Here is a 72,089-nt window from a genome sequence, read left to right as displayed (position 1 = left end):
TTACCGCTCTACTAAAGAGCCCGTAAAAATATTGATAAAGGAAAAGTATTGAAATAACCGGTTTAATTTACTAACCTATATTTCTCAATCGACAGTACATAAATTACGCATATGAGGGTATTATTTGTGAATAAATAAACTGTATTGCACTTTTCTCCACTATTTCATATTACGATGGAATTATTGCATTTCAAATTTATTTCTCATGAATTAATTTTGCTCTTCATGATTTTTGATATTTTCAAAGAGAAAATTCCACACTTTCAATAAAAAAGTACACGAGAAGATACTTTATGCAAAATTTGGCGTAAACGGTTTTCTTAATTTTGCTTTGAAAATATTCCAGGGTAATCGTTTCCATTACTGGAAAAAAACAGATTTACTACATTGTGTCAACACCCAGTACATCCTTATTCTTTTGAAAACGTGAAAGATTGCTCTTTCTAAAATAAATTAGAAAATATATTATGTGCAAATAGAATACTCGTTGAAAATGCAATAGACTTCAACTTTTGGATATAACGATGGTTTTAGACGAAATTTCTACCTATGAAAAGAAATTGACGTATAATTAATTCTTCATGAACATTTAAAACTGTTCTCAAATTTCTTTTGTTGATTGCATGTATAGATCACGGATTTTTTTCTCTACTAACATAAACAAAAGCCAATTTTACAAAGAAAAATTCTCGTTAAAGATATACCTTCTTTGCCTGATAGTCCAATGTAATATTTGTTAAAGTTAAATGATTAAACGCAACCAATGCATTTCGGGTTTTGATTTTTTATATTACAGTAACAAAATTATCGAAAAAAGCAGATTTAATTCTCTGTTATTGTTATGTAAAGCTTTATTATTGCTGTAAGTTCATCTCAAAATCTAATTGTATTGAATCTCATTCTAATCATCTAATGGTAATCAATATTATTATTATTATTTCATTAAATTAGTCATAACCATTATTTTATTAATGAAAATATGTTATTAAAAATCGCATTCCAGCCTGCAGACTTACAAATCTAGTCCGTATTTACTATATTTTGTTAAATTTTGTTCTCGCTTTCTAATTTCTAATACGAAAATACGCGAATATAAATGAAGAGTGAAAACAAAGTTAAAAAATTCACAAATTATTTGCGAGATTGATTAGAAATAGTGAGTGAAATATAAACATTGCATACATTTTGTTCTAAATAAAGTGTGCACTCAGGGGCTTAGCTAGAGGGGGGCGAGGGGAGCATCTGTCCTCGGGCGCAAAATCCAAGTGGTGCCAAACTGATGTTACGACATTTTAGAATTAAATATTTTCCATCCTTGGCAAGCAGTAGGGGGCGCGAAATCTTCAGTTGTCCCTGGGCGCTGAAAACCCTAGCTACGACTCTGTGTGCACTGGATATGCATCCAGTACTGCATATTTATTTATGCACTATTTATTTAGAACTTCATTTAAATGAAAGCAAAATAATGAATCCAATACTGCATATTTATTTATGCACTATTTATTTAGAACTTCATTTAAATGAAAGCAAAATAATCATCGAAAAAATTGCAAATCTAGCAACCCCTCTACTATGGGATGGAAGCGTCCGAAAAACATGTAAATTTTACTTCATCCATGGAGGGGAACTAACGACTTTTCTCATTAGGAAAATGTCAAAGAGGGGGCAAAACTGTTTCGGATCGCGCCGGTCTGAAGGCTATATTATGAGAATTTCGGCCCGGTTTTAGAAGGTTAACTGATCAACAGTCTTGTCAATATCAATATTAGACTGGATTTAATTTCGAGGGAGAGAAAACTTTTACTGTTAAGTTTATATCGAAAATTGTCCCAATTTGTAGAGACGAGTGCCGGAGAATTTTGATTAAAGAATTACAGTTAAGGTCGATGACGATACTTAGATACTTAGTTGTAATATACTGGATTTCTACTGCACTGCGGCAGTACTTCCCAGTAGCATGAGAGTTATCCCGAAGGAGCATAGCTTTGAAGGAAAATCAGTTAGGTCCTGTAGCAGGAAAAATCATAAGAGGTTAAAACGAAAAGAGAACAGCGATACAAATTCCTTGCACGTTCCGCCATCTGGTGTCGATGAATGTGGTAGGAGAAGAGCTGGGTTTCAGTCTGCAGAAAGCCGGGCTCAGGAGCTGGCGAATCAGGAGCCAGATTGGTGCTTGAGAATACGTCTCGGACCTGGGAGAAGTGTCGTCAATATGGCGGTGATGTGACAGAGTTGGAAGCGGTGGCGGGTGATGAAAAAGAAAAAATTAATACTTGCTAAAATAATGCAAGTAAAAATTAAGAATTGACATCAAAATTGTTACTATAGTCCTGTATGTCAATTTAAGTCATGTGCAGATGAAGTGGTAATATTTTCACAAAATTAAGACGGCACAGCCTCGATTCGTTGAACTCTTGGATTGTAGGTACGCGTTTTACCGCAGGGCTAAGCTTCTAAGCTGCGAATAGATGCTTTCCTGTAGATAAGAGTTCAGATGAAGTTAGAAGTCGATGACGAGTTCCAAGTTCCGCTGGATGTGCCGCGGATTAACCTGCAGGATTTGCAAGTTTTGTTCCGGCTGTCTGAGTTAGTTGCTATAGAGCGCTGAAAGTAGGAGAATGCTTGAGTGAGACCTAACTCAGGATTGCAGATGTTTAGAGGGCGTGACTACCTTGTCACGTGAGGTGTGAAGAACTCGTTAATACGTTTCGAGATTTCAGGTTAGAAATGCTGAAGGAAACATTAAATGTACAAATTTTCAGAAATAATTACATAAAAGGGAAATTTTTCTGGTAATCATCAGAGTAACAACATATGGATATAACCAAATTTCATCACATAATACAGTCTAGCAGTCAAGTTGTGAGTCAAATTCAAGTTGTGAGTCCATGATAACGTGATGCGGGTGGTGTAAACAGAATCATGGTTTCATTATAACAGTCGAAGATGTTTCAGGAAAGAAATAATTTTAGTAAGAGTTATAAAACAACAGAATAAATGCAGAACAAATGTTAACACAAAATACATATGTACAAATTCAAGATTCATTCATTCATTCATTACTAATTATGCCGAAATATTGCATTAGATGCAACGTGTCCGGCTCATGACAAGTATGCCCGAAGGCCACATGACATATCTGTGTCTGGACCGAGTGATAGGAGGTATCAGAATTGGAGGAAAAGGGGGGTGACCACTGGACGCCACAAGCTGAGTATCGAACTTAAAGCCCAAGACCAGGAGAGGCAGCAAGATGTGTCTGAGTAAATGTAATTCATGATAGGTGTGTGGAGAAGAAAAATGATAAATTTGTAAATACAATTTTATTACAGAAAATAAATACAAAAATTAATACAATAAAGGTGAGTATATACATATACAAAATACGAAAATTCAAAGTGCAATACGAAAAACAAATATATACAAAATATACAGAAAAGATAATGTTGCAAGGTAAGACTGATTAAGTAGGAAAATTACAGTCCCTGGTGAGGAAGGCCGCTAACGGTCGGATTTTGATATCTTCCGGAAACACGACATAGTCGAAGACTTTAAAGTATTTCATATGTGAGCAGTTTCTCGCCTTATCCAAAAATTTACGGTTTGCATTATGAAGGAATTTTTCGATATTCTCAATTTTTAAATCTCTATGGAAAGTTTCATTAGAAACATAAAAATGAGCATTTGTGATCAGTCTTAAAAATTTGTTTTGAGTGATCTGCAATTTTTTGAGGTCATTTGTCGAATAAGTCGCCCAGGCTGGAGACGCGTGAGAAAAGATAGGCCTAATGATGGCAGTATAAATGTGCCTCTTTCTACGTAAGTCAAGTTTCGAATTATTTCCGATTAATGGAATGAGATCTCTGATAGCAGCAATAATTTTGCCTCTGACTTTCTGTATATGGTCTTTCCATGTGAATTTATTATTTAATACAACACCAAGATATGTAGCCTTGTTCACAATCGGAACTTCAACATTAAATATTTTAAGTTTGCAAAAGAACTTCTAGAGTGTCTTTTGCCAATAATAATAAGTTAAGATTTTTGTGCATTGATGGCTATACGCCATTTCGTGCACCAATGCTCAATTTCTGGGATTTTTTGCAATTTAGAAAGGCAAGTTCTTGGTTGTGATGTTTATATGCAAGAGCCGTGTCATCGGCGTAGCATCCAAGATAAAAATTTGGGTCTGCGCATATTTTAGGAAAATCCGCAACATAGAATATAAATAAAACAGGCCCTAAAATTGAGCCCTGCGCTACTCCAGCGTTGAGTCTTCTGGGATCGTAGTTGTCGTTACCAATGTTGACGAAAATTTTTCTGTTTTTGATAGACGAATAAATAAGTAAGATCAAGTCTCTGTCAAAGTCCAGGGAGATAAGCTTGAGAATAAGCCCCTCATGCCAGACGCGGTCGAAAGCCAAATTCAAAATGTCTATCCCAGAGCATACTTAGAATAAGTCACATATCACGTGAGCGGAATCAGGCATTCTGATTCGCTTAGCGTAAACTTGCCAAAACTGATGAAAAGAGTAAAATAATTAAATAATGGGTTGCTATAGCGAAAAATCACTGTTTTTCTCATGTTCTTCAATATGATAAATATAAGCAATACCAGAAATTTCAGTCATAAAAAATGCAGAAAGTCCTACAATAAGGCTGAACATAGAACTCAAGTACTTAGTTCACGTGGGAGGTCACTCTCCCAGGCGCTGACTTTTAGAAGCGCTTCTTGAATATTGAAGAAAAGCAGTATTCTGGAGTAAAGTAAAAGAAAATAAGAGTAAAATCACTATGTACAGATCAAAATTTCCACTAACTTGGTATTAGGTGGGAAATTTTCGTTTCCACTGAGTATGTAGGCCGCGAAAGGTCGAAGAAATCGATAATCGGTGAGAGCTTCATAGTGAAACATGTTGAAATGATTCATGAAGTTACATTCCTGCGCATTTTTGAAGAATTTATCGTTAAGTTTTCGCAGATGTACCACGATGGTATCGATTTTGAGGTCCTCATGGAGGGTCTTGTTGCAGACATAATAGTGTGCGTTCGTGATAATACGCAGGAGTTTATTTTGAACGATTTGGAGTTTGTTTACATCTGAGTCTTTGGCTACCGCCCAGGCAGGAGATCAAAATAGGTCTAATTGTGGAGAGATAAACAAGTCTTTTCTTCCCCAAATCCATTCTAGAGTATTTACCGAGTACAGGAAGCAAACACTTGATAATTTTTAGTGCAGTGGTTCGAACAGTGTTGATATGGTCAGTCCAGGTAAGACGATCATTAAGAGTGACTCCGAGATATTTGGCACTTTTCACTATAGGAACTCTTTCATTAAAGAGGAGAAGGTGATTCTTCAGTTGCTTATTTCTGTTATGTCGCGAATTTCAATTATTAATATGTGTTTTCAGTTATTATTCTAATATTTTTATTTGTATTCATGTGTATTTTAATCTGGAAAAAAGTATTCTTAAGCTCTTAAGGATTTATTTAACTCATTATTCTTGAGTAGGAATTGTAACAAAGGCGAGAGACGGTTGCGAGGACACACATCTGGTTTATGGCCTTCTCACTAACAATGTCGCCCTTTTAGCTAATGCGTGTGAAACGGAAGTTGTTTTCCTGTCGCTTTGTTTAACGTTTGCAGTTTTCTTACTTCAAGATAGTGGGAGGTGTACTAAGTTAGATAATTGGATGCTCGTAAAAGCTAGTTTCGCTTGTTAGTTGGGGGGTCTATTTGTTTTTCTCACGTTATGAGTGCAGATGTTTTTCGGATTTCATTGTCAGATTTTCTGGTGTTTGATTCGTCATGGGTGTGTCATTTTCTCAATTTAGATAACATAAAATTCCGGGATTGGTAAGATTTAATTTTATGATTTTTTTTGAAAGCCTATGAACTCACAGAGGCGGAGAAACCGAGTTTTCCTGGGTGCTTGCACCAAGTTAGAGTTCATTCTGTTTCTGTTTCCTGATTCTTTCAAGCTAAGAGTAAGAAGACGAGTGGAGGCTTGATCTCTTGCGGGTCTTGCTCTCGCGGGCGCCGACTGTTGCGTCGGATTTGGAGACATTTGAGTTGCGAAGATGTAAGGCAATAAAAGAAAAAGTTCGGTGCGGCTTTACCTCCTGCGGGGGGCTTGCGACTCGGTTTGAGGCGAGGTTTCTCGCCGCTTTCCCGCTGATGAGAATTTGTTCGCACGGAGAAAGGGCTCTACGCACAATTTGATTTTACTGTTTCATCGTGTATTTCGTGATCTTTGAATTGTCATGTTAGAGGCTTTCCAGTTAGAATTGTTCGTCATAGACAGGAGAGATTAGTTACAACTAAGAAGTTTGTGCCAAAAGTGCTCTACCCAAAATTTAGTTTCGCCGCTTCATCGTGTATTTTGGACAACTTGAATAGTCATGTTTGAGACATTCCAGTTGAAGAAATTTGTCATGAGATACAGATTTGTTCCAGAAGGAGGTATCATGCTTTCCTCGTTCGTGAGATCAATGGAAGCTTCTGAAAGTGTTTTGACAGAAAAAGATTGGACACTAATGATCTTTTCTTTCGGAAATTGTCTCTCACTTAATGGACATATTTAAGGCGGTTCCTGAATCAATGGACGCTTCTGAAAGTGCTTTGAAAAAGAAAATTGTTTTAGCTCATTTCCAAGTGGATTGGACACTAAAGATTCTTCAATCCAGAAAAACTGTCTTCCATCTGTGAGTGATTTTTAAATTTCTCTACTTCTCTATCTTTTCAAATTACTTAAACGGAAATTATTTATTTTATATATGTAAACTACTAAATGATTAGAATATTTTTGAATAATGACTAATTAATTTAAAGTCTGTAAAGGAAGGTTTAAAGATTTGTTTTACCGGCTTAATTAGTGAGCTATTGAACGTCAAAAATAGTAAACTTACAAATTAATATGAGTATGTTAATTTTGGAATGAGATATGTGTTATTTTCCATCTTAAGGTATATTAATTTTTGTAAGCTGTAAATGCGTGTGACATTATGTGTTACTTTTCAGAGTAAAAATATGTTGTAGGATACTCATCAGTTATCCATTATTTAATTATATAATATATTCAAGAATTTAATAAATGTATGTTTAAAATTTAATTGCTTTTGTGTATTCATGTAGCGTATAATTTACTGTGGTCTGTCACGTCCATCCATTTGTTTGAGCCGGGAGGTTTTTAAGAAACATGGAGTTTAATTGAATTTGGGGTTATTGATATTTCCTTTTACATAGGTTACTCACAACGCAAACCTTAAAAGTCAAATTGTACTATACCACTATAGGATTGATTGATAGATATGATATACGATTGTTTATTTGATTCATCTTTTGATATATTATGAATTAGATAAGAATTGTTTTGAATTATTTGATATTGGATTTTTTTTTTTTTTTTTTTTTTTTGTTAATTTTTGTCCGGCACCATCAGTCAAAGTTTAAAGTATTTATAAACTAAATTTTTTCTATTTAACATTTCTTTTCCTTCTGCGAATGATCAATAATTGAGATTTTTGAGCATTAATCTTCACTTTCCAATTCGCGCACCATGACTCGATACTTGGAATGAAGGCTTGTAGTTTCTTAATAGCGAAGTTAATGTTCGCAGACTTAACTGCCAGGGCAGTATTATCTGCGTAACATGCAAGGATAGAGTCGTTACTGTTGGGTTTAGGGAAGTCTGAAGCATATAATAAATAGAGTACAGGGCCTAAACAAGACCCTTGAGGTAGTCCACTTTGAATATTACGCTCTGAGGAGTGAGCTTCTTTCGCGTACACTTTAAAAGTCCTGTCCGAAATAAATGAGAGGATGATCAGAAGAATTTCTCTTTCAAAATTAAGGTCGATTAGTTTTGCAATGAGTCCCTCATGCCAGACGCGGTCGAAAGCTTTCGCTACGTCCAGCATGAGGATAACAACATTCAATTTATTATGCAAAGCAGGTCCAGAATACTACATAATACGAAGAAGTTGTTTTGCAGTCGAGAGCTTCTCTCTAAAGCCAAACAGCTCCGGCGGAAGAAATTGAAGATAATTTTTCATTCGACTGAGAATAATTCTTTCAAATATTTTACTTAATACAGGCTGTAAACTAATGGGCCTGTATCCGTCAGCTTATGAGTGGTTTTTTCCAGGTTTTGGTATTAAGATGACCTTAATGTCAGTTTCCATGTCTATGTCTAATCACTTAGTAAGAGGCAATCGACCATTAACGGCCTTTACCGATATATGATACTTGACTTTTAAATGCTTGAAGAATCGAGTAAGTTTTATCCAATAATATGGAAGTACTTGTACACATGCTGTGCTAGAACTCAGAAATTACTAGCGACGGAGTCTCCTGTGCCGCCGTTGCGCCATCTATTAGTAGTGAACAAAAGCATTTTAGTTGACTGGAGCTCTGGTTGCGCCATCTCTTGCAGGATGTATTGTAAGGCTGATGCCAATGTCTAAAAATTACGGAGTGCCTATGGTTCAAAACCATGTACCTCCACATAATTAAAAAATAGTGAGCAGATATAGGAAAAAAGCACAAGTGTTTAACTTGATGCTCAATAGAGGGAGCCACAGGCTCAAGAAAGGCAAAAAGCAGATAGGAAAGAGATTACAATTAATAGGCTCATTGGCATATGGCGCGTGTTGGTAGTGCAAATAATATTATTAAATCGGGGTGAAAATATTCATAGGCAGAATATGATCTGCTGGAGATGTGATTCTAAGCGAACAGATTGATATCTTTGAATGAAGATCTTGAGAGATGAAGAAAAGCAATTTTTAAGCAATTATATGGCATTAGAAAGCAGCTCGGCGAGGAGACATCCTTCCTTCTTGTCGCGGGGGCTGGAACTGAAGTAGAAGGGGCGTGTCATGCCCTTTTGAATGGTGGTTAGATGCCGAACTCTCGGCCAATCACGGCTCAAGGATCAAGGATCAAGGAAGTGCAATTTACGGAGTTCATAGGCAATTACGCCTTTACTTCCACATCTTCAAAGGAAATTACAGCATCAAAAAGAGGGGATTGTCTAATAGGTTAAAAATTTTGAGAAGCCGAATGACTTGGAATAAGTGCCTTCACACTGAGTCAAAAAAAGGCAAAAACTCAAAAGGTCTTAATTTTGCGCCGAAAAAGGGCCAGAATAATTTATATAGGGGTAGCCATAAAATTTAGACTAGAAAAATAAAAGGTGAAGTTTCCTTGAACCTTGATAATCATGTTTTGCATACGTCAGAGGTGAAGAACTCGCAGGGGAATTTTCCGATGCGCGATCTTCAGAGTTGGGGGGAGGGGGGAACCTGTTTACAGGTCGAAAAAGTAGTTCTGCCAGTGATCAGCTGGGAGGGAGAAGTTTCATTTTTGACCGCTATTCAATGCGGTATTTAAAGGCCTAAAATGACGCTGTTAAACGCCTGAGAAAGTTCCTTGTTAAAGGAAGAAAAAAGCAGTATATAAGAATATTTTTCATCTTAAATCAAATCAAGAGTTAGAAATTATTTTAAATCAGTCCTTTTTGACTGTGATGTTTCTTATTAAAGAAACTTTAAAGGGGGTTCCTCGAGTTAATGCTGTGTGCATTAAAGAACTTTAGAGGCGAGGGGGGTTAAGGAAGGAGAGGTAATTATTCACATGGCTGTCAGTGTGCTCATATTAAGCCCGTTTAAATGGGAGAGCTGAATATTCCTGGTTGAGAACCGTTCTGCCTCTTTTCCGGGAAGAAGCAACAGCAGGATCGTATACGGGTAGCATATGAAGCACAGGATTAGCAACATGTTGAATATTTTTGAAAAATGTTTCCGAAAGTCGTTGTATATAGCGATTAATGGGTATAATTTTGAGGTCATTATGAATCTCTTCGTTCCTTTCGAACCACGGAGCTTGTAAAATTTGCCGAAGCATTTTGGATTGAAAAATTTGAACATGTTTTCTGTTAGTCAGTGCAGATGGGCCCCAGACGAGACATGCATATGTAAGAACAGGCCTAATCATTGATTTGTAGAGCAGGATTTTGCTATCCACTGACAGGTCGCTAATTATAGCTAAAAGGGGGCGTAGGGCGGTTTTGACAGCTGTTGCACCCGCTATGATTTTGAGAATGTGAGGCTGCCAAGTTAATTTTGAGTCTAGTAAAACACCTAGATATTTGTAAAAACAAACCCAGCGAATGGGTTCACCGAAGAGCATTACATTAGGTAAACTTGGGATATTTCTTCGGATGAACATAGTGGCGGCACATTTTGCGACATTAATTTTGATTTTATACAGACCGAGCCAGAGTTCTAAGGTCGAAAGGTAACTCTGCAATTGGGAGATTACCTGGAGGGTGTTGGAATGTTGTGAAATGATGGCTGTATAGTCTGCGTATAACGCAAGATCGATATTTGGGGCCTTAGGAATATCATTTACATAAAGGTTAAAGATTGAAAGGTCCAAGGAGGCTACCTTGAGCTACGCCATCATAGATTGGGTGGGGAGAGGAGAATTCGTGGTTAACTCGCACGCGGAAACTGCGTCCGGTCAAGTACGATTTAATAATTTTAATGAGATGAACCGAAAAACCAAGCGGCATGAACATGTAAATAATCCCGTCATGCCAAGTCCTGGCAAAGGCTTTGGCAACGTCTAAATAGACAATACCAGTTTTCTCTCGCTTACGAAAGCCTTCACGAATGAATTCCCCTACACGAAGCAACTGTACTGTGGAGTGTTTAGGTCGGAAGCCGAATTGTTCCGGGATTAATAAATTTTGATCCCGACAGAATTCATTCAGGCGATTAAGTAAGACAAATTCATAGATCTTTGAGAGAAAGGATAACAGACTTATGGGTCTGTAATTGACGGGTAAGTTTAAATTTTGTCACGGTTTTTGAATGGGGACGACTGCTGCAATTTTCCAACAGTCGGGGAAATAACTTCTCCTGAGTATTAAATTTATAAGTACCGTGATCCAAACGATAAACATTGGGGGGAAGTTTTTGATCATGCGATTCGAAGTAGAAGCTATGCCAGGTGCCTTGTTAGGTTTCAGTTTATCAATGAAAACCATAGCTTCAGTAGGGTCCGTTGGTCTGAGTTCAGTTGAGATAGGTTGTGTTAAAAAATCTTTAACCCGTGCTTGTATGCGCCCCTGTGTAACCGGGCGTTTACAGTAGCAGTCGTGATTTGGTGTGAATTGAGTTGCAAGACTGTCAGCTATGACATCAGCCTTTTCTGAGTCAGTGTAAGCTATCTGTGCGCCATTGGCCGTTTGAAGGGGCGGAATGAGTGTTTTATGTTTGCGTAATCGGGCGGCTGCGCGCCAAATCGATTTGTCTTCAGTCGTTAGGGACTCAATTTATGTTTTCCACTCCGCTTGTTTTAATAAGCGGGTTTCGGTCCTTATCTCGTTCTGTATCTTGCGAAAATTTGGATCTCGTGACCTTTGCCAAAATCTTCGCAAGTAGTTCCGCTGCTTAATTTTGAATTTAGTCTCAGGTGGGAGCCTAGCACCTGGGTGTTTAAGTGGTTTTGAAGCCGTAGCTCTCGCTTCTTTACGTAAAGACTCCAAACTTTTAATATGCCTGTCAAAGTCCGAATTGCTGGAAGTTTTGATGGGAGGGAGTGAATTTATTCCAAAATAAATATAAAGTCGTCCCAATTTGTTGAGACTTGCTCCTCTAATTTTGAGTATCGATTTTGAATATCTAAGGTTATCAAAACAGGGTAGTGATCAGAGTCCAATTCCTGAATCACTTTTATTTCATGCCGAAAAAATATATTATAAAAGGCAGCCAGATCAAGAACTGCAGGGGAACCTCTTACAGGGTAAAACGTCGGGAGGGTAGGAGCTATTTTCTGAACATGGTTACTCTGGCAGCATGAATTTAGACTAATACCATACCTGTTCCTATTTGAACAAAACCATGCGGTATGGCGTGAATTTAAATCACCAGCAATAATTAGGTGATTTGAAACATTCAAAAGTTTATCAAAATCACTGACAGGAAAAGCTGGCCTTGCACGCGCTGCTGACTGTGGAGGTAAATAAGTTGAGACTATTGTTAGCGGGGAGGAATTTTGAAGGAAAATTTTGATAATTGTCGCTTCCAAAGAATTTAAATCAGGGGACGGTATCATGTGTTGCTTTAGGGAACGCTTCACATAGATACAAGTGCCATCACTGGGATTTCTGCCCTGTGACACCCTGTCAGTACAGTAGATATCATAATTCCCAATTTCGGGAGTATTCCCTGGGGTAAGGTGAGTCTCTTGGACTTAAAAACACGTCAATATCATGCTCTACTACAAAATCACGAACTTCGTGAATTTTAGATGTTAAACCGTTGGCGTTCCATGTGCCAATGAACAATTCTCTGATGGTGTTTGAACTGTTATTCATAAAATTGAATTTTAGGCCGTTAATAGAGGTTCATCACTGAAAAACAAAAGACATGGGACTAAAATTGCCGAATTAAGTTGAAAGCTCAACATAGCTTTCATAAATATAAAATGCCCTCATTAAAGCATCTGCTTGCCTGAGTTTAGGCATTGCTTTTTTGAAGGCAAGAAGCAGAATATGCTTATCTACCGCTGGGTCGCGGGAGATTTCAATTAAGCATTTTAGTGTGGATGAAAAGACATCGTCGGAGTCATTGCTACACTCTGCTGCGGCTGATACTGCTGGGGCTTCTTCAACCGGCAGTCTTGGATTCGTGGATTTGAATCTGTGCTCGGTGGTGTTCTTCACCATCTGTGCATAAGATGGTGAACTGACGTTGCTTGGAGGAGCAGGTATGGGACGTCTTGTCTCAGCAGTTGCTGTGGGCTTAGAAGAACCCTGCAGGGAGGCTGTCTGTGTAGCTGCCCTAGTCTTAGGCGTGGAATTTTTGCCACGAGCCCGTTTATTACCTGGGTAGCGGGAACAGGATTTATATGATGCAGGATGATCTCCACCGCAGTTGCAGCAAGTGGCAGGTACGTCTAATCCTTTGGTACACTCTCGTGTCCAATGGGATCAAGAGCATCTGACACAACGGATTGGAAGGGTGCAGAATTCTGAAGAATGGAAAAAGACCTGGCACCGAAAGCACTGTGTAGGGCCCTTGCGGCCGCGGTAACGCTCAATGCTAATCTCTGTGCCCCACATGTCAGTGACGGCGAACAAATGATCGAGGAAGGGGTGAGGGATAACTTGTAAATAAACAAGTTGCATTGGATGTCTGGAGCCAGGCTGAGTAAGCCGGACGATGCGATGCCCTTTAAATCCCATCGCCTCAACTTCCTCTTTGATGTCCCCGACGTCTGTTTCAACAGGGAGGCCTCTGATGACAATTTTGACTGGCCGGTCCTGCTTTAAATCGAAAGTTTTGAACTTAATGCCGGCTTGTGTCATCCAGCGGGTTACCTCCCTGAACTCCAGCTCTGTTTGCACAAAAATTTTGAGATAAGGTCCAGTCAGAATTCTCCGTAAATTTGGGGCAATTTCTCTAATGAAAGACACTTGTGTCTTCCAGTTCTTGCTGCTTTTGAGATGTATTGCCGGAATCTCAGGCTGCGGTGGGGGATATGTTCCGTGCCTGCTCGGAATTTACTCTCTCAGTGGTGCTCTCATTATTCATTTCAGAGTCATTATTTTCATCATTTATGATTGAATTCCTAATTCTTTCGTACTTGTTTGTAGTCCTCTCCTTTTTCGGAGTAGCATTTTTGGGGCTATTTACTAATTTTGAATATGGAATAACAGAATTGGGTGCTTTAACGTTTTGAGCCAAATCATCTTTTGTCAGATCCACAATCGGCGCCTTCCCTTGCTTTCGAGCCGCGGGGGTGATAAACCCGTCGGAGTCGATTGTCTGAGTCTTTCGCTTTTGCGATGACGTCGACTGAACCGGTTTCCCCCGCACCTCGTGCGTGGGTTTGGATGCCTCATGGTCACAAGGATCTTCTGCGGTTTGTGCGGCGGTCATCTTGGCTAACCAATCACTTCTCTCGGTCTCTTCTGCGAGCTGCGAATAGAAGGGTCATAGGCAGGCATCTGTTGAAGGGCTCGGTTATCAATCTGTTCAATTTTGAGGAATAAATTTTGACTAAGTTTTTTAATAACATAATCCACGAATGAATCACATCTGTACGGACGTACAAGGCTGCATTTAGGGCCATACGTAGGGTTTTACTTTGAAAAGATTGAAGTTTTTTCACATGAGTCTTCGCAGCAGTACCCCAGATTGTGCATGCATACAAGAAGATTGGCCTTATTACTGATGTACAGAGAAGAATTTTGTTTTTATTTGACAGATGACTTTTACGAGCTAATAAAGCGTAAAGTTGGGCTCTAGCAACTTTTGCTTTATTGAGAGTATTTTCAATATGAAGGTGCCAGCGTAATTTGGAATCAAGCTGTAAGGCTGACATTTAGACTTAGACTTAGACTCCACAATTGACCAAGCTATTGCGAAGAGCAATGTTGCCGGTTCCAGAATTAAAGCCCAAGGGCACTTGACATAAAGAAATCCGGACGTGGAGAAAATCTCAGATGAGGAAACGGAGATAAGGGGAAGAAGAGAAGTACCAAAAAGGAGCAAGACAATCCAATCGGACAAGTTCGCAAAACGTGACAAGCGATCATAGCTTTCAAGGAGGACCCAAGGCAATGTAAATCAATGACAACAATATGAGAAGATACACTACAGCAATAGTTCCAATGACAAATTCAAATACAATTAAAAAACCTCAATCAGTAGTGCTAAATACAACACAATACAAAACAACTATACAACACAATTTAAATGCAACTATTCAACGCAGTACACTACAGCAACTCAACAACAACCTAAGCAACCTATTTACAATACCACTATATCATCACAATGCGAACAATCTCACAGCATTAGTTTTATCAATCTCCAAGAATAATATTCAAGCTACAGAAGAACTTGAATCAAAATCAGATGCATTGGAAGTACAAACAGCTACCAATTGAGGATCTAAGTGAAAAAGTTGTCGTCTCCTTCCATGAAGGTGTGAGCTGCAAGTGGTCTGACGCTTCTATCTTCGAAGAGAATTTCATAATTAAAAACTTGGGACTAATTAACAAAGTCACATTGCACAGCTTTGTTGAAGAATTTTTCATTACATCTTCTGATGTAATCTGGAATCGTCTCAAGTTTTAAGTCTCTGTGTAAACGTTTATTGCGGATAAGATAGTGTGAATCAGTAATAATGCGCAGAAATTTGTTTTGCACTACTTGTAATTGATGCAGTTGAGCTTGAGTGACCGTGTTCCAAGCAGGAGCAGCATAACAAAGTATCGGTCGAATGCAAGTGGTATATATATGTTTTCTGGTACGCAAGTTAAGATTTGAATATTTTCCAATGACCAGGAGAAATCTGCATATTATGCCCATGGCTTTGCTCTTGACACTATTAATGTGATTAGACCATGTGAGCTTTTGGTTCAAAATAATTCCTAAGTATTTGGCCTTTGTGGCCAGAGGAACAGCTTCCTGAAAAAGGTAGAGATCTTTAAAAGCAATTTTTTTCTTAGTTTTGCTAAGAATTAAAAGAATTAAAAGTTGTGACTTGCTAGCATTGATTTTTAATCGCCAATTTGTTCAACAGTCTTCTACGGCATAGGCGTAATTTTGCATTTTGTCTATTGCATGATTAGCTTGGATGGATTTAATTTCAATCGCCGTATCGTCGGCATAACATGCTAACAGAGAGTAATTGTCCAAACCAGGGTGAGGAAAATCTGATATGAAGAAACGATATAGTACTGGACCGAGAATACTTCCTTGTGGGACGCTGGATCTTATAGGTCTTGAATTGGATTTTTCATTTCCTTGAGCGACGAAGAAAGTGCGGTTCTGCAAAAAGGAGAAGATCAGAAGAATGAGTTCTCTAGGAAGTCCCAAGTTGATAGCTTGAAGACGAGCCCCTCATGCCAGACGCGGTCAAAGGCCTTTGCCACGTCCAGCATAAGGAGCGCAACACTTTGCTTGTTATGGAATGCAGATCGCACAAATTCTACAATTCTTACTAGTTGTCGAGTAGTACTGAGGTTTTTTCTGAATCCGTACTGATCATTAGGTAGAAGTTGAAGAAAAGGTTCCAATCTTGTGAGAATAAGTCTTTCATAAATTTTACCAACTCTGGATAACAAACTGATTGGACGATAGCCATCAGGCTTGGTCACATCTTTACCCGGTTTGGGAAGAAGAAAGATCTTGGCTTGCTTCCAAGGATCATGGAAATAGTTGAGAGTAAGACAAGCGTTGAGAATACTAGCAAATTTACTAATAAGTTTTCTAGGTAAAAAAGGTTACGAAGCATTTTATTCGTAATTTGATCACTTCCAGGAGCTTTTTTTGATGTTGAGATATTTAATAATATTAGTAATTTCCATAATAGAAGTAAGCCTTGGGATGTTATGAGCCGAAGAAGAATGAAGCCAGGAATACACATAGTTTTCCAGAACATCTTTAAAGGTCTGATTCATGGGCTCCATATTAGGAGTAAACTGCTTTTCCAGGTATTCAGCGAAAATATCAACTTTATCTTTAAGTTGAGTAGGTAATTTTAGTATCCGTATGAATAGGTCTATTGTTAATACTACTTCTTTTAAGATTTTGAAGATACTTCCACAAAGAACCATCATTAATATTAAGTTTAGATATAAAATCTCTTGTTTCCTTTTTAAAACCAGTGATAAGCTTCTTGATTCTTCTATTAAAAATATTGATTTCTCTTTTAAGGGCAGGGTACCAGTTACGATGCCAAAGCTTCAGCAATCGGTTTCTTTCTTTGATAATGTCTCTGATACTGCTAGGAAGTCGAATATTATTGTTAGTTAATTGAATGGTAACTGTAGCATCTCTGAAAGATTTCAGTATACTGTCAGTGAAGATTTGAATGGCAAAATCGATATCCTGTTTGGTAGAAAGTGAAGTGAAAATAGGAGGATGTTTGATTAAGATATTGTGAAAAGTAATCCAGTCAGTATTATTTCTGGTAATAGGAGGGTCTTCTTTAAAAACACCAAGAGAAACAATGACAGGTACATGATCAGATGTAAGTTCTGCCTAGACTTCCAAGGAAATAGGGATAGAAGTATTTGTAAGGATAATATCCAAGATATCCGAGAGATTTGGAGAGGCAGGACGATAAGTGGCTTCAGAAAGTACATGAAATGCTACAGGATGATTGCAGATAAATTTATGCATAATACGTCCATTGGTGTTAGAACGACGACATCCCCATTCGAGGTGCTTAGCATTCATGTCTCTAGCAATAATAACTTGCTGATCTTCAGGAAGTAAGTTTTTTAACATATTTTCAGAAAGTCGATTTCGTGGTGGATTATAAATAGCCGTAAAATGGATGGTACCGAATTGTGGGAGAATAACAGCAACAGTCACACTTTCGAATCCAGAAGCAGAGTTTGTCGAGACAAGACAGGATTGCAGAGAGTTTTTAACAAAAATTGGAGCTCCTCCTCTTCTTTGTAAAAGTCTATCACCTCTGAAGGTGCGATAATTAGCAATATACAGTCTATCGGCAGGAACAACATGTGTTTCAGAGATCATGCCAATATCTATGTTATATTCTATAAAAAAGTCCGAAATTTCATCAATTTTGTTAACAATGCCAGCAGCATTCTAATAGCAAAGTTTAAGCGAATCTGACTTACTGAATATGCTGGTCTGATTTATGTTATATTTTAACCCAATAACGAGCCCGCCCCTTGCAACGAAATGCTTTGAAAATGGCCGTGTTGTCAGTCAACAAACCCCTCCAAAAAATCGCTTTCGTTTTCTGAAATCTCTCTAAGATGGCTCAGCCTAGGGCAGTATGTTTGCTTCCCCTTAGTGTGATGGATAAGCCATAAAATTGCCTCTCCGCTATTGAATGGCAAGAAGTACCTATTGGGTTTAGTTTCGTCTCTCCTCTTTCTTTGTACTTGTAGTTTGTAGACTTGTTTCTTTTAATATGTGAAGTCCGAATTTTCCGAAATCTTTTTAGGAATTTAGCTTCTAAGCTTGTAAATTTTCAATTATTCGACATGTTTTATTGGGCAGTATTTTAAGAAAGATCATTATTTATTTTTGCTACACAATTTTTTACTGTTTGCTTATCTATTTTATTTAGTTTTAGTAGGCCAATTTGTTTTGGGAAATTAAATTTTAATCTATTCTTTTTTCGACTCAGTTTTCATCATATTATAAGTCCATATATATTTACGATGAGAGTACAATATTTATCAGGAATTTTTGAAAAAATTGGCATACGTATTTATATTTTAGCGTTGAATTTTTTCCACAAGTTGTTCGTTAACAGTCGAGCTCATCTTCCTAATCGCTTGATCTTTTCAGCATGGAATTGACAAGCAATAATCTTCCTAATGTTTTTCGGGATTTTATAGCAATTTCTAGAATTTTGGCGGTTTTCTACAAATATTTTGTTTAGCTATTATACAGTTGTTATTAATGTGGAATTTGAAACCAAAAATGTATTCCTTCGTTGATTTGAGAGATCGCATATCGAATTTAAACGGAAGTTTAAATGAATTTGATACAATCTTACCACAGACTAGAAAGAATTATTTTTCTGTGTTGGATGGATTTTCTCACTTTTACTCATTTTATACATTAAATGCATAAAGCAGACACGCACAAAAATCCCTTTTGATTCTTACGGTTTCAGTTAAATGAATTGTAATATGTATATATATATATATATATATTTAACTTTCAAAATGTATTTGCTCGTTTATGCATAGATTTAAAATCGTGGGACTTCCACTTACAAATTATATGAATAAATTGCAGTTTTTTAATTTTTTAATTTTTTTATTGTATATTTTTAAAGCTAATAAGTGAAATTATAGTACTGAAATGACATAGAATATATGGATAATTATAATCAATTTAAATAAATTTCTATTCTATTGTAGTCTATTTAAATAAATTTCTACTTTCATTTAAAATTTGTCATTATTAGCACCTCCCGCAGTTTTATGCAATCATAGGATTCTCCGAATTCTATTAGGTCCTTAGCATAATTTCAAGGCCTAATAGAAAAGTGATAATATGAAAAGATTATGTCTTAAGTACCAATAGCCAGGTATTTGTTAATTAAATAATTAAATAAAAATAAATATTGAATACCAGCCGCTTTTTTATTTATGTTTAGTCATATAACAAAAGATAAACAAGAATACTATTACATCTAAGAATTATTGAGTAAATTATTTTGCTAATTTTATATGAATAAAATTGTTTTAATGATTGAATTCACCGTTAAAAATCAAACAAACCGCAAAATTCCTTTCTCCCAAAACTGCGTAAAATGTTTTGATTAAATATGATTTGAATGAGTTTTCCAATTCTGTTTTGAGTGATATAAATTAGGATATAAATATTATTAAATTAGGATATAAATTATTATTAGTAATAATTTTTATATTATAAATTAGCAAAATATCCTTTACCGTTAAAAATTATATCTAAAAGAATTAAATTTTGTAAAAGAATAAAAAATATAACTAACTCTTCCATTTTGTCCTTTATGCATCTATTTATATAAAAATAGAATCTGGCTAGGAAATGTACGACTTATATATGAACTAAAAATTGGTATCTTGACAAATCTTGTCAGAATATAAAAAGCGTATATTCTGTGATATTAGTGTATTAATCATACTTTTGTATACGTAAATGCAGTTTATAATTATCAGCATAAGTATCATAATGGATTTTATTAAAACGACGAAAACTGAATGCATGATCCTAGCATTATCAAACTACAATTGCTTGGGTCGTAACAAACACGAGTTTTATTTTTGAAATATTATTCCAAATAAAACAGGAAACGTTAAACGATATGCATTTTAAAGAGTTTTACTTTTTTATATGCATAGAATGTTAAGTAGCTTTAAATTGTACTTCATTTCTGAAACTTCTGCGGTACTATTTTTAAAACAGATCAAGAACTTTAAAGAACAAGTACATTTTAGTAGTATGCAACGTTAATGATAGAGTAAAGGTTATTGAACAGCTGTATGATTTGTAACTGACACTGGAAGAAGCAAAATTTACCTGATGATCCAATCTTCATTTAATGAATTCATAGAGAATAATACAAGGTAAGCTACTGGTCAACATGTTAGTTACATACGAAAGCTAAACTACTTTCTTTTTACCCACTGACATTGAGGCAGCCATTCCACTGGGACAGTTAGCATAGGCAAACTACTATTTGCTTGTACAAAAAACTGTACTTAAAGCTTACAGCTTATTTTAAATAAATTTCGTATACTGAATACAGCTCCCCCGAAAAGTGCTGTTTTCTATCTTATTTGCTTTAGATTTCAGATTAAAGGAAAATAATCAGTTCTGTTTCTCAGAGATGGGATTCCTGCCTGTTTGTTTTTCGTGGTTTTCTACATGTCTAACCCAGTTTCCCACTGAAAGGGCTCCACGAAGGCCCATAGCTCTCGTAAATAAATAGTGGAAAAAATACAAATTCACGTAGATTTTATGTAAAGTAACATCGATTGATCAATGTGTATCTTTTGCATTGAAGAGGGGGAAAAAAGAAAACTGCAGCTTTTGACACCATTAGGAGTCATACATTAAATACAACATCCATTCCTATTACTCCTTTTACAAACATCATTTATAACAAATTTTGTTATGTCTATCGATAAAAGAATATTTGTAAAAATATTTTGCTAAAGCTCCGATCCTATAAATGTACGAGTGTTAGAGAAAAAACTTTAAAAGTGTGCTGGATTATTTAATTTTTCAATTTAATAGTTAACATCTACTTTTCTCTAGCGTACCACCGGTTGAGAACCCCTGAACTAGAGTACTATTATGAAAAACATTTTATCGAATATTTGTCTACCAGTTTTTTCTCGCAAAAGCCTGGTATAAATATTTTAAATAATTATTTGATGAATACCTAAGATATGGTGGAAAAACTCTTTTGAAATAGCTGTTTTGCCATTTTCAAGCAAAGCGGTGGGTTTGGAATGTAGTGTTTCGGATCACTCCTATTTTTTTGTGTTGTATAGCTACAACATCAAGTTTTTGCGCACTGAAATATCTGCGATCAAGTGCCTAGAACTTCTGAAGTTGGTATATATTATATGTGTAATTTCGATCTATTATACTCGAAACGTTTCGTTTTTTCATACGTTAGAAATGCATATTTTTTTTAACGACTATGTTATTGTGTATAAGACCATTTAGTCGCCAACACGTGCATTTGTTTCGCAAAACTGTTACCATGGGGTGCTTTTTACATGCTTCTACAACATGAGCACATTGTCCAAATGGAATATAATGATTAGAAATGATTTCAGTAATTGGATGACAGTGAATATTGCCTTCTTCCTTTTCTCTGCTTCATGGGTACTCTCAGTAATGAAAGTCTCTATGGCTGATGTTGTCTGAACAATATTTTCCCTTTTGCACTTCTGATTAGTAACATTAATTTATTGGCATTCTTTAATCTTATTTCACGACAAATACAGTTAGCAGCATTTTTTATTATTGTTCTCTTTCAATCAATCCTTTAACTGCATTGCGTCTAAACTATTCATGCCCAACATTGTGAGATCTTTCTTTTAGATGAATGTTTACATATCTGTCTCTGTGGGAAGCTGGTTTCAGACATTGCGTGCCAGGTTAGCAGTTATTGTATTTAAAATTTCTATAAAATAAAGAGGTATTCAGGGGCGTAGCCAGCAGCTTTCTCTTAGCGACCTAGCAACCCGCGCTCTAGCGCTACCTATGCTTCATAAAGAAAGAAATGGAAAATTATTTTGAGTAGATAAGCACATATTTTTTTTAAATATTGGTTTTTCAGCTTCCCAAGAAATTCGTTTGATTAGCCATGACAAAACCGAAAGTCTACGGTTTAAAGAAAAGTCATCGAGCCCCGTAAACAAGAGGCTGGAAAATACTTCGAAGATCATATGACACTTTCAAATCGAAAAGCTTTTGTACTTTTACAGCTTTGAATTGTCCTCAACTGTGTTAATTCGACACATAATTCGACATTCGATTTAGAATTATAGACTGGTTACATAAATGTTTGTATGGTTTTCCTTATGTGTAAAGTAAATATATTCTAGTTTCTGTAGAAAGTCTTAAATAGAAGGCATCGTTTCCCATCGATAGATAACCTTCGTGGGCTTTGGGGTACTTATTTAAGATTTTGCAAAGGGAAGTTGGTTAATTTATTTATTAGGATCATTAATATTTGTATTAAGGGATATTGCTTATTTCATGGTAATTTTGTTATACGTAATAACTGTTTTTTTATAAAGTTGCTCTGCAGAGTAAAATTCTACGCTGTTTTTAAGTTTAAAGTTCAGTATTTCTTTCAGCCATTTTCCCGGTACATTTAAAAGCCAGCGAAGCTGCTAGTATTCTATACAAGCTTGATGTATAACTTGTTTTATTAGATTTCCCTCTTTTCCCAACAGCACAAAGTTTTGAGATCTGGTCTCATCCGGTGGGCTAATAATTGATTTACCCACTACAATATTATTACTACTTTCTAATGACCCCCTTTTCTAGATTTCTTCATTTCTTCTATTAACCGTTCTCCCTTTTTGTCCTCCTCACTTAAAAACTAACTTCTAAATCTCTCTTTAAAGAACTACCAGCAGGATTCTTCTTCTTCTGGCCTTCCCTCCGTGCTCTATTCGGTTAGTGATTGGGTGGTATACCTGTGCAATCTTTAATGAAGCTCCAACACTTTTACCTGTACATGTCTCTACATAAATGAAACTGGCTCGTTTTGATGTTATACTAGCGAAACACAAAAAAAATGTTGATTTAAATGATGATGATTTAAATAATTTAGCTGGTATTTTAAGGATGAGGATTTATACTAACTGCTGATGATTTGTTTATTTAAGTTATCGTGATTTTATGTTATAGTGATGAAGAATGTGATTAATTGAGTATGATGGTAATAAAACTTTAGGTGATAGTACTTTGTATTCAGGTGATTTTTTTTATTTGACGACTTCAATGATGATGGTGTGTATGATATATAGTTTCGATTGATTAGCATGGAATGATGATGTGATTTGTGTGATGGTGGTTTATTTTATTCTGACGATGATGATAGTGATACGATGGTTTAAAATGATGATGTGTTTTGTGTGGTGAGTAATATTTAGATGATTTTGATTATGATATAGATTTGACTAATGACGTTTTATAGCTGATCTGATAGTGATTTATAAAATAGTTTAGAGGGTTTCGGCAGTGAAGACGATGGTTATTTATATTTAGATGCAGCGTCTAACAGTTTCTCCCACGTCAGACAAGATCTCAGTCTGCGTGCTTGTTTCCCTCGTTTTGGAAGCATCTTTGATAAGTTGGGTTGGCTCTTTTTGCTTTTTGTACATTTAGAAAACATTATCATATTTATTTTTATAACCATGGGTCCAAAGAAGAAGATGATATCTATTGAATTAAAGCGTGAAATCATAGAAAACCATGAGCAAGGTGTGTGGTGGGAGTAATTGACTTGGCGAGGATGTACAGGCGTAGCACATCAATGATATGTAGTGTGCTTAAACAAAAGGAGTTGATAAAGGGTATAACGCCATCTAAGGCCTATACGATAATGTCTAAGCTCCGGACCTCTCTCCGTGAATAGATGGAGAAACTACTGATGGGGTGGGTGAGAGAGAAGCAGCTTCAAGTAGGAACCTTAACATAAAGCATCATATGTGAGAAGGCACGAGCGATTTACGGTTATTTGCTAAAGAAGATCCCATACACTTCTACAAACGAGGAATCGGAAGACACGTTTAAAGCCAGTCGGGGCTGGTTTGACATCTTTAGGAAAAGGACCGGCATTCACTTCGTCGTCAGGCATGGTGAGGCAGCAAGTTCGGATGTGAAGGCAGCTGAGGTTTACATCAAAATGCTTTTCGAACTGATAGTAGCCAAAGGATATATTCCCCCAGCAAGTCTTCAACAGTGACGAGACAGGGCTTTTCTGGAAAAGAATGCCGAATAGAACTTACATAACGGCAGAGGAGAAGACGATGCCAGGTCACAAACCCATGAAGGATAGATTAACTCTAGCAATTTGCGCCAATGCGATTGGCGACTGTAAAACCAAGCCTCTGCTAGTATACAATTCGGAAAATCCCAGAGGCTTTAAGTCATATAATATTTCAAACGAAAAACTGCCAGTTATGTGGAGGACAAATCCGAAGGCGTGTGTCACCAGGAAATTTTTTGCGGAGTGGATAAACCTGGTGTTTGGCCCTTCTGTTAAAAAATACCCATAGAAAAACGACCTACCCATGCAAGCCCTTCTCTTCCTCGACAATGCCCCTACTCAGCCACTAAATCTCGAAGATGATTTACTCGAAGAGTTCAAGTTTATAAAAGTTCCCTACCTACCACCCAACACCACTCCTATCCTGCAGACCGTCGATCAGCAGATTTCTAATTTTAAGAAATTGTACACCAAGCACATTTTTTGCCGCTGCTTTGAGGTGACGGAGAACACAAACCTTACCCTTCGAGAGTTCTGGAAAGGCCACTTTAAGATCGTGATATGCCTAAGAATTATTGATCAGGCCTGGCTGGGTGTTACAACGAGGACCTTAACCTCTGCATGGAAGAAGCTGTTGCCTGAGGCTGTAGCTGAAAGGGCCTTTGAAGGACTGGAACCCAAAGTGTCATTGGTAGAGGAGCTTGTTTCTCTGGGAAAAACCATGAGTCTGGAGGTGGATGGGAGAGATGTGAACGAACTCGTCGAACAACAGTCTCAGGAGCTGACAACCGAGGAGTTACACGATCTGTATTTGCAGCAGCATACGTTGGGTTAACGAAAAATTAGTTTTGAAGAGGAGCCAGAGATGGAGGAGGTTATCCCTACAAGAGATATAAAACAGGTCTTCGGAATGTGGGAGAAAGTTGTAGAGTTCGTGGATAAAAATCACCGCGAAAAAGTTGCAACTAGTCGTGCATCCTTGACACGGAGGAAGAAACAAACCTCCTTGGACAGTTTTTTAAACGATATGCGGGTGGAAATGAGCAGAGCATGACGAAAAAAGCGAAGACCAGTGACAAAAATTAAGCTCTTCCGTAGGCACTTCACTTTTTCTTTTAATTATGTTTTTATAGAATATGTATTTGTTATTTATAAATAAATGTTTCTTCTTGTTTTTGATTCTTATTTAAAAACACTTAACAAACAACTGAGGTCGTGTTTTGGGATCTGGAACGGATTAATGGCATTTCGATTAATTTCAATGGGGAAATTGTTTGAGATACGAGCAATTTCACATTCGAGCAAGTTTACGAAACGAATTAAACTCGTATGTCGAGGTACCACTGTACGTAATTATATAATCGTTAGCAAGCAGATAGTAATAAATAATTTTAAAAGTCTGATGCTATCAATATATAAATTATGTTGACTAGTATAATTAATTTAGAATTATACGCCTACATATAATAACATGATGTTGTTACTACAGACACGTATTAATATATACATATATAAGTCTGTGCATATACATGAATTCATAATTCTATTTAAACAAGTTAACAGTTAGAATTACTGAACAACCATGAAAGATTCCCCAAGAATGAAATATGGTGTAACAATGAACACTTAGTTTAGAAATTAGATTCTATTTTATATTGTTGTAAAAACCATTGTAAGAGTGAAAATTCTTCATTCTGCCTTAATGCGATTTTTTGCGTTTAATGCGTTGTTTGGAGATTTTATGATCCCGAATTATATTGATGTGATATATTAATACTGCATTTGTAGATATACGTTTTCTGAGAAACGACTCAAAGCGATTGATTTTTTGTAAAAATTTGGATTTATCCTTATTTTATTGACGTGCACCAGCACTGAATTGAGAATGGCTTGTGCTATGCTTCGATGGATGAAAAAGCGTTCGTAAGTAATGAATATTATGAAAGTTTCAGCATATTTAAATGAATAGTATTAAAAGTATATATTTACTAATATATATCAATAGTTTATGGTAAATTTTTCATTATAAATCTCATGATAGTTTCATTTCTCATTCTATTGCATTTCTATAGCGGTACATAAATTTTTTGGTTTACATATTGTAGATTGCATCAGTTTTGCCGCGCAATTTATTCCTCGGTATGTTACTTGTAGTGTTATTAGAAATTCCATTATTTTTGTATTTTTTCTGCAATTTTTAGTATCTTATTAAGAAATTTATGTTTTATTTCAAGATGTATATGAAGTTGGTTATATCAAATGTTAAATAAACGTTGTTATTCAGGCAATAGCGTTAGCTTTATCCAGATAGCTAAATGCATTTCTTATTTCTTAAATACTCAAGATATAATGACACATTCGGATAGTAGATTCACTGACGTTTTTTAAGGGTTATATATATACATTAAGGGCGTGTTCAAAACAACCATTGACGGGTAGTCTTGGCGTAATTCGGATTCATACCAATCTTATGCATTTATCAAGGCAATAATTTTCTTTATTTTTGCTAAACCATTTACGAAAATATAATTTTCCGAATGCTGAACTCTTATGTATGAAAAGACAGAAATTAAGATATTTGTTTTGCAATTTGATGCAAAATTCGTATTTTTAAAACACTGATATATATGTTCTTATTTTAAAACTCTGCCAGTATATAACATTATATAACATTATTGTGTTTTCACCATTTATAGATGTCGCTTGCGCTTGCTGCACAGCCTGCTGAATACATTTTACTTTCTAGCTATCTACAATTACATCGTGTTGTTTCGGTATGAACAGGGGCGAAGTATTCATTACTTCGATACATTTAAAGATAATTAATTAAATTTTTCTGATTTTGATATCTATAATATATAGACAGGATTACTGATAAAAAATTTAAGAAAATAGTAAATGAAGAAGTAAATAGAAAAAATTCTTTCAGGTATTGTGAGATGTCAATATAAACTTCATACATTTTACCAGGGGGCTGTTGAGAAAGCAAAATCTTTACTATATATATCTACGAGCTCTAGGTATACAGTGTGTTGCTCAAAGTAAACTTCCTGCATTGTGAAGAGTACTACGTGTATGTCTTAATGCGTTCATGCGAAGCTTGTTTTCTCGTATACGCTCTGCCTCTTCGAACCAAAATTGTCCGTAAACTGCAGCGTCTTGAGTTGTTTATACAGGTTCTTGAGCTGTTCTGGTATTTCGGGTCGAATCTGACGATGACGCGGAGACTTGTATCCTTCGTTTACTTGCAACTTCTTCTCTTCATCGCGCATGGTCTGTTGTTGTTCCACTTGCCTAATGGGCTTCCGTTTCCCTTCTGCTTCCCTTTCCGGAGCAGGCAGTGTTTCTTGATTTTCTGAATGTCTTTTGTGTGTTCTACTAGTTTCTGATACAGTTTGAGCACGCGAAGTTTCTTGAGTTGCTGCTTGTCTGCTGGAACTCCTATTCGTTTCTTCTTCAGTTTCTTGAAAGCGTAAGCTTTCTTGTCACTATGCTTGCCTGCTGAGTTTCTAGTTGTATCTTCATTCATTTTTGAAGCTCGCAAGTTTTATTGTACTTGCCTGCTGGGTCTCCGAGTGTTTTTTACTTTATTTTTCTGTAGCTCGCTGTACCATTTGTGCTCTCTTCTTGCGTTCAGACGTTTTAGTAAATTGAAAAAAAAATTATGTAACTGTAGTAAAATAACATTGCATCTAAGATACGTTAAATACCTACAGATATTTAAACTTCTAATCAGAAAGTATGTATACAATAAAGGAAATTAAATTTTTATAAATAAATTTAGAATAGCATAAAATGCATAGAAACATTTCATTATGAAGAAAATGTTATCATTCTTTCCAAGCAACCAGCGATTCGTAAATAAAGTTTTCTTGCCAACTCAGGAAACAAAGACCTTTGACACTTCAGGTAATACATTAGAGTTTATGATTTAAATTTATTTCAATATAACGAATTTTCAAAATCTCAATAAAGGAATTAACGTAGCGATAGCATATCGTGTCACGTATCTAAAGGTGAAACATAAAAGTTGCCAAAAGCAGCTATTCATCTAAAATACTGACATTAACGAAAGATTTTCGACATACAATGACGTTATATGGAATCACGTGCTTTCTTCAATTTCAGAATATAACCGTAAATAATAATAACAATAAGTTTCACGTTTGGCAATACTATTTATTTCATAGTTTTTTTAACTTAAAAATTTCTCTTAAACAAACTCTACGATTTGAAAGTGAGAAGGGCCAACATTTTTCCAAGTAAAGCATTTTGATGTCCAGTGCGCTAGACTTCGGCCACTTGGAAAAATAAATACGAAAAATTAGCGTTTACCGAAATTTTATATAATATCTCGAGTGATAGTCATAGGAAGATAGCAATAGTCGAAAGGTTTTACCAAGAATTTTTGAAATCCGAGGGTACTTCCTTCCAAACTCAAATTCCCCGTTCCGGAGATATGACGTTACGAAGAAAAAAACAAAGAGGCAAAAATCCACAGATATTTATATTGTTGATTCCTGTTTACAATATTCAATTTCCTTTAAAAACATTAAGCTTTATTTAAATAAAAGGAAATTAAATTCAGACATTTTTTCTAGGTTTCAAGCTTTTATTGTATTTTTAAATATTCTTTTTGTCACTTTTGCGCAAGTTTTCCTCGGCGTCATTAGGAGCCGTAGGTCGAAAGCATTTAAGAATCATTGCTGTAAATAATGATCATATGATAAATTGCAATACATATTCGATTGTTTTGATGAGAATTTGAGTACAATTCTTTATACATCAGCTACTATGCCCCTTTATGTAACGACAAAGATTATTTTCAATGATTATCCGGTGAGAATGATTCTTTAAAATGATTATTCGATGACAATGATTATTTGCAACGAATATTAAAAGCTGATGACAATGATTACTTAAATAGAATATGCATGTCATTCGATGACAGCTATTATTTCCAAAGAATCTTCGATCACGTCACTATTGTATATCGCTATACCCCTGGGGTTGGGGCCGGTTGGGAATTGTACTACGGCCCTGTAATTAAGCGTTTTAAATGACGTCAAAAAGTCACTGATTCAGATATTTTACTAGTAACTGCCGCGTATTGTGATCGAAACCGTTATTTAAATCTTCTGAATAAAATTTGGGATAATTCCTTTTACATCAGAGAATAAAGCAATTTGTAACACGAATTTCCACAAAACTACATTCATCGAATAACAAGAATTATATAAATGGAAGTATCAGTACAACAAATCGCTCTTTGCAACTCCGCTTTTGTCCGACACTTATTTTCAGTTATCGTATCTACCCATTTGAAGATACCACGTGAAGAATACTTTTTTTAGTGTGTAAATTAATTACATGTATGTTATGTATATATATGGAGATCTTTTTTTTTTTTTTTTGAATTAGGAAAGCACCAATTTCTTTTAACGAAAACAACCGAGACATTATCTCCAGTGCAATTTAATTTTTCATCTAAATCATTTCTTAATTACAAAAGTTAATATTAATTTTCTTTGCAAAGGAGACTAGGTGTTGCTGGAAACAAATTAAAAAGCAAACATCATAAATTTATTGAAGTCAACAGCAGAAAACTGTTAAACAATTAATAGATCACTTCAATGAAATGTAATTGCATTTAAACGTATTAAATTGTTTTCAGCAGATGTAATAATCAGGAACATAGGAAGATCCGAAGAGATATTGTGCGTTTAAATACTTCTTTTGTTTTCGCTAATTTTTTATACATTTCAGTTAACGTGTAAATCTGTGTTTTGAACGCATGGCCCGTTAAGTGAAGAAGTCTGTAGGAAGGCAATTTTAATCCTGTGCGGAAATTGTCCAAATGATTGATCAGTCATCGACTCAGCATACGCAGCCATCAGGTTGAGATCCCAAACATTGATTAATTGCGCTCGACTGGAAATTTGATCAGCATGATCAACGGAAACCACCGTTTAAAAAATTTTCTTGTTCTTAAATATATGCTTATTCTCTTTTGTAATATGATTAGATACTTATAATCACAGTTCCTTCACTTTCAATAATATATTTCATAAATTGTTGAAGTGCAGACACACACTTCATATTGTAGAAAAAGGTTTCCCTTGGAATTTTTGATGCAAATCCTGGTTATTTTTTCTAAGAAGGGAAAGTAAGGGAGAGTGCCATTTATAAAGCTTAGGTTTTGCTAGATTTGCAGGTTTTTCGCGCTCGCATTTTACGTGCTTCATAAGAATTTCTGGAAATAAAATGGGAACTTTCCATGACTTGTTGCCAATCTAATTGGAGAGAAAAATGTATTCTTTATAGAGATACTTGCGAGAGGTAACATTCGAGCAATCTTCTTGTATCTGCCTCGTCCCATCCTGTTTCTTATTTTATTAAAACGTGTTTGGAAATTTTTTTCCTCATTGCAAGGTTTGATTTGAGATGATAGATGTCAATCAGACCTTTTAATATGGCATCCTGAGCTGCTGGTGCCAGCAGCTTCATTTCCTATTATACCTGTATATCCTCATAATGGAATTTAGGCTAATAAGACGAATATTAATTTCCATATTTATTGTTTTTTAAAGATTTTGAATAAGTGAAGATATTTTATAACATAGAGCGTTTAGAAATCTTTGACAATCTGTAAAAATGCTCGCAAACTGTAACTTACTACTTTTGACAAAAAAGTATAAGTAATCATTTATTAAATTAATTAATTCAAACATATTAACATATATATTTAATAAAATAAAAATATTTAAGCGCAAATAATTATCGACGTGTATTTGAAGAAGAAGAAGGAGAACCAGAAATATACTACAGCAAACAAATACTAGAAGAATTGGATCCCCAGTGTTTAAGATTGCAATACGTGTCGGAGACGTATGTCTTTTCGGAAAAAAAAAATAAAACAAAACATAATGTCTGGTAATGGTCTGGAAAATAATACGTTTTCAGATTTATAATGCTTAATGTTTTTTCATTCCTTCATTACAAAAATAGATTATAAATGTTTAAGTTGGAAAATTACATGGTGAAGAATTCAAATTTATTGTAATACCTTTTGATTATGAGGAAATTGTATCGCATTAACTAATGAAATATCTAAACAGAAAGCTAATATACAAAATACACGTGTTTAAACGGCCAGCTTGTAAAATTTGTGAATGAGAAGTAAATGTCAAATAATTGATATAATTAGAGTAACAAAGACAAAAAAGACTTTATGTTTATAAATAAAATGCATATATATATATATATATGTAAAACAAATTAAGTAAACACTGAAATCCATCCCATACTCTATTCGGAACAAATCTAATATAAATATTTCTCTTCACCTCTTTCTGTTAGACTATATATTTCTAGATTTACAGAGATTTATGATATTATTTAGCTCGAGTTTTGAGAATGTACTCATCAAACATAATAAAATTTTCGAGATTCTAACTTTTCATTGCAATTATTTTTTTAATATATAATATTAAATGATTTTGAATTAATAGCAAATTAAAAAATAAAAATTAATTAATTAAAATATATGTTTATGTAGATATATATATCCCCATCACATGGTTTTTACATAAAGATGATGACTTAGCTAAGTGGGAATATAAAATTTGCTGAATCAAATATTTCTCTTACTAAACCACAATATTGTCGAACTATGCACATTTTTTCTACCTCTGTCACCGCTGACACGGCGTCGTGCTACTTTCTTCCTATTCCAACAATATGAGAAATATAAATATTCTAGAAATAGGTAAGTTTAGAATTTCAATTGAATTGGGGACGCAAATGTGAATTGAAATATATCTGAATATTTTATCTTATTCATCTGCCAAATTTGCTCTGTATTATAGATCAACATGTGCGATCAGAATTCCTAACATTAATTCACACACACACACATATACATATATATCTATATATATATATATACGTTTATCGTATATATGTTACGGTGAAACACCGAAATCTGGAGAATGTCGACTTTCACCGGTGAATGTCAACATTCACATAGTCGCTTGTTGTATGTCCCAAATATTTTCAAATACTCTTATTTCTGACTTACACCGGTAAATGTCGACATTCATCATCTACTAAAGGTATATATATATATATATATATATATATATATATATAATCCTTTATTGCAATGCATTGTCGGAAACGCTTTCCTAGCGCCAAAGTGTCGAGAGACAACACAAGAAAAATAGGATACGAACAGTGTAAAGATATTTGTTTATTATTCTTAGCGCGGCGGAAACTAAAAAATAAGAACAAAAACATTGGATCGTCATCAAAGAAAGATTCGAAAGTTCCTTCGGAAAGTATCCTAAACATGGGTTTCGTAGGGGTAGTCTAGTGCATTATTCAGCAAGATCCCGAGCCCTCACTTGCATTATCACTTCCTCTAGGGTACGTCAACACATTAGTGCACGAAACCCCTGTTCGAAGTCCAACAGGAACTTGTGGCACATATCGTGGCAGCTGCTGGGAAAGTCCTGGGGGTGCACGGTATTTTCCAGAACATCTTATGTTCGATGTGCGAGAGATGTGATACCTGCATCAGGGTGCAAGTCGTAATTTCGAAGACCTTCTTTGAGGTCCATAAGTGTCTAATTTTGCTCCTATTTTTTAATTTCTCTTGTGCTAAGCATAACTGGTGTCCGTTCTTTCTTGTGTTTTTTGTTGTTTGTACCCGCCAGGAAAGTGTTTTCGGCCATGTTTTGCCATTTCATTTTTCGTCGTCGTCGTCTCTCTCATATATGTGCATAATTACTTATGACTCAAGTGTTGCTACTTTATGATGAAATTTACAAACATAGTGTTTAAAATGCTAAAAATTCCATCCGGAAATATCTTTTTTTTTTTTTTTTTCTCTTGCCCTTCAAATAAGTAATGTGTGTCCTTCATTGTAAAATCTCTCGGAACTTTAATTCTTCTTTTTTCGAGGACTATGGAGGAAATATTTCAGTATAGGCAGCTGTCAATATTCAAACATTACATTTTAAAAGTAATTAAATTGTAGCCGAAACGCTCAGAAAGGCTTAATTCGCTTAGGATTTAGGAAATAAATTTAGTAAGACTTAGCAAATTTTCCTTCAATAAATTTAATGGACCAGGCAAAAGAAATTACAGGGAACAATAAATATAAGAGAAAACAGATATATCTTTCGTAATTTGTTTTGCTTTGTTTGATTTCTTTCATTCTTCCTGTATAAATAATTAAAAGTTTAAGAATGCAATGAGAATAAAATTTTCAGTTGAAAACGAATGGTGGCAAAAATCCTAATGCTGCTCTGCTGAACCACGAAATAGACCAGCAATATATTCCGAATTTGGAATAACGAGAAAAAATTTGAAACCTGTGCAGCCAGCGATGCAAAGAAATTGATCTGAGAGGAAGATGACTTAAATGAGGAAACTCGGAGATAATTTAATGAGGTGTCAGGTTACCTCTACTGGGGTAATAATAAGAAAAGTTTAAAATAGAAAATACGTAAGTAAATTATACAAAAATTGAAGAAATTTAAAATATCTGGCATGCGTAAGAAATAGTAATTGATTCAAAAAAATAAATGACTCCAAAGCTCTCAAACTTATACTCGTTTAAATACAGATTTTGCTGATTCAGAAAGAACGTTACGTGTATACCTTCTAAAATGCTTTGCTGAAACTTTGCAAATTATTACGCTCTACGTGAAATTCATAGTGGTCGCTTATTGCATACAAAACATGCCAAATGCTTTAACTCTTTCGCATCGAGAGACGACCAAATCTGTTTTCAACCAACATCGAAAACGCCCGTGTTTACGACTTTGTCTTGGAATAGTTTTCCTTTCCCCCTGCGGTTTCATCCATTGTGTGCAGTTTCACCTTAGGGCCGGTTTACACCTGCGAACGTCAATAGCTTTCCGTATTTCTCCTTTATTTGCTTCAAAAGAATGATTGACATGTCTTTTAACAACTCGCAAAATCAATGAGCCATACACACTAACGTGGAGGGGAAAGAACTAGGTAGAAAATAAACGAGGCGTTGGGGCGGTTTGCTGTTGCCTGAATGAACGGGCGTTACGGGCAACTTCGATGCGAAAGAGTTAATTTCTCTGCTTGGCTTTAGGTCCTAACAACGAAAACTACAAATTCGCCCTTTGTAGAAAAATATTCTGTCAGGCAATGAATCTACGGGGAGATTTTGCCCTATGAAACTGAGCCAAAAATGTTATATAGTATCTAAATATGGAAGTGTTGTACATGTTAAACGTGATCGTCGTTGAATTACTTTCACTTTTTTACTACTTAAATAAAGATATACTGATTATTTTGTAGATTGGAAAACCCTCCTTGTGATCATGAAAAGGAGCAAAAACTGGAAAACGAGAAAGAACTAGAAAAGAAGCGAGAACAGGAAAAGATGCAAGAACTGAAAAAGAATCAAGAGCTGAATAAAAAGGAAGAACAGGAAAAGAAGGAGAAACTGGAAAAGAAGCAAGAACTGAAAAGCAAGAAAAAACTGGAATTGACACAAAAACGAGAAAAGAAGCAAGAACTGAAAAAGAAGCAAAAGCTGGAAAAGATACAAAAACGAGAAGAGAAGCAAGAACCGGAAAAGATACAAGAATTGGAAAAGATACAAGAATTGGAAAAGAAGCAAGAACTGAAAAAGAAGCAAAAACTTGAAAAGAAGCAAGAACTGAAAATGAAACAAGAGCAGATAAAGAAGCAAAAACTGGAAAAGAAGGAAGAACTGAAAAACAAACAAAAACTGGAAAAGCAACAGAAACTAGAAAAGAAGCAAGAACTGAAAAAGAAGCAAACTCTGGAATGGATTCAAAAACTAGAAAAGAAAGAAGAACTAAAAATGGAGAAAGAACTGGAAAAGATACAAAAACAAGTATACAAAGAAGAACTGAAAATTCAGAAGAAACTGGAAAAATGCAAAAACTAAAAAACAAAGAAGAACTGAAAAAGAAGATGAAACTGGAAAAAATGCAAAAAATAAAAAACAAAGAAAAACTGAAAAAGAAGAAGAAACTGGATAAAATGTAAATACAGGAAACGAAGCAAGAGGCGGAAGAGATGCCAGAACTGGAAAATATAGACGAGTCAGAAAAGACGCAATACCTGGAAAAGAAGCAAAAAACGGAAAAGAATCCAAATCTAAAAAACAAGCTGGAACCGGAAAAGAACTGTCAAATCCGAAAAGGAAACCGGATGAACTGCGAAAAGAGCCAGAACTGGATAACGACTGTAGAACGATTGATTTAATGACCAAACGAAGCAAGACCCGGGAAAGAAAAATAGAACAAATAAATCATATACCACTGCAAACATTAAATATCAACGTCAAAAAAGTAAACACCCTTCTTCAAGGGGGCCTTGCAATACACTGTCATAATCCAGAAGATATAGAAAAAAATCAGCTATAACCTCATTGCCAAAACAGTTGCAAAAGATATAGTTAATATAAAATTTCCTGAAGCCAGAATACCAAAATGCACAATTCATAATATTCCAAAAAATTTCAACTCTGATGAACTGATTCAAATTATAGCCCAAGAAACATAATATTTCCGAGCTAAGACCTTTATTTAAACTGAATGATCAAAATAATGCTGTCATCCGCTTTCTCAAAAAAAATCTTCAAAGAGCAAAGACCGCCAACGACCAACTAAGTCAGTATCAAGTAGATTATCTGGCAGATTTTATTATAACACAAGAACCTTATTGCATCACTGGCAAAGTAGGAAGAATTCCAAATAACTGGACAATTATTAAACGTCATGCTTCAACTGGTGTTTTATCTCCTCGTACAGCCATATTCATTCCAAACAATAAATGGAATTCTACAATAATGATTAATACTCGAGATATAATCACAATTTCAATCAATACTAATGCATCTCAGCTTCTTATTACTAGTATCAATATATATCTCCGTCAAAAATCCAAATCAAACCTTATCCATACTAAATGAAATCTTAGAACAATAATAATAGACCGCATGTTATTAGTGGAGACTTTAACTCCCAAAGTACTTAATGGGGATACTTACAAACCTCTCACAGAGGAGAAATACTTGAAGAATTTTTAAATGCAAACAATCTCATTCTGCATAATCATTTTACTGATCGACCTACCTTTGATAATACCCACAATAAGAATTGGACTGATCTTCTTATTTCTACAACAGATCTTGATAATAAAATTAACAACAGATCAATACTAGATAATCACCGAATCTGATAACAATAATCTCTTTTGATATAACTGAATATACGTCCTTTACTGCAATTACAAGATTTAAAATCAATAATAACAAAGAAAAGAAATTTCAACAAAAGTTCAATCCAATTTCAAATGACTTTCTAAATTCTATTATTCTGTGTACAACCAAAACAGAACTTAATAATATTACCAAGGAACTTATCAGAAAGTTTCAAGATATCTAAGAACGTACCTTCTTCAAAAGATCATCAATTCCCATTATAAAAATCAACTGGTGACGAAAGAACTCCGCAAAGAAACACACAAAACACGAGCATTACGAAGAAAATTCAAATCATCGCAAATTGATGAAGAACGACTCAACCTACTTCAAAAATACAAAAAACGAAAAGCCTCATATAAAAAGCAAATAATATGTGCAAAACGTTAAGCATGGTGCAACTATTGTTCAAACAAGCAGGATACGTATGGCTCATTGTACAAAATTGAAACCAACAAAATCTTCCACCCAACGCAACTTACAGTCACTAATACGGGAAATAATAATAAAAATGTTACAAAGATCACTTTAGAAAACATCCTAAATGTTATTCTACCAAACGAAAACATATATGATGATTCAACTGAACAAAGATTAATTCGTTTTAATCTACTTCCACGAAAATGATATCCCATTTACATCCATGGAACTCAATCGAATTATTAAAAACTCATTAACAAAAATGCTCCTGGACCAGATAGAATCTGCTATCAAATTATACATAAAACTAATCGTAAGCTAATTCTAGTCTGCAATAAATGTCTTCAACTTGGTATTTTTCAAGACTGCTTAAAAACAGGACAAATCACACTCTTCCTCGAAAAGAAAAAAAGCTCCTGATAATCCTAATTCCTATCGGCCAATTAATCTTCTTCAAGCTCTTGGAGAAATTCTTGAACGTTGTATTATAGGAAGACTTGAATACCATTTTCACCATCAAAAATTCATCAAGGAAAATCAGTATGGATTTAGGCAGAAAAAATATACCATTCATGCAACCAGTGCAGTCCTAAGTCAAATCGATGTTAATAAAATCAATAACCTACACTCCGCAATAATCAGCTTAGATCTTAAATCAGCCTTTGATTCATTATGGCGGCCTTCAATTAAAGAAGCACTTAGAAATATTGAATGTCCTTATAATATCTATCAAATTATTAATAATTTCCTTGATAATCGCCATAGTCTCATTTTATATAATAATACTTTAATCAGAAGAAAACAAGTTCGTGGATGTTCACAAGGCGCATGTATGAGCGCAGAATTATGGAATATTACATTTAAAAAATTATAAAAAGTGCCTGGTTTCCTTTTGCTAAAATTGCTGCTTTAGCCGATGATGTCGCATTTCTTATCAGTGGAAGGTCCCTTTAATCCTTCGAAGAAATTGTCAAGAAATAATAGCCATATTCCAGCAAGAATCAGAAGAAAACAAGAAAGTTAAACTTGAAATTTAATCCTCCAAATCTAGAATCATGACAAATAATAAACCTGAATAAAATCTTACTAAGCAACTTTCTGTTAAAATAAATGGCGAAAAAAATCAAGAATACTAAATAAATCAAATACCTAGGAAATTATAATACATGAAAACAACATCTTATCGAATATCTCAAAAAACTTAAAATTCGTACACATTCTATAAGTCAAAATCTTCGACATGTGCATGGCACAAACTGGGGTTTAAATCGCCATATCACCAAATTACTATATCGTACAGTATTAACCAAAATGATTACCTACAGCTCTGCCATCTGGACATTCCTTATAACCACAATAAAAAAAAAATTCTTACCTCAACACAACGACAATTTACACTTAATATTTCCAGAGGCTTTCGAAATACCTCCAGGACTACTCTTATCTTAGCTGGAAGTATTCCACTCCATGTCGAATCCATTCAGGAAGCAATTTGTTCTACAATATATAAACTTTGCCATAATATTACTTATAACAAAACCATATACATCACAGAGGATTACGAAATGTGCCCTGCTCCTTACAATAAACATCTGCTCTATCACACACAAAAATAAAAACAGCAATAAACACTAAAACTAAAAACAATTCAATTGAAGTATTTAATTACAGAATCAAATATTAATACTGACCATCAATCTGCCATCTATGCTATCTCTAACCCAGAAAATCAGTCTTCTATTGCTTATGATATCAATAACCTCTCTAAAAAAACACATAATTTAAAAATTCATATATCATGGATAAGAGGCCATAGTAGAAATGCCGGTAACTTAACATTCGACAAACTTGCAAAGAAGCTGTTCCTAATCAAGAAAGCAATTTTCTATATACGAAATTTCCCAAATCTTATCTTCGACTCCCTATAAAAGAACAAATTACCCAAATATGCCAAGAATAATATAATAACGCATCTACAGGTCGACGAAATTACTAGTTCTACCCCTATTGCAATACTGACACCAAGAGTACAAAATCCTTTTTAACATGTAATATTACTGGCCATGGGCCATATCGTGTTTATTTTCATCAAAGAAACTTAATAGACACTGACTTCTGTATATGTTTCTAGAAAGGAGACAGTGATCACTATCTTTTCTCATGTCCTCTCAAGAAAACTTTTCATATTCGCGCACCCAGAAATATTGATATATCATTCAAAAGAACGATCAGCAAACTTCAACATCTTCATTTAATATGAAACAAATTCACCAAAACTTAACACAATTGGATTAAATCTATGCAGAGTAACCCCATCTACAACAGACGAAATATAACAAAATATTTCATTTTCACCCTTGTAGAATTTTAAAATAATTATCGATCTTTGTCACAAATACTTATTTGTACTGATCGTAATAAAAAAATCCTTGCAAAATCCATAATAAACAGAATGAAATATAAAAATTGAGTCGTGAGAGTAAACTAGAACTGAAAAGGTGAGTCATGATATTGATTTGATGTGTCATGACAAAAATGAGCTATGGATATTGTATGAGTAATGTAAAATATATGAACTTAAAAGAGAAACTTTTTATGATCTCTGTAATCATGAACACTTTAGTGACTTATGAACTCTGCCTAATGAATACTGAAAACTTTTTGTGATCATGAACTCTAAAATACAATTTTATTCTCTTCTACATGTTATACTTCTATTTTATTAATTTTATAATATGATACATCATGTATTATCCTATATTTTAGCACTTTATTCAAAATTATAATTTTATTATATGATATATTATGTACTATTCTATACTTTATGTCTTAAGCTATCTTTTATTTCACATATTTAAAGAAATTTTCTGTATTTGTCATGATATATTCTGTTTTAGCATTTTATACCAAATTTGGAAAATTCAAAATTTTGTTATAATGGCACATTATGTATTATTGTATACTTGATGTATTATTCTACATATATTTTTTCTTCTATTTTAAAAATTATTCCAAATTTGCATATGATATCTCTACATATAATAAAAGGAAGAGTCTGTCTGTGTGTTGTGTGTGTTTCTTTCGTTCGCGCTGCGCGTAAGCTAATAGACACACGGCTACAAAATTTGCTACATAGATGTATCTAGACAAGAGCCAGTGCACCTCGAAGCGATTTTTTCGAAATTCGAATTCGAATTTTTTTTTAATTTTATGTTTTGTGACTAAATCGCGTCATTTTGAGACATAGTGGGCTATCGGAAAGCGAGATTTTACTCTACACAATCCATTTTCAAATCGTCATGAAACGTAAGCACTTAGATATTTTACAAACTTAAAATAAATTTCTTGTTTCAATAAATCGATTAAATACGAATTTATTTAACAAAGAGAGCTTAATACCTTTTCAACGGGATATTTTCTAAAAACGTTTATTTTTAAAAATGTACAGTTTATTTTTCTTTGATTTTTGGACACGTTAAACTTTCATCCTTGCGACTGCTTTTACAAAAAGAATTTTGGAAAACTGATAATATTTTGTACTTTTAAAAAAATTTTTAAATGAAGCTTCCGAGTACACTTCGCACATCTCACATTTTTAAAAATGTGATTTTGGCAACAATTTTCCTGTCTTTTTGTTGTTGATAGATTTTTGATGAAATCGCATCATTTTGAATAGTTTCATTCTTTTAGAAATATGGGTTTGGCAACAAGGTTTCATCGTATTTCTTATGTCACTGTTTTTAAGAGATTGCCATATTTCATTGTCATTTATATATATGTAATAATAAAATTCCATAATCAAGAATACACTTAAAATTCTAACTGTATGTCTTTTCATTTTTAATGGCGACGTGCTCTTATTTGAAAGTACGCGGAATTAAATCCACAGCCCCGTAGTCAAGTTGTTTTTCCCGCCTTTTCTACACGTACAGTTATAGAATGTTCTCGAAATATTTAAAGCGAACTGGATTGGCTAAGAAGCTGATGTCATTTTTGGAAGCTCCGCCTTTCCAGAGGCTATAAAAAGACTCGCCAAAGGAATATCGGGGCTTTTTGTTAAATGTTACGATGCAGTAAACTTCATACAAAAAGTTATTAGTAATTCTTTTTTATTTACTCCGCATATCTGATTTTTGTAACTGCTATTTCGCCTGAATAATAATAAATGGATCCTGTTTTTTAAACTTATCGTCTGATAATTTAAGCTACGACTACATTTATGATTCTTCAAAAAAAATAATAATAATTTCTTAAAATATGTTCTTACTTGGCTGTTGAGTACACTATTTAATCCTGCTTGTTTGTGTGCTGTTAAAAGAAAACACAGCATAAATGATTGAAATTCTTCACATATATATATATAATACATTTTTATTGATTTTTTTGATAAAGTTGTTCTGTAGAGTAAAATTCTGCGCGGAATTTTATGTTTTTTGAGTTGTTTTCATGTTATTTTTTGCTTATTTCACTGTTTGTAAGATACTGAAAAGTTTTGCATATTTTTTTTTTTTTCTTAAACGCAAAGTTGGTTAATTTTTTATTAGGTTAATAATTATTTGCATTAAGGGATATAGCTTATTTCATTGTAATTTTTGTCTCTTGAAAATATAAGATAAAATATCATTAATTATACTTTGCTTTCCAGAAATTTTTTGTTTTTTGTATTCTTTTGTGTTATTTATTGCACATTTCACTGTTTTTAAGATTTTGAAATGTTCTGAATGATTTTTTTTAGGAAACAAAGTTCTTAATCTCCTTTATACCATTTGAGTTCTTAAGATTTTGCAAAGAGAAGTTGGTTAATTTATTTATTAGGATAATTAATATTTGTATTAAGGGATATTGCTTATTTCATGGTAATTTTGTTTTACGTAATTACGTAATAATATTACTACTGCCTTCTAATGACCCTTTTTCTAGTTTTCTTCATTTCTTCTATTAACTATTAATTTTTTTTTTTTAATTTTGTCCTCCTCACTTAAAAACTAACTTCTAAATCTCTCTTTAAAGAACTACCAGCAGGATTATTCTTCTTCTGGCCTTCCCTCCGTGCTCTATTCGGTTAGTGATTGGGAGCTATAGATGTGCAATCTTTAATGAAGCTCCAACACATTTACCTGTACATGTATGTATCTAAATGAAAGTGGCTCGTTTTGATGTTATACTAGCGAAACACCAAAAAAAAAAACCTTGATTTAAATGATGATGATTTAAATAATATAGCTGGTATTTTAAGGATTAGGATTTACACTAACTGCTCATGATATTTTATTTAAGTTATCGTGATTATATGTTATAGTGATGAAGAATATGATTAATTGAGCATGATGGTAATAAATGTTTAGGTGATAGTACTTTGTATTTAGGTTATTTTTTTTTATTTGACGACTTCAATGATGATGGTGTAGATGATATATAGTTTCGTTTGATTAGTATGGGAATGATGATGTGATTTGTGTGATGGTGGTTTATTTTATTCTGACGATGGTGATAGTGATACGATGGTTTAAAATGATGATATGTTTTGTGTGGTGAGGAATATTTAGATGATTTTGATGATGATATAGATTTGACTAATGAGGATTTTATAGCTAATATGATAGTGATTTATAGAATAGTTTAGAGGGTTTCGGCAGTGAAGACGATGGTTAAATGACTATGAAGAAGAAGATGATTTGGGTTACATTGCTTTCTATTTAGGTGAACTGGAGGATTATAATTTAACTATCTCGACGATGAGGTTAGTGACGATGATATATCCGACGGTTTAAACTGATGATATGTTTTGGATGATGGGGATAATTTAAATGATTTAGATGATGATTTTGATTTATCTGGTGCTAATTTTATAATCTATATTCTGGTGATTTAGATAAAAATTTAGATGATCATTTACATGGTTTAGATGATGAAGATACTGATCAAATGAGAATGATGTTCTTGATGATGAAGATTTAGATTATACTGATTTTTTAGTTGATTTGAACGATGATGATTTATCTTAATTTGGCGATGTTTTCAATGATGATGAAATGATATATATATGATGGTTTGAAATGATGATGTCTTTTGGGTAGTTATGATTATTTAGCTGACTTAGATGCTGATTTAAATTTAGCGGATGAATTTGATTGGATTTTGGAGGTTTATATTTAGACGATGATTTCAATGGGTTAGATACTGATTTAGATAATGATTATTTAAACAATACTAGGGTCATCTGAAAAATCAATTTCCCGCACACCATAAAAAAACAAAGCACTATAACTTTTAAGGACCTACTGCAAAAGATACAGCTATATTTCAGCTGCTTCTCAGTATAACAAGCATCGGAACTGTACCAATTGTTATATCGTCGGTTAAGTATATGCAGTCCAGTCTCATAGAAGTCTGCCGCATGGGAAGGAAGGCAGCCTGTCATAGTTGCCTGCAACATTTCTCTTGTGGTAAAGTGATGCTCGGACAGGAAAGTCTTCAGATGCAAGAACAAGTGGAAATAATGAAAGCAACATGGAAGCTATAGGATGGAGGCTCAGACATCTATGGAATTCGCCGTATGCGTTAGATGTTGTCGGGGTACAACACAATACCAGCACTGATCACGTAGTGAAAACATAAAAATTGAGAAATACCGTAGTCGGGACTCGAACCAGGATCTCTCGAATACGCTCCGAGTATGCTATCGTTACATCACGAAGGCATGCAGAAAGTCAAAATCACGAAAACGCCCTTGCAGCTGGCCCGTTCATTCGCGTGGATTGGAACTAGTACCCAGCGACTTTAACGCTCTATCGCTAGTGGGACCCCTACATGCTGAGCGTATAGAAATAGCTTCTAAAATTGTATATAACAGTGCAAACAAAATTTCAGAGCAGTTTAAATCCGTATGTACTGATGCTACAGTTATTTCCAAATAATTTTCATATTTAATGCAATTTTATAATAGAAATGAATTTGCCTTAATATATATCTTTACAATTCTATTGCTTTTATTTCTGTGATTGCAAATTTTTATAATTAATGTACTGGTGCGCAATATGGTAATCAAACCCAATATGGTAATCTGAGTAAAGCGTTCATCAACATCTGTAGATTCATACCCAACAACACATAGCTGTAAACAGCAACAAAGAGAATTCTGGAAAAAGGCATCCACATGCAAACGCAATATACACTCATTGCCATAAAAATTTGCACACCAAGAAGTAACTGTGAGATCGTAACGAGATTTGACATGAAGATACATGTCGGGTAGATATGCAAATGCTTAGAAATGCAGCGTGATTGCCAATTGCGTAATGCCACTTGATGGCGTTGAACTTGGTTCTTCTTGGAGTATAAAACAGGTAAGCAGAGATTGTTTGAGTGTCTTCGCAATGATAGAGAAAACTTCCAGAGTGGACCTGAAGAAGAAAAACTTATTTATACTTTAACCTTTAGGCCCATCCTAATTTACGCCTCATCTGCTTGCGCTGTGGTTACGGATAAGAGCATCTGTAAACTGAAAATTTTACAATCTAAATTTCTCCGTCTGGTAATTAATGCACACTATTACGTGCGTAACGACCAGCTGCATAAAGACCTCAAATTGGACGTAAAAATATCTCAATCGAAGAAATGAAGGTTTTTTACGAAAGCCCTTGAGTGCGATACTCTGAGCTATTTCGCTACCTTCCATTATGAACTGTTAGACGAAAATCGAACACTAAGACACTTTGCAGCTCATATGATTGATACAAATTTTCCTACCTAATTTGCGAATATTGAAATGCTATCGTGACCTGTATATAGTGTAAATAAATTTATCTTATCCATCTTAAGTTTCATATTGTATTACTGTTTGCAAAAAAATGCTGTATAATATCCTCACAACAAATCAGCAGACATTATGAACTCACGAGACACAGGACAGCAAATCAAGACTCCTCCAGACCAATGAGTTGAAATTTCCCCACCCACGTGGCAATGGTCACACTCCTTACCTCACCCTCAGCGCTCCTTCAAACATGACAGCAGTTAGTCAAGAAATGCCACACCCAGGCTTCGAACGGCACTACTTCAGAGAGACGGATCACGTTACGCAGGTTCGCATGATAATTCTGACATATCAGCGGAACTAGGAACTGTTTGAGTGTACTTAATATTTTACTCAAAAAACGCTGAGGTAAACATGCCGTTACGCTGCCATCAAAGCCAATATCAGCAGCTGTCACAGTTCGAGAGGTGGAGAATCATCGGGATGATGGAAGCTGGGTGGTTAGCTCGGCGAGCAGCTCGTCAGGTTGGCCGTTCTGATTTTTCTTTGAGGAGGTGTTCGACCCAGTGGACATGAGACATGCGACGGAGGACGTGGGCACCATCCTTCCACCATAGATTAATTGGTGCAGCACCACGTCCACCTTTATCTGAAACAACCCCTGAAGCCACACAAGGGCCTAACACCTGGAGCCCAAACCCAACGCCTAATTCACCCCGGTGTCGGTCCTACTGACCAAAACTGCCCCCGGGAGCTCACTCCATCCTACCGCCCGGGCACAGTATTTATTAAATCATAGAAATAATATAAAGATGGCCTTACAAGGGCTACTCATATGATTACATGTATTTTCTGGTTTTACATACAGATTTTGCTTTCTGGCACATTATATTGCTTTCTAGTACATTATAATTCTGTTTGTTACATTGTTATTCGATTATTACATATGATTGTCTGTAATTACTGATACATATAGTACAGTCATTGGATTTCTGTTTATTAGTTCGGTTCATTGGTAGTAGTTCATGTGTTCTAAGCTTTGAGACATTCATAGTGTCGTCTATCCTCGGGTTCCTGCTAAACTTATTCGCTGCAGTTTATATTCACATCCCTTATTTGCTGCAGTTTTATATTCAAATCCTGTTGTGAACGTTTGCTTTTGCACCTGTAATAGTGCTTGCTATCAATAGAAACTTATTTACATATTTACACCATTACATAACTCTCTTTCCACATTGAGGCAACACTTGTAATGTTGCTTGCTAGACTGATGAGGCTTAATTACATATTTGCACTATTTATGCTGAAATCAATTTGCGACGCACACGATTAATACTTTTGCATCAATCATATTTACATATTTACATACGCGGAGCATATTACATATTACAAGCGATGCTTATGAAATCTATTTACATATTTACATTCTTGAGTATTCTCTTAAATACTAGATGTATAATCTTTACTGATACCATTGGGTCTTATGACTGCATAAGATTTCTTATATTAAGGATGGCCTATGTGCACTATATGCACATTTTCGAGTATACAGTGCACATTTTCGGGTACATATGTGATAATGCTGTGTGCCAGTAAATTGGAGTACACTTGAAAACACACTTGATTAACACGCTTGCTTAATAAACACATTTGCACTGAGCATATTTACATGTATATAGCGTTGTACTTTGAGGGGGATGCACTGTACATTGCTTGCTTGCACCACTCTACATTTCTGTTTGCATTGCTTGTTGAAGGTATGACTCATGCACATTTATATGGTATTACTCGCGAGCTTATTATATTTATTTACATATTTACTTTCTTAATACTCTCATTGATTCTGGGTCTATAATTTTTACTGCTGACATTAAATCTTATAGTTGCATAGGGTATTTTATTTTGAGGATAACATACGTTTTATATGACGGAGCTCAATTTGGCACAAATCCAGATTAAGTTCCGCTAATTTGTCCATTATCTGCACAATCTTTTTAATTAGGTGTCGTTGCTTAATCAGATATTTACAGAACGGTTGTCTGTTATTATCTGGTAGTCTAATGTGGAGACCCTCAGTCAGCGGGCATGTCTCCAAGTAATGCTCTGGCGAGCCCGGTCATCCACATGCGCACTGATATGTATTGCAGAAACCACGTTTGTAGAAATAGTCAGGAAAGGGTCCGTGCCCTGAGATAAACCTTGCGAGCTGCGTGTTTGCTATATTTCTGTCTGTGTCCAGATAACCACAGAAAAAATGGGTCCTCCTCCCTGTGTTGCTCTCGTCCCATTCACATTGCCACTTCCCCATGGGTTTAAATCTCAGCGTACGCTTGAAGTAAGAACGCGGCCATGGTATAACTGTCTCTGCTATTGCTGTTTCTGTGGTGGCCTCCTTTGCAAGCTGATCTGCCATTTCATTTCCTTCATGGCCCGCGTGTGCTTTTATCCATTCTAATGTGATCTTAAAATTTGGATTATTTCTAAGGGCCTTCTGTATCTCTTGAATAATTTCAGAGGGATGGTCGGGGTTCCAAATCACATGTAATGTTGACAAGCTGTCAGTTTTTACTGTGGCCTGCCTGCATCTTATGGAATGTACATAGTGGATTGCTTGCAATATGGCCAAGGCTTCACTTCGGAAAACGCTGTTGTTTTGTCTGAGCCGGCCCTTCCATTTTTCTATGATGAACCCTGCCTCATGGCGGCGTAGGCACAGCCCACTTTCTCCTCCAACTTTGACCCGTCCGTGTAACCTGTCAGGCCAAGTGGCTGGTTATTATCCTTAGGCGTCACCGAGACGTATACCCCTCTTCCTTTAGCCGCTGGGTGTACATCCAACGGGTTGCAGCTTTCCTCATACTCCTCAGGGGAGTAAATTTCTTCATCAAATGTGACCATTTTTTTGAGTTGTAAGACTTCCTGTCGTTCCGCCTCCTCCTCAGCACGGATGTGCAGGGGCAGTAAGCCTGCCAGCACATTAATTTCGTCGCTTGAAGTGGTGCGATAGGCCCGGGTAATACCCAATGCAAAGGATCGTTGAATGGCATTAAGGTGTGTTCAACCTTTCTCCCTTGCATTGGGTAGGTCCATACTGCAGCAGCATACGTTACTATTCTTTCTACCACTGTGGAATACAGCACCTTTTGTATGTGGGGGTTCAGTCTCCATTTATATCCATAAAACATCTTCATTTGTCGAGCTATTGCAGTTGTCCTTAGTTTAAGGCTTTGCACGTGGGGGATCCAATTCATTTTTTCGTCAAAAATGACGCCAAGGTATCTGAGTTCTGACACTATCTTTATCCGCTCTCCATTAATTTTTATTGTGGGCCTGCGTGACGTCATTTACAGGGCGACGACCTGGTCAGACCAGTCGTCGAGACGACCGTCACATCATACAACATGCACGAGTAGAGCCAACTGCCTCATTGGCCGCTATCCAGACACAGGCAGCTGCTTCAATACGGAATCCTGTGTCTTCCCGAACCATCGCAAAGCACCTGGTTTGAGGGACATCCAGTATAGTAGCACCCATTACGTGTGCTGCCAACTACACCCACCTGACGACGCCTCCGTTTGGAGTCATTTCGCGCACAACAGGATTGGACTTTAACGGAATGGAACCAGGTCACCTTCAGCGACGAATCTAGATTCAATTTGACCAGTGATGACAATCGCTTTCGTGTGTGGAGCACTCGTGGTGAACGCCTCAATCCTGGCTCCGCTTTACAGCGACAGACTGTTCCCACAGGTGTGACGGTAAGGGGTGCCATTGCTTACGATACACGATCACGCCTAATATTGATCCATGGCACAATGGCAGGCCAGCGGTACGTCCATGACATCATTCAGCCACATGTGTTGCCACTCATGGCAGGGCAACCAAAAGCCTGTTTTCGGCCACACACAGCACGGATCTCACAAGACTGCCTTCGGCACATTACCACACTTATCTGGCGTGCTCGATCCCCAGATTTATCACCAAGCGGGCTCATCAGGGATCATTTGGGATGGCGAGTTGGACAGCCTACGAGATTAGCCGAAGCAGAGGCGCATTTACAGCAACTGTGTAACGATATGTCTCAGGACACCGTACGGAACTTGTATGCCACAATGCTCGCTCGTATTGCATCGTGCATTCGCGCTACAGGTGGTTTAACAGAGTACTAAAACTTCCGTTCATGTGTACTTTTTTCTGCAATAAATTATCCTTTTTTCTTTGATTTTCTAATCACTTACTTATATCAAAGTAGTAAATATATATGTAAAATTTCGTTTAATTCTGACAACTCTTTCTTGGTACACAAATTTTTATGGCAATGGTTGTATTTTAATATTAACAAAACGAATCCTGTACATTCGATTAAAAAATATTGCCCGTTTTTTGCATATCAGTTTTCGCGTATACTTTATACGGTATAAAACTTTAGATACTCTCCTTTATTTCGTATCAAGAAATGTTCTATTTCTCATTTTTTGAATGGAACTGCATTGTCTCTTAGAGATGAAGCGATGGTTTTCTAATGTTTTCTGTCACAGCTGGAAAATTTTTCTGCATGTTTATTACTTCTATGCGTTGCAGCAAAGTAATTCCGAACGTAGATTGGAAATTTCAGTGCCAACAATTCTGCATTTAATGTATGGTGTGCGAATATATAGAAAAATTCTAAAATTATTTTATAGTAATAATTTTCAGAGCAGTATGGCAATCCAGACTTGTTTCTTTAACTAAAAGAACTAAAAGGCAAAAGTTAGCAATTTGAACATTTTATTGTGAAAAGTGTTTTCCTGGAATATAGCTCCAGTTTTTATTTTTTCCATTCACGAGGATCTAACGGGTTAAAAATGAGCACCTAACCCAGGGATGTTTCATACAATTTCTTTAAGTATAGTACAGCGCGATAATATCGTGTGTGATCAATATGAAAAGTAATACAACGGATATAAGTGCTTCGACAAAAATGCTGTTTCGAGTCTAATGTCCCATCAGGGACAAACGTCCGTTTCTGCTCATTAATAACCAAATGCGAAAGGAATACTAAAAAATAAAAACTATTGTAGAGACGTAAAATGATAAAAAGAGGAAAAGATGATACTAAAATAAGTGTAATCTCAGAGGAAGTGAGTAGGCTATGGTCGGGGGAGGACAATCTTAAGACTTTCATATTTGAAACGGTAAAATTCCTTTATTAACCCATTAATCGCCAAAACTACAAGGAATGTTTCTTTTCTCATGAAAATAATAACAAATATCAAATTAAGCATTTATAATATAAATTTACATTGAAAATAAAAAAAAATGCTCTCACCTGTGGAAAACGCGAGTGTTGCGTTCGCGCAACGTCAGCGGAATAAGACTACGGATGTTTAGTGAGTAGGATTGTACTCGTGTGATGTTTCTTTTGAGTGGAGCGCAGGATTACTTTTTTGCTGTATAACGTTTTATAAATCTACCAAATCACTTTACTTTTAATTAATTTAATATTAAAATATACATTGTATTTCTTTTACAAATACAGAATATTTCAATTGAAAGATTCAAGCATGACAAGCTTGATTACAATCATGATGTAAAGCTACATTACATACTTCGCATCTATAAACAGTCTGGCTATGGTACTCTTTACAACAAAGTCTTTTGTTATCAAAGGACTTTACGATAAAGTGTCTACCATCTCCATACAATGGTTTTTGAATGCTGAATATACTAGGTCTTGCCACTCCTTTCTTGTTCGTCACCAGATTCTGCAATTTCTGGGGGAACAACAACAATATCAGTTTCATTCTGGTCATTATTAACATTATCATCATCTATTTCTTCATCAAAAAATCTTTGAAGGGTAAGGCTTCTTCTAATGTAAGATACCTCGTTATAGGCATTTTTAAACAACCAGAACATGAACCAGAACATCGAAAGGAATGATTGAAAAAGAAGATCGACTACCCGTTTCCTGCTGACGTCAGCGCAACACTTATTTTCCTTTCCTTTCCAACTCAAATTTAAACATCTGAGTGATGTAATGTTCTGATAAACGGTGACCTTGACTAAAAATAGATCACTCATAAAGACGGTGATTATTTCTTTAAATATTTTCAGCAAAAATACACGGTCGAAAATTTTGCTTAAAGTATGAGATTAATTATTATAAACAAAATGATTGTTGAAGGCAAATATTTTTTACAGATATAATCTTCATAATATTCCCTACACAAAATCATCTGCTGGTATAAAATATTTTAGGTAGTTATATTTATATACGCATTTATTTTGACCGTTGCGTGAACGCAACACCAGCGGTTAATGGGTTAACAAAAATAAATTATTGTATGTTACATATCCAGTCTGTAAAAACAGGATTTGTAAACATTGCAAGAATACGATTAATCATTTAAAGTGTCAATTGTTTCAAACAAATAGTAAACGTTTTCCCACAAAGCTAAGCATAAAATTAATTTCGGTAATATAAGAAAACATGTTTGAATGAAAGTGATTCTGAAGGGCATTTGTCAGTTATATTCGAGTATTTCGTAAATTGTATATCTGATATTCGAACTAAAATTGGTTTGGTAATCGGGAATAAATATGTCACTGCGCAGTTAGGGAGGAGCCTTGCAAAAAGTTAGCATCTTTCAGAGATGATATTTTGTCACCATACAGAATCTGAAGTGTAACACAGGATGGCGTCTAAATGAGGTTATCTCTAAATTTTTGAGTTAAATTTTTCCCTGTGATGGTGAAATTGGCTGTTATGTCGAGGGTCATACTGCAAGGAACTCCTTTGATACTGCCCGTTGATGATACGCGTTCTCTGCTTGGCAAAAGAAATCGAATTTACCCATTATCGAAGTAGAACAGTCTTCACATTTGTTAATTTTCTTGAAATTATCACAACGAAATTGTTGCTCACACGCCTGAAGGTCATTGGATTGAGGTAAATTATAGTAATGCAACAGAGAACCGATATTATCCTTAAGAGCGAAAGCGTATGCTTCAATACCGATACGTTTCAAATTTTCGATGAGCAAGTCAACACGTGCACAGTGCGAAGTATCACATTTTGAAACATCCAGAGATAATAATTTATCCAAATAATTATGGTCGAACATCTTATTATTCGGGAATAGCCAAAATGTCAGAAGTGTCACACGAAAAAAATTAGTAGAAGATTACACATCCAGGGACATAGTATCTGTATACGAAGAGCACGAGGTATCGGCTTACGAACTAGATCTGGTGCCATTTTAGCTCGTAAAATTCGAAGAATGTCCCAGCGGGAAAATTCAATATCTATGCCCGAAATAATATTCATAGTAATCCAAAAATATCGCAGCAATTAAACACAGCAAAGCGATCACTCACAAAAATGCAAGGATCGCAACAGGCATAAATACCCAGGGGACGGTGGGGAGCTATATAGCGAAATGCTGCATTAATCTTCGAACGCGCACGTGAAAAAATCTTGAAACCAAGCGTATGCTCTGACCGTCTTAAAGGGCCACATAAAAAGCGGTCCTCAACTAAACATAATTCAGCTTTTGAAGGCATAAATCAATTTTTATCCAAAAATATTAAAATCTTCAACACGGTGCAAATCAAACATGTGCTTTACATTTTTATTAGCTTTTGTGGTGGATGTAAAACTGTAGAAATAATTTAAGGACAGAACCTAGCACACAAATTAATACAAAAATAGAATTTATTCGTAAGCCACCGCTCTGCCTTAAAAAGACAAAGCCGTTTCATTTAAAACAAAGTGTTTATTTATTGTTATTTGTTGTAGTTCGCAATTTTAATAATGTATGTACCTCAAGAATGTACGAAAAAACCCCTGAGTAAGAAATTGGTAATAATTTTTCTCATAATAATAATAATTTCAAATTTGAAATAAACTTTTAAAAATCCATAGCAATATCGTATCGAAACCTGTTTCCATGTCACATGTATTGCATGAAGAAATGTGAAATTTGAAGAACTAATTTTCCTAAATATTTATTACTCGAATCCGTATAAGTTGCATGCATTTGTTTTAGTAAAGTGTTATGACAGATTTTTTTAAAAGCTGTCGGAGACAAATGATAATATTCCTAGACAGTAATGAACGAGAATTGCGACCTCACAGAGCAAGGGCAGACAAGGCAGTACCAGTACGGTCCCTGCCGAGTCTTACTCTGTGCCGAGAGCCCTCAGGCCTCCTGCGAAGTCTGATATTATACCCCCGTGGTTGAGACTGCAGTAGTAGGAAACGGCCGGTTCAGGGACAGGAGGAGGTGCGAGGTGCAAATTCAGAAGCGGTGCAAATTCAGAGGCGGTGCAAGCGGAGGCGCAGCAGATAAGTAGGAATGTTTCGGGATTCTTGATTTAGTGGATAAGATGACGTCACACTTTGAAAGAGATTACCTTTCATTGATTTTCCGGAGGTTCTTTGTTAATCCATGTTTAGACTTTATATTTTCCTTTGTATTTCAGCTATTTTACTAAGTATATGATGGTTATTTTCTAGGTACCTTTAACGACGATTATTTTTGAATTTAATGATTAATTAAGAAGGCCTTAATTTTAGATGTAATTTTTTTTTAAGACTTCCGTATATACTCAGAATTTTACCTTATTTCCTAAATCTTCTGTTCATAATACCAGATTTACTTTCTGTAATCTTAATTACATTACTCATTTTTAGTATTAAATTTATTCTACCCAGAATACCTTTTAATCAATACTTTTAACTTATCTGTTATATTTTACAAGTGTAATTACTAAAACATGCGTTTTTTTTTTGTGTTATTTTATTCAATGTTAGATGAAATTTGTAACTTTTTTTGCTCTTTTTAAAGTTAGCGATCTTCAACATACTCTATATTTTAACTTATTTCATGCATTTTGATCATATAGATGACCTTTACTTTATTTTAGATGTTACATTTTTAGCTTGTTTTATACATTTTAACCTTCATAATATTCAATGTACTCTAATTTTTAACCAATTTATATTTTCACACTACATACATGAATGTTATTGGATTGTTTTCATACATTTTAGCCTTCATAAATTCCAATATAGTCTTAATTTTAACACATTTCCTATATTTTCAGATCATTTACCTGACTTTTATTTAATTTTAGATGTAACGCAATTTATATAGTTAGTTTTTAACTTTTTTTTTTTTAGTTTCCAACATACTCTGAATGGTAAGTAATTTATCATATTTATAGACTATGACTTTCATTTAATTTTTAACTACTTTCTTACGTTTTAACCTTCGTAATTTCAAACATATCCTTAATTTTAGCTTAATTCCTCTATTTTCTTACCATATATATGAACTTTATTTAATTTTACGTGATATTTTTAACTTGTTTCATACATTTTAAACCTTCGTAATTTTTAAAGTACTAAATTTTGAACTTGTTTATTGCATCTTCCTACTATATAAATGAACTTTAATTAATTTTAGATGTATTTTTTATACATTTCTGACACTTGTTTCTTTCTAGTTTCCAAAATACTCTAAATTTACTAAATTACTAAAGTACTAAATTTTGAACTTGTTTATTGCATCTTCCTACTATATAAATGAACTTTAATTAATTTTAGATGTATTTTTTATACATTTCTGACACTTGTTTCTTTCTAGTTTCCAAAATACTCTAAATTTTAACTCTTTTTTATAATTTTCGATTGTAATCACGCTTTTGATTTTACTATTTCAGCTAAATTTACACGTTTCAATGTCTTAAATATAGAGACAGTTTTCATCTATAATTTTAGAACCCTTTTCACTGATTCATGTACACATACAGAAATCTTTCATATTGTTTCGGACACTTAATACGTTTTTAATTCGGTATTTTTTGCTAATTCACTGCATTCATAGCATCATTTTTACAATTTAAATGCCCCGACTATGCAAATTTTAAATTTATCACTTTTTTTCTGCACCAAGTACGAGTATTTCTGCCTTCATGGACAACGTTCAAGTGAAATTACCGATTATTTACGTTACATGCACAAAAGAAATTCCTAAGATAAACATTTTCAGTATCAAATGAGAGATGAATGACCATAGATTTTACCCATTGGTTATCATTTCAGCTCTTGAAATTATGTTTAATCGATATACTTTTATTTCTAGTGCATAATGTTAACACAATTCTTCGAACCTAGTTCAATTCCAACTCAATTTCCCTAGACAATTGCTTACATAGTCAATTTTTCTAATTTCTTATACTAGGATTTTCTTTCATGAGTGTCAGTTTTCATTAATTTATTTACCAATTTATTCTCTTATGAATGAAATCTTGTGAAACACTACCATACCTTTACACAACATATATCATTACCAATATACTTATATTTACAGAACGAACCGAAGAAAGAAACAGTAAGAGACATTTTACCAAAATCTCCGCTGTATTTTCGAATATGTTAACTTTCATCCATCTCGAATACAGAAATTTATTCATAAATACTCATTACCTCAATTAAATATTCCTTACTAATTCCCATTTAATGAGGAAAAACCCCTTTAGAATATAAAATTACATCCAAATAAGTGTTCCATCTTCCTATAATTGTACATATAAATTTACATTACAGGAACTTCCTATGTATGTAATTTAATTAATGCTGCTATATATTACCTTTTTCTAAGGCGAAAACTCCAAAGATCATTCAACTTTCCAACTCCAAAGAGTATTCAAATCATTCATCTTCGCCTGCAGTATTTCCCGCAGTACCGAATATCTATCTTAGAACTATTTTCTTAAGAACTAAATACGAAAGAAACATTGTCCACTGTAGAATATTTACTGTTTTATGCAAATTGAAGATAGAACCTTTACCAAATTTAAGTTCTTTTACCCAGAATTTCAACAAATTTTAGAAAATGTGCTATAGAAAGCAACTTATTTACCTAAACATGAGTCTTAACAGATTTTGATCGACTTCAGATTTACTATCAGTGGGAAAAACTTAAAGTTAACTTCATCTAGCCTTGTCAGTATATACAAAAGAGTCGTGAATCATTTTGCTGTACAATTAACATTTTAATACTCATTAACTAATTTTAATTAACTTTCAATTAAGATTTTCAAAAGAAAAGTATATTTATTTGACATATTACCAATTATTCCCAAGCATTATTAAGATAAATGCAATGAAATATCCACGTACACACTATGAAAATCCCATTCATTAGGAACAGTAAAACTTTATTACAGTAAAATTTCTCTTGTGCTAAGCATAACTGGTGTCCGTTCTTTCTTGTGTTTTGTGTTGTTTGTACCGGCCAGGAAAGTGTTTTCGGCCATGTTTTGACATTTCATTTTTCGTCGTCGTCGTGTCTCTCATATATGTGCATAATTACTTATGACTCAAGTGTTGCTACTATATGATGAAATTTAAAAACACGGTCTTTAAAATGCTACTTATTCCCATCAAAAAATATTTTTTTTTCTCTTGCCCTTCAAATAAGAAATGTGTGCCGTTCATTGTAAAATCTTTTTTCGAAGACAATGGAGAAAATATTTCAGTATAGGCAGCTGTCAATATTCAAACATTACATTGTGAAAGCCATTAAAATGATTTCGGCCATTAGCCGAAAAGCTGAGAATGGCTTAATTCGCATAAGGATTTAGGAAATACATTTTGAAAGTCTTAGCAAATTTTCCTTCAATAAATTTAATGGAACAGGCAAAAGAAATTACAGGGAACAATAAATATAGGAGAAAACAGATATTTCCTTTCCTAATTGGTTTTGCTTTGTTTGATTTCTTTCTTTCTTCCTGTATAAATAATTAAAACTTTAAGAATGCAACTAAAGAATGAGAATAAAATTTTCAATTGAAAACAAATGGTGGCAAAAATCCTAGTGATGCTCTGCTGGACGACGAAATAGACCAGCAATATGTCCCGAATTTGGAATAACGAGAGAAAATTTGAAACCTGTGCAGCCAGCGATGCAAAGAGATTGATCTGAGAGGAAGATGACTTAAATGAGGAAACTCAGAGATAATTTAATGATGTGTAAGGATACCTCTACTGGGATAATAGTAAGAAAAGTTTAAAATACAAAATACGTAAGTAAATTATACAAAAGTTGAAGAAATTTAAAATATCCGGCATGCGTAAGAAATAGTAATTGATTCAAAAAATAAATGAATCCAAAGCTCTCAAACTTATACTCGTTTAAATACAGGTTTTGCTGATTCAGAAAGAACGTTACCTGTATATCTTCTAAAATGCTTTTTCCATCCTTTGTTTGTAGTTGTTTCATTTTTCAATTCAGTTCCATTTTTTCCTCCTATTTTGCAATTTTCGCCATTGTTTCCCTCTGTTTTTAAGCCACCTGTTTATTATTACTATTATTATTATTACAACTTATGTAAAAATTAAGTAAGGAAAAGTAAGGCACTGAAACTTTGCAAATTATTACGCTCTACGTGAGATTCATGGTGGTCGCTTATTACATACAAATCACGCCAAATGCTTTAACTTCTCTGCTTGGCTTTAGGTCCTAACAACGAAAATAACAAATTCGCCCTTTGTAGAAAAACATTCTGTCAGGCAATAAATCTACGGGGAGATTTTTCCCTATGAAACTGAGCCAAATCGCATCTATAACAGTGAAGATAGCTTTTCTTATTTGCCTCTCCCACGATCCCATTGGATATTAACTGAGTCTCACTGATAATTTTTACTGAAATGAGAAATATTTAAAATGATGTTTTAAAACTGTAGCATTGTATGTAACGAAAGGAGGAACCTGAAACGTTTAATAGTACTACTTTGTTTACTGTAAGCAATTTTCTTCTCGGAACAAATTTTGTACACAATTACCGCTCGCTCTGCCACTTGTCATTTTGTATGAAATTCAGCTTTGTTAAATTTTGTAATGAGAAAATGCATCAAGATACTGAATTATGAAACTATAAGTCACTCTTGAAGAAATGTAATAGCAGTTTCATTTTTAAACTACTGTTAAGAAGGAAGCCAAAAATATCGACATAAGCCATATACAACACATCTCCCAAGGAATCTTTCACAATTACTAGTCTCCCTCTTTTAGATAATTTTTTCAGCTTTATGTTCATTCCATCATCTCAAATCTATACAGTGTAATTCTTTTTCGCATCAATAAATAAGGGAGAAAAAGCTTCAGATTTTAGAATTAATCTGCAGTTATAGCAGTAAGTGTTTTTCGTTCTTTTATTTTGCCATCGACAGAACCGTTGTTTCACTTAGTTAGGTATTCATTAGCAAATTAGATCCCCTCAATGGACTCTGGACTCAATAAATATTAAATCTTAGTGCAATGTCTTCCAGCACAAAAGACCGCGAAAAACTGCTAAAATGTTGACATTGCTAATTTTTCCTAGTTCAAGAAACCGTTCTGTTTTACACATACGTTTGTGAAATATTTCTCGGGAGCAGGCATTTCGAGTATACTTATGAATTCGCACACTTTGCACTGAATGGATAATTTTCGGCACTAAATTTCCCAACAAATGTACAGAAGTATGTTGCTGCAATGTATACAGTTAACTAAAACGCAGAAAACCTGCCAGCTATAGCATCTTTCATTACACAACTACAGCTATGCCTCTAAGAGGTAATGCAGTTTCATTAAAAAGTGTGGAAAACGTTATGTGTGATCATTATTTGTCGAAAACCGCCTAAAATTTTATACCGTATAAGTTCACGAGAAAACTGGTACGCAATAATTTTTTTCCTATAAACAGTAATTTAATAGTCTCGCCGTCCAAAATTTGTATCGACATTTAGGAAAACATTATGATGTCAGATGGAGGTATCTCGTACGAAATAACCCATCTCTCTAAGGAAAAACTTCGTCGTCAAACTCTTCTTCCACGGAACTTGGTATATAATCCCGAAACTATATTGTAGCGAAAATCGCTCTTTTCAACCGAGCTCCTCATAGCTTAGCGGAGAAGGCGCAGGACTCGAAACCTGAAAGTACCGGGTTCGAAATCCATCAACGGCAAGATGCCCGATAATTGGTTTTTATGTAAATATCCTTGTTGTTAATGTTATCTTATTTATGTAAATTTTCTTCTTATTCTTCCAGAACATTCCACGTCTGGAATGTTTCAGCATGTTCACCAGCTGTATATAAGTAGCTCTTCATTCAGTTCTAGTTAATAAAAAGTCTTGAGTTTAGACTTGTACTTGCGTGTTCATGTGTAGGATCCGCTTATCTACGCGACAGTTTGGTGGAGGCGCCGGGTATTTCTCAGTTACTACGGCAGTGTTACGCCGAAGCCTGCGGATTCGAGGACTTCCTCCTGAGTTTGGGCTCTTACAGGATTCGCGTAAAAGATCGAGAAAGATGGTTGATGAGAAGGAATCCGAGCAGAATTCTCCAGCAGCCAGTTCCGCTTCAAGTAATATCGCACCAATACCGATCCTGACGTACCAACTACCCAGAAGCCCGTGTATATTCAGCGGGGATAGCCAAGAAGACACTAATAGATGGCTCAAGGACTTTGATCGAATCGCCAACTATAACCACTGGGATGATCAAATGTGTCTGGCGAACGTCATTTTTTACCTTGGCGGAACCGCTCGACAGTGGTTCGATAATAATGAAGATACATTTACCAGTTGGACTGTTTTCAAGACTGCTCTTAAGAACACTTTTTTCCGAGCAGCTGATGTAAAGCGCCAAGCTGAACGAGTACTACTGACACGTGCTCAGCAAATCGATGAGACGTCTGAAGCATACATTCAAGACGTTCTCGCTCTCTGCCGGAAAGTAAACCCATCTATGTCTGAGGACGAAAAAGTGGCCCACCTCATGAAAGGTATTGCTGAAGATTTGTACCAGGTCCTGTCGTCCCAGGACTATGACAGCGTCGATGCCTTCGTGAAACGCTGCCGTCACATAGAAAGCCTTCGACGAAGACGTATCGCCCGATCACGATTCCAGAGGCTGCCTAATGTCTCTGCGGTCTCGGCCGATGCGGACGCCAGTGAACTAAATTCTATAGTGCGCACCATCGTCAGAGAAGAGCTTCAGAAGGTCCTTACGCAAGTTCAGGGCTACACGGAAATAGAACCCGTAGCACCGAATGACATAGCATCTGTGGTCCGGGAAGAGGTTATAGAGGCGCTGGCACCACTCACAGGAGCAGGGAGAAGCAAAAACACTACCCAATGTTCACTTCCAGTTAGGTCGCAACCAAGACGTGAAGCCAACCAGAGAACTGCTCCACAACGTAGGACAGATCTGTGGAGGACTGACGATAATGTACCTCTCTGTTTTCATTGCGGACGCCCAGGACATGTTCTGAAGTACTGTAGGGAAAGACGCCAGATATTTGAAAATGTAAGAGCCGCAAAGACGTCCAACCCTCGACGGGACAGGGACACTGAATCTACATACAGCTTCGACGACGAATATGCACAACCTAGTTCTTCCCGAATAAGGAGCAGTTCACCTTATCCGCGACGCTCTCTCAACCGCCGACAATCGCAGTCACCAGTACGCCGGTCCAGCCGTTCCCCACGCCGAACCAATGAGGAAAACTAGCTCAAGCGGCCTGTACGGGAGGTGAGGCCGCAGTTGAAGAAAATCCTCCGACGTACACCACAGCCAAGCTGGAAAAGAATAACACTTTTATCGCCGTGAACGGACAGTGTGTGCAAGCCCTTGTTGACTCGGGTGCCGATTATTCTGTCATATCTGAACAGTTACGTCGACAGCTAAATGCTCCTATGTTTGCTGAGAATGGACCTGTATTGAAAACTGCCTGTGGTAAAACTGTAGCTGCCTCGGGACGCTGTGTATTGAAAGTTGTTTTGAATGGGACTAAGAAGCCGTTTGAATTCCTTGTGTTTGCTGAATGTAGTCATCAAATGATACTTGGATGGAATTTTTTCCGTGCCACCGATGCCGTTATCGATTGTGGAAATCAAGAACTTACACTTGCAGAAATCCTTCCAGACATTGAATATTTAAATAAGTCACAGCTCTCCTTGTTTGCCGCAACCGATTATGTAATTGAAGCAATCACCGCAAAGGGAATATGTGCCTTGAATTCAGAGCTACGGGAAGCAGATGAAGCTATGATTGTTGGAAATAGAGTTTTTATGTGCGAAAAATAACTATCGATACCAGCCTCAATTGTCACTATAGAGGATAGTTGTGGTAAATTATGGGTAACTAATTGTTCTCGACGAACCCAACTGACACCGAAAGGGATGAATGTCGGCTATTTAACGATCATAAAAAACGACGCTATTTGCTCTCTAAGTGATCAGGCTCAGCAACTTCCAAGGGACATAGGTATAGGAAAAGGTTATCTCAGGAAAACTTAAAAGATATTTTTGATACTGATTTGACCAATGCTGAGGAAGACGAGCTATTGAATCTACTAGATGAATTTAGTGACATTTTTGACTTTAACAGTATTGCGAAAAAATCCCGATGCAATTCGGTGAAGCACAATATTGATACAAGTGACAGTGCACCAATCAAACAAAGGCCATACCGTTTGTCAGCCACTGAGAGGCGTGTGATTGCAGACGAAGTGCAACGAATGCTAAAAGAAGATGTGATACAACCATCAGATAGTCCATGGTCATCTCCAGTCGTGCTTGTGAAGCAGAAAAATGGTGAATGGCGTTTTTCTGTCGATTACAAAAAATTGAACAAGGTAACTAAAAAGGACGTCTATCCGTTACCTCGCATTGATGATGCTTTGGACTGCCTGGCTGGTGCAAAACTTTTCTCTATGATGGATCTGAAGTCAGGCTACTGGCAAATAGATGTTGATGATGAAGACAGAGAAAAGACAGCTTTTGTGACTCCAGATGGTCTCTAGGAATTTAAAGTCATGCCGTTCGGATTATGCAATGCTCCAGCCATATTTGAACGGATGATGGACACGGTACTAAGAGGTCTCAAATGGAATATTTGTCTTTGCTACCTCGACGACATAATCTTGTACGCACCTAATTTCGAAGAACATCAAAAGCGTTTGAGGGAAGTACTGAAATGTATCCAAAGAGCAGGACTGACGCTAAATTCCAAGAAATGTTTATTCGGCAAAAAGAAACTGACTATACTGGGATATTTAGTCGATCAACATGGGATATATCCCGATCCACAAAAGGTAGAGGCTGTAGCAAAGTTCCCTATTCCGAAAAATATCGCCGATGTCCGAAGTTTTCTGGGCTTGTGCTCCTACTACCGACGATTTATCCAAAATTTCGCAGATATCGTAAAGCCCCTACATGACTTGTTGAAGAAACATGCAAAATTTTCTTGGAACGCGTTACAGATTGAATCTTTCGCAACGCTCAAAAGGCTGCTGACCAGTGGCACTGTTTTGGGACATTTTATTCCAGACCCAGAAACCAGGATACATTCTGACGCTAGCGGCTATGGTATCGGTGCAGTACTGGTTCAGATCCAGGATGGTAAAGAAAGACCAATTGCCTATGCATCCAGGTCCCTTACTGCAGCGCAGCTGAAAGGAACTATTCCACCACAGAAAAAGAATGCCTTGCCGTCATCTGAGCAATTAGTAAATTCAGGCCATACCTCTACGGAAAACCCTTCACGGAGTCACAGATCACCACTCTTTATGTTGGCTGGCCAATGCTAAGGATCCATCCGGAAGACTTGCACGGTGGGCTCTCAGGTTGCAGGAGTACGACATAAATATCGTCTACAAGAGCGGTCGGAAACACTCATGCAGACTCACCATCGAGGAAGCCTCTTATAGAGCCAATAATTGAGAACAATGAAGACATCCCTTTTTTTGCAGCAATCGTATATTACGGAAAAGCGCAGCAGAAGGACAAACGATTAAATCCATCATTACAACTCTCAAGAGAGGTGACGCATATCAAAATTATCAAATAAAAAATGGTATACTGTACAAAAGAAGCTATGATCCTATGGGCCAGCAGTGGCTCTTGGTGGTACCAAAGCAACTTCGTAGCGAGGTTCTATGAAGTCTTCATGATGCTCCAATAGCTGGCCATCTCGGATTTGCCAAAACGTACGACCGAATAAGGAGGAAGTTCCATTGGCCAGGGCTATATGGAAGCACACGGCGGTATGTATCACACTGCCGAGAATGCCAAATCACCGCCGCAACGTCCACCAGGACAGCTTCATCCGATAAAACCTCCTGACACACCGTTTACCAAAATTGGAATAGATCTACTTGGACGCTTTCCTGTTACTCGAAATGGGAACCGGTGGATTATAGTTTGCACAGATTACCTTACCAGATTTGCAGTCACAAAGGCAATACCGACAGCTGAGGGCTCCGAAATTGCCAGGTTTATAGTTGAAGAAATTGTACTGAAGCATGGTGCCCCCAAAGAAATGATAAGTGACCGAGGACGCAACTTCCTATCCAATGTTGTTAAAGAAGTAATTCATCTATGCAAGACGTCTCATCTGCTGACGACTGCTTACCACCCTCAGTCCAATGGCTTAACTGAAAGATTCAATAAAACATTGGCAGACATGTTGTCCATGTACGTAAACGTTGAACAGAAAAATTGGGATACTATTCTACCATTTGTAACCTATGCCTATAATTCAGCCAAACAAGACACAACGGGATTCAGCCCATTCTTTCTCATTTAAGGCAGAGATATCCAGACTCCTCTCGACGTAATTTTCCCATACAGTATCGAAGATCCCGAAGATAGTTATGCGCAACATCTGATCACTAGAGCTGAAGAAGCTAGACAGCTTGCAAAACTCCATATTCTTAAAGCGCAAACCACAGACAAGCGCCGATACGACGAAAGAAATCGACCTGTCAGCTACAACATCGGAGACTTTGTCTGGGTCTTCACTCCAGTACGAAAGGTTGGGTTATCTGAGAAGCTCCTAAGACGTTACTTTGGACTGTATCGAATAATTACACAGCTCTCTGACGTGACGTACGAAGTAGAAAGTATGGAACAAAATAAGAAACGACAGAATTCAAAAGACATCGTTCACGTGTTGAGGTTGAAGCCCTATCTTGATCCGAAATTACAACTAGACGATGAAAGAAAGCCCAATATTTCCAGGAGACCTGTTTACAAGAAGCCAGACCAGATCGCAGCGGGACGCTGCTTCTTCCTAAGAAGGGGAAAATGTAGCGAAAATCGCTCTTTTCGACCGAGCTACTCATAGCTTAGCGGAGAAGGCGCAGGACTCGAAACCTGAAAGTACCGGGTTCGAAACCCATCAACGGCAAGATGCCCGATAATTGGTTTTTATGTAAATATCCTTGTTGTTAATGTTATCTTATTTATGTAAATTTCCTTCTTATTCTTCCAGAACATTCCAAGTCTGGAATGTTTCAGCATGTTCACCAGCTGTATATAAGTAGCTCTTCATTCAGTTCTAGTTAATAAAAAGTCTTGAGTTTAGACTTGTACTTGCCTATTCATTTGTAGGATCCCCTCATCTACGCGACAATATTATTCCTATATTTTCCAGAATAGTTTCTTTTCTAGGTATTTCATTTCTAAATATAACCTTCTCTCAAATATTTCCGCTTCACCACTACATCCAGAGTGTCCATAGCTTTTCTTATTTGTTTTACTCACTCTCACGATGGATATTAACTGAATTTCACTGATAATTTTGACTGAAATGAGAAAGATTAAAAATAATGTTTTAAAACTGTAGCATTGGATATAACGAAAGGAGGAACCTGAAAATGTAATAGTACTACATTGTTTAGTGTAAGCAATTTTTTCCCCGGAACAAAATTACATCAATTTCATACATAATTACCTCTCGCGTCTGTTGCTTGAAATCTTGTATAATAAATTCAGCTTTGTTAAATTCTGAAATGTGTAAATGCATCGAGATACTGAAATTTGAAACAATAAAGCACTCTTGAAGAAATTTAATAGTAGTTCCATTTGTAAGCAACTAGGAAGTCAAAAATACCAACCTATACAACACATCTCTCAAGGAATCTTTCACGATTAATCCAGTCTCCCTCTATTAGATATTTGTTTTCAGCATTGTATTTATCCCGTTATCTTAAATCGATACAGTGTAATTTTTTTCCATCAATAAACAAGGGATCAAAAGTTCTTAGTCGAAATGCAGAATTTAAAATTAATCAGCAGTTATAGCAATTAGCGTCTTTCATTTCGCCAGCGACAGATCCGTTGGTTCACTGGGTTAGGTGTTCATTAGCCTATCAGATCCCCGTCAATGGAATCAATAAAATTTAGATCTTAAATGTCTTCCAGACAGAAAAGACTTCGCAAAAAAACTTTGACATTGCTATTTTTTCTTAGTTGAAGAAACCGTTCCCGTTTACGCATACGTTTGAGGAATATTTCTCTAAATCAGGATTTTCGAGCATTGTTATGAATTCTCAGTGAATGGGGAATTGCCGGCACCAAATTTTCCAACGAAAGTTCGAAAGTATGTTACTGCAACTTACATAGTTAATAGAGAGACGTAAAAATCCACCAGCTGTCGCATCTTTTATTATAAAACCACCGCTTTACCTCTAAGACGCAAAGCACCTTCAATAAATAAAGTAGCTAAACTTTTATAGCGTTTAAGCTGAGGAGGAAACTGGTACGCAATAATTTATTTTTCTATAAACAGTAATTTAATCGTCTCGCAGTCCGAAATTAGTAGCTACACTTCGGAAAACATTATGATGTCAGATGGTAGCAACTATAAGGTCCATAGTAGCAACTCTTACAAAATAACCCATCTTTCTAAGGAAAAACTTCGTCGTCAAACTCTTCTTCCGCGGAACTTAGCATATAATCCCGAAACTGATCACGAGCAAGAAATTCCTTACATATCAATAAAAATAGTTTTATTTGCGATTAAAATTATCTTAACTTGGCATTTTCATTCTCAATTTTTACTTTTCACAAACCCTACCACTTATTTTAGGAGAACCGTTTCGACGCGAATTTACCATAGACTTTATGAGGTCCATGGAATTTACAGCTTTCGCACGCGGTGAAGCCACGCCCATTTCGTAAGGACACTCACCCTTGGCATATTACAAAGATTAGGTTTATGTGCTTAAGCCAAAGCCTGGAGGGCTGTCTCCCTAAGGGGAGGGATGCCTTCTTCGAGGATTTTCTAATGGAAACTGGCTCGTATACACAATAAAGCTCAATTCCAGGTTTCACCTTACGAAGAGGATATCGCACAAGTGGTAAGAAGTTTTCGGCTGCATAAAAATTATGTCCCGAAGGCCACTTGACAGTCCCGTGTTCGTAAGCGTAGATCTCCGAAGAGCAGCAGTGAGGGTAGAAGGGGGCCGCAGATCATTACAGGCCAGGTAAGACATATCTATCAAATTAAATAACAAGTGTGTAAAAATACATAAATATTTACAGCAGTATATACAGGTAATAATGGATGCACTTTTAGAGAGGGATGTCATCGCATTCCCAGGTAGAGACCGATGCATAAAACTTGAGTAAAGTACACCTCATGCACAAATGTTCAGGATATGGCAACTAACCTCTTAAAATGTTCGTAATAGTATAGGCTATGATTAAGAAGTGCCTATCGGACATTAGGGAATGTAAAATGCAGTGAAAGCAAAAAAATTTGGGGTACACAGGAGTTAGCTGCTGAGCGCGATAAGATCATCGAAATCGCAAATTATTAGATAGTAATATTACTGTGGAAGACTCCTTACGAAATGGGGCTTGGCTTAAGGGTGTGCGAACCCTGGATTTTTTAAACTAATTTGGTACTGATTTAAGGAGGGAATGCTGCGTAAGTAAATGTTGTTGATTGATAACGTAGAATCTTGAAATTTTTTAAAAATCTTCAAACAACATCATAATCAGGATCAGTAAACAGTACAAAAATATTCAAATATAGCAACTAATTTGGGACAGAGAGAATATTATAATCTGTTTTCGAATGGATGACCTGTTTCCAGAAATTTCTTGTTTTGCCGTCTCCGGTTTGCGTTGTTCAGTATCGACATGCGGATCTTGATAAAAACTTTACTTAAATTACCCTATAGGACTTGCGGTGGGCTCCAGTACATTAATTATAAAAATGTTCAATCACAAAAATAAAAGCAATACAACTGTAAAATACACATTAAGGCAAAATTTTAATTATTAATTACAAAAAAAATTAAATACTATTTATAATAAAATAACAATTCTGTGAATATTGATGCAAATAGCGGCACAAGATCTGATTTATTGTTATATTGATAATTTTATATAAAGAAACACTACTGATGTACTGTCGCTTCGATTACATCGAGTTATTGCTTCACCGTCTAGTTTTTGATAACATGGAGTGGCAACATTAAGTCCCCGTGAAATCGAAAATAACTGTGGCTGATTTTCTGTTTGTGAAATTTTATATCAAAAAATTTAAATAAATGTTAATCTTATGGGGGTCAGAGTAGTGTTTAGCATTCCCCCATTCTCCTACATTCCAGACATTTCAACTAATATTATTAAACGGTTTTTAAACATAATTAATGAATAATATAATGTCCCATAAAACAACTTTAAAAATATGTAACCAACTCTCATAAAGTATCATGTCTGAATGTAAGTAATTTCTCCAAAAGCGTTCGTTACGTGAAGTTCTAATATTCAGCTTTGCAATGCCCCTCCTTAACTGCGCTGTGACTGTAAAAAGCATTTATTCGCGATTACGAAAACGATAATAGTTCGGGTATCAGACTTAGAACTAAAAAAAATACTATAATATAAATTAAAAAATGCCACTACACCAGAAACGTTTTTATGCAAATGTGATTATCATACGTTTCCGAAATTAATTTTATACTTAGTGAGAAAAAGTTTACGAATCGTTTGAAACTAGGGACAGTTTAAATGATTAATCGTATTCTTGCAGTGTTCACAAATCATGCTTTTAATGATCAGATATATTACATATAACGATTCTCTTTGTTAATAAAGGAACTTAACCGTTTCGAAAAAGGAGGTTAGAATACATGGAGATGGCGTCTCTGCTATTGCAGTAGGAAAAAACTGAAGCCAAGGGAAGGAAATAAGCCACGTCACGTGAGGGCATAGAAACGATTACCTTACTAAGCGCAGTGAGGTAAAACGCCAATTGGTTTCAAGTTCTCAGTGTGTTCTCTGATTTTGTACGCGTAGATGTGAAAGGCCTAAAAGGTACTGAATTGTTACAGCGAAATAATGGCTACATTTCCGACTTCTTGTCTATGTAAAAGAATGTTTTAGAACGTTTATAAAAAACGTAGAATAATCGAAATGTGTGTTTGAATGGCCTTTAAGAAAGAGTTTGAGTATTTTCATTCTGTAAAGTACACGAAGAACCATATATAGTTCTCAGATTTACCTTTTCATAATAATAATAAAAGTGATATTCGTAATTAACTTTTATGTGTTGGCAAAACGATAAGTAAACAAGGGGAGAGGGCGTGGCTAGCTCTCCATGGAAAAGAAAACATTTTACTTTAATGTCTGTTCATAATTACATTACAGGTCTTACCTTTTATGAGTTTAACTACATTTTATTTTTGTGCTCAAGTAAATATATAATAACTGGATTTGATCTTTAGTCACATTTGTTGTGTGAGGTTTAGAATAACAATGCAAAATTTACATACTTCTATCATAGTTTATTCAAATTAATTTTTTTTCGAAACATAAGTAATATTCATAACATGAAAAATTTGAGAATTATATATACTTATTAAAGTATAATCAAATAAGTATAAGTATAATCATCAAGAAAAGTAAAGAGGGCGTGAAGAATCTGTGATCCTCTACGACTACCGGGAACAAAATTGGGTGTGGTTAGAGTACGTCAATCTTTCTAAGCCACGACTACTAAGGGCATGCTTCCCCCCCTTTTTTGGCTTCACATATCGCTATTTTTAATAGATATTTTATTAGAGATTTAATAGATATTATAACATCGCCATGTTGAGCCATGGCGAAATATAGATCCCATCTTTTACTTCAAGATATTGCTCCGTTTCAAAGACGTTTTTGTTTATCACTTTTCTGACTCTAAGGAATACGAGTGCAATATAGTGGTATAGGTCGTACCCGGAACCGGTTTTAGAGGCCTTACGAGGCGACGATGCAAGATCAAAGATAACGGAATGACGACATCGATAAAGTTGGTGTATTTAACTATGGCAAAGCACACGAGGGCTATCTGCCTAAAGGGAGGGATGCCTTTCGTGGAGGACTTTCTAAGAGAAACTGGCTCGTATACACGTTACACATGGGGAAAACCACGAAAACGCCCATGCAGCCAGCCCGTTCGCGGGATTCGAACCTCAGACCGAACTACCAGTGTTCAGCGTCTTTACCGCTCGGCCGCTGGTGGACCCGACATCGATAAAGAAGGTTCTGAAACAAAAAACACTTTTGCTTCATTATGGCAAAGCTGTGGTTTAGAATATATTGTGCTATGGTTTAGAATATATATAATTGGTTTCGTTTCGTTTGAACTGATTTATGTCGTAATTAGGAATGGGAGAGGGATATATGCTAAGGCTGTCATGCCTTTGAGGAGAACCTTCTAAGATAAGCTGTCTCATATCCGGATTACACAGGGAGAAAACTTATATTAAACACGAAACTAGGGCAAATTTATAGCGTTCAGCGACTTTAGCTTTTCGACATTGATGGACGGAGTTTGATGCTGTAGTTCAGTTTTTCATTCAGCGTACGAACTTTATCCCAGTAGGTTTCAGCAACATACATCGGATATTTGATGTACAGAGCGTGACGACAATTCATCAAATTATAAAAAATTCGAGGAATTTGCAAAGAAATTTTAAATGCTAACTGATAGATTTACACAAGAATATGAGTATGCCAACAGTTCTACTTTAGTTGAAAAATAAATTAGTAATTGGATGATTTTAGAATTTTTTTCGAAAACATAATGTAGTCTAAAAAGACGCCGACTTTTATTTCAGTCAGCAAATTAATTTTTCGTGGAGGATAACATAAAGAAACCGATTTTATTTACGAGTTATGTGCCAAAATCCCATTTTTTTTTTTTACCTATCCAAGTAAACTGTAAACTTTCACTTTTGCAATTTGCCTCTGTCGCCAACCTACTTTCTGTCGTGGATGTGTTAAATGCTTTAAAAACACAAAGTTAACTGCAATGCACTCACAAAACTCCTTTCCTGAAATTCAACATTAGAAATCTCAGCAACCCTACTCTCCCCCCCAAAGAGTACGCCGTATTGCAGACAGAAATCCTCAAATAATAAGACTATGAATGATTAGTTTAATAAATCTAATAATAACACGAAGTCTTAATGCAAGAACTGGTATGAACGGATATGACAACAACGATAGTCATTCTAGTAAAAGTAGCAATACTAGAACAAAAAGTACATCGGATTTATCTTCTATCTTTATCTTTATAAAAAAATTGAAATACTTTTGTTAAAAACTGTTTTACAAGCTTGCCAAATACTATTAAATATTTATTCCAAAACTGTAGATAGATAGATATAAGCTGTGTGGCCGAAGGTATTGCACAAAGGTGCAACGTTGCCGGCTCTATGAAATTAAGCCACGAGGCACAAGACGATATATGATTACAGATGTGGCAACTCTCTATAGGAGAAATCGGAGGCAAGAAGAAACAAGCGGTGTGATCCAGAGGTCGAAGATATCCAAATGAAGTTCCGACAATCCGTATGTAACAAAAGCAATCCAGGAATCCGACTGGACTCGGTGGAGAGAATGGGATGAACCCTAAACTGCAGTCTGGTCATAGCATTAGCTTCAAGCGCCCTTGAAATTAAAGAACATTACTTGAGTCACATATGTCCCATAAGGGCTTTGAAGAGTTAGAAAACAGAAATCAGCAGAGGGAACTACGTTTGTTAAATATAAATCTAAATCAAAATACGTGTTTTAAGATATCGAGAATATTCAAGGTCCGCTTTATGCCGTGAACGTCATTTTCCGGATCAACGAGAGCTCTAGCTGCAGGCAGTGCTTTTGACAAAATCTAAGTTATGTTTCAACTAATGCAATTTTAAATGCAAGTGAATTTCGAAATGTCTAAGGAAAGATACCCTCAAAATATCTAGAGCTACTTTTGCAATGAAATCCTAACATATAATAATATTCACTGCTCTCCTATTCTTAAGAAACAGCATGTTTTACAGAGAACACCATTGCTAAAATATCAGAAAATTTTAAACTCACAGTTTAAATGCAGGATAATAACGAAGTTTAGAAAATATATGAAGAAGCATTTATTTTACAGAAATGAATACTTATACAGCATTTGCAGACATAAGCAATTGAATTTCATTTCATATTACCAGTTTTGTTGAGAATATGCAGGAAAGTGCATCTGTGTTCAGGAGAAGTATACGCGATTCTACCGAAGATCGCGGGCGATCTGATGAATAGAAATGGGAAATCATTCGCATTAAAGCAGCAGAAAGTAAAGAAATTCTATGCTATAGCTGTTGAAAGCCTGAGTATACGAAGTTTTTGTTTCTTTGATTATTTGCTAGAATAAATATGCAGCTTCGTGTACTAATGTAACTCGTGGTAAATTAAATGTTAAATCTTTTTTGATTATAGGCCGAGGGGGGGTACTACCAGCAGCCGAGGTGTGTAATTGTGATAACAGGTAGTTTGATCCCTGTCGAATCACAAAAAGAGATTATTTTCGTAAAGTTAAAAATGCAAACAATTTGCTATCCAATCCATATTAGTAGTAAATAGGCTTACAATGCATTTTAACATTTGAAAATTTAGAAGAAAGCCCTTATTGTTATTTAAAACTTTAAATAATAATCCCTTCCTGTCGGGGTTTTGAAAATCGCTCCTGAATGAAACATAATTCAGGTTTTAAAGCTTAAATGAATTACATTTTTAAAAATTTCAAGTTCTTCAAACTGTTAATTTTATTTCACTTGAAGAATGTGCATTTACGCATATGCTCGAGAATGCATCTCTAGACAAAGTTTTTAGAAGTGTACAATCATTGTCACCCACGCTCCAAATCAAATTTCTAAAATTACTGAAAACTTTCTGCTTTCCTGAGAGCTCTTGTCTTGAACAGCAAACCAAACAAAACCATTCACGCACAAAACAAGCACGAATAACAAAATACCTACAATTAAAACAAAAGCCACCGCACTGCATGAAACAAGCAAAGCAGTTCATTTAACATATATTGCGCAATTTTTTTTTGTCATGAGGTTTGTAATTGTAAAATTTATGTAGCACATGATTATGCGAAAAAACTGGTAAACAACAAACTGGCTATCAATTGTGTTCCTAATATGTATATTTTCAAGCTAAATACACTGATGTCCATAAAATAAGGATAATTCGGAGTCGCGCGGAAATCGAACTCTAAAATAAATATATCACCTGTAAAATCACTACACACATCTTCAAGAATCATATGCAAATTTCAGGAAGTAACCACATGACACCGATGGTACGTCACAATGATGAGAGTGCAAGAGAGTGATATATAAGGAATACAGGCAAAGAAGTAAAATTGTTCGCAGGCGCTTTATAAGCATTTCAAAGCAATAACCGAATACTTATGACACAAAGCACGCATTTGGATAATTTTTTACGTGGTAGAATTATC

This window comes from Stegodyphus dumicola, chromosome 2, assembly GCF_044657685.1.
Source record: "Stegodyphus dumicola isolate Sdum_Otavi_A_Nest chromosome 2, ASM4465768v1".
NCBI classification, from domain to species: Eukaryota; Metazoa; Arthropoda; class Arachnida; order Araneae; family Eresidae; genus Stegodyphus; species Stegodyphus dumicola.
This window is presented reverse-complemented; position numbering follows the sequence as displayed.